Raw genomic sequence first — 72089 nt, 5'->3', positions numbered from 1 at the left:
TTCTCCAATGTCCCTTTTATTTCTCTTTTTAAAAATTCATTCCAATCAGACCGGCACCATTCCACCAATAATAAGTTACCATAATCAACAAAGTTTAGTCCTGCACAGCTCGGTATGGTGGGCCTAGAATACACAAGAGCAGAGTTAGAAGAAATTGAAGCCTTTGGTCACAAAAGCATCATCATGTTAATTAACTGCTATTTAAACTAGCCACCTAAACCTTTCATGTGAATTCATGTTGACTGACTTTCTATCTGAGATCTTTGGGGATGTACGTGTTAGGAACCAGAGCTAGCATGGACATTTATAATCTGTGTCCCTTCTCTGTTGGCTTATTTCAGACCTTTCTATGATTCACAGCTATCTCAAAACTTTAATTGATTGATTCTTCAATTATACTGCATTTAGGGTTATTTGTGAAATAAACATATATGTTATCATCTTTATCAGATCATTGCAAATATGAGAAATAAAAAAAGACATCATTATTGACCACCAAAACAGCAGAATTTAGAACACATTGTAGGTTTTGGGGGGAAGAGAGAGAGAGAATTTTAGAACCGATTTTCTGAAACTGTTTATCTCAATTGGTTTCTCTTATACTGAAACAGATGAAGGCAAAAAACAGTACAGTATATGAAGCAAAATGAACAAAATTGTATTAAAATTGATAGGCTTTAAGATCAGAGTTACAAATGTTATATAAACAAATAGCCTGAAAAATGTACTTTATTTGGAAACTAATGAATTTAATAAAATAAACTGTAAGACATCTTACATTTCTGCCTTTATAGACTCCCTCAACATTCTCATTTGGATTCTACATTAGGCATTCAAATTCTTATTTATACATCTGGCACAAGTCAAAACTGATGCATTTGTAAAAGGATATTTGATTGGTGTTGCTATTTGAGCAAATGAGTTGATTTATAATAACTTACAACTTGCTTCTGGTGGACAAAAAGCAATATTGTTATTTTGGCATTGAATAGTAATAAGGATCTCAGCATGGAGAAACTGAAGTTAGGCTTAAAGATAAGTACCAAAATATGTGCTAAAAAATGCTCTATTGATCAAATTTTTATCTCAACTATATACTGTGAATATTCTGAATATCATCAGGCTTATAAAAAAAGTAATGGAGGTAAGGTATACATTTAAAATAATATACATTGGGTTTTCTTCTATGCTCTGATCAAATGCACACTTAGAAAACACTAAGAACACTAACAAAAAACCTGAAGAAGAAATGAAAACTTTTCACTGATGGTAAGATGCGGTCCATTAACATTAATTTTAAAATAGCCGTATCATGATTTTTTAAAAATATTTTATTTATTTATTTGACAGACAGAAATCACAAGTAGGCAGAGAGGCAGGCAGAGAGAGAGGGCGAAGCAGGCTCCCCACTGAGCAGAGAGTCTGATGTGGGGCTCGATCCCAGGACCCTGGGATCATGACCTGAGCCAAAGGTAGAGGCTTTAACCCACTGAGCCACCCAGGTGCCCCCGTATCATGATTATTATGTGCAAGATATTCAATAGCTATAATTTTAGACTGTCTGATATGGAAGTCCCTAACTGCATGTGGCTTTTGTGGTCTTCAAATACGGCTAATCCTGAAGCGCCTGGGTGGCTCAGTCAGCTAAGCCTTGTCTTTGGCTCAGGTCATGATCTCAGAGTCCTGGGATCAACCCCCACGTCAGGCTCCTGGCTCAGTGGGGAGCCCACCTCTCCCTCTGACCCTCCTCCCTCCCATGCTCTCTCTCCCTCTCTCTCTCTCAAATAAATAAATAAAATCTTTAAAAAAATATGGCTAATCCAAAGTGAGATATGACCTAAGTGAAAAATTCACACCAATGTTTGAAGACCTGTTATTTAAAAAAAGAACACAAAATATCTCATTAAGGTCTTCTAGTACTCTTCCTAAAGTGTAAAGAGCAGGGAAGAACATCACTTCCACCTTTATTTCAAAAATAGCTTGGGGTCGCTGGGTGGCTCAGTGGGGTAAAGCCTTTGCCTTTGGCTCAGGTCATGATCTCAGGGTCCTGGGATCGAGCCCCACATCAGGCTCTCTGCTCAGTGGGGAGCCTGCTTCCCCCTCTTGCTCTCTGCCTGCCTCTCAGTTTACTTGTGATCTCTGTCAAATAAATAAATAAAATATTTTAAAAAATTAAAACAAAAAACAAAAAATAGCTGGAGTAACTTCCAATTCATGACTCTTTTAGAATCTATTGCAGAACTGAGGCTCCAGAGCAGCCACCTATCCAAACACCAAAGAAAGATGGGCAACTTCAAAGACAGAAGAGACATGAACATGCACTCACCAGGTAACTAGAAGCTAATAAGAACAAAGCTACAAGAGTTGACATCTTGGTGAAGGCCCAGGGCGGACTTATAGGAGGGTGTTGGGCCCATGGGACTTAAAAAGTAGAGGAGTACACACCCACTTACAAGATTTTCTCCATGCATCTCAACATATGATCACAAAAAAAGATCAGAGAGTCAAAAATATTGGTTTTGGTGCAGAGCGCTGGAGAGGGGAAGAGCAACCCTGCAGGATGGCTAGGGAACCGCACTGATCCTTATTCCCATCTCCTTTTTTTTTTTTTTTTCCAATTTTTTTTATTTTCAGAAAAACATTATTCATTATTTTTTCACCACACCCAGTGCTCCATGCAAGCCGTGCCCTCTATAATACCCACCACCTGGTACCCCAACCTCCCACCCCCCCGCCACTTCAAACCCCTCAGATTGTTTTTCAGAGTCCATAGTCTCTCATGGTTCATCTCCCCTTCCAATTTACCCAAATTCCCTACTCCTCTCTAACGCCCCTTGTCCTCCATGCTATTTGTTATGCTCCACAAATACCTTACACCAGTTAGAATGGACAAAATTAACAAAACAGGAAACAACATGTGTTGGAGAGGATGTGGAGAAAGGGGAACCCTCTTCCACTGTTGGTGGGAATGCAAGTTGGTGCAGCCTCTTTGGAGAACAGTGTGGAGATTCCTCAAGAAATTAAAAATAGAGCTTCCCTATGACCCTGCAATTGCACTCCTGGGTATTTACCCCAAAGACACAGATGTCGTGAAAAGAAGGGACATCTGTACCCCAATGTTTATAGCAGCAATGGCCACAGTCGCCAAACTATGGAAAGAACCAAGATGCCCTTCAACGGATGAATGGATAAGGAAGATGTGGTCCATATACACTATGGAGTATTATGCCTCCATCAGAAAGGATGAATACCCAACTTTTGTAGCAACATGGACGGGACTGGAAGAGATTATGCTGAGTGAAATAAGTCAAGCAGAGAGAGTCAATTATCATATGGTTTCCCATCTCCTCTTAAGAAACAAAGATCTCTTACACTGTTGGTGGGAATGCAAGTTGGTACAGTCACTTTGGAAAACAGTGTGAAGATTCCTTAAGAAATTAAAAATGGAGCTACTTTATGACCCTGCAATTGCACTACTGGGTATTTATCCCAAAGATGCAGATGTAGTGAAAAGAAGAACCATCTGTACCTCAATGTTCATAGCAGCAATGGCCACAGTAGCCAAACTGTGGAAGAAACCAAGATGCCCTTCAACGGATGAATGGATAAAGAAGATATGGTCCACATATACAATGGAGTATTTTGTCTTCATCAGAAAAGATGAATACCCAACTTTTGTAACAACATGGATGGGACTGGAAGAGATTATGCTGAGTGAAATAAGTCAAGCAGAGAGAGTCAATTATATAGTTTCACTTATTTGTGGAGCGTAAGGAATGACACAGAGGACATGGGGAGTTGGCGAGAAGAAGTGAGTTGGGGGAAACGGAGGGGTAGATGAACCATGAGAGACTGTAGACTCTGAGAAACAAACTAAGGGTTTTGGAGAGGAAAAGGGTGGGGGGTGGCTGAGCCCGGTGGTGGGTATGGAGGGCACATATTGCATGGAGCACTGGGTGTGGTGCATAAACAAGAAATTCTGGAACACTGAAAAGAAATTTTTAAAAAACTAAATTACTTTAGAAAAAAAAAAAAAAAGAAACGAATATCTGTAGGAGGGAGGGAAACAAACACTTTCACCCTTAGAATACAGATGAGGGAAGGGAAACAGAAAAACCAAACTCCTCCTTCTAGACGCAGGAGTGCATGCAGGGGCCCACACAGCCAGAATATGGGCAGAAGAACTGAGAAGGTCACCACCTCTGACACCCAGGAATAAGGCATTTGCCTAAGGCTGAGGCTTCATCAGAACAGAGAAGAGCTCTCACTCACCACCAACAAATAAACAAGCTTCAAGTACCAATAGTGTGCAAAGATACCTTCTCTTGAGATACAGTGACAAGGGGATACCTCAAGCTGAGAGTCACATGGGTACTGCAGTGAATCAATTCTCATTCTAAACACAAGGTATCACTATAGGAATTCAAATGTGAGTTTAATTTAACCACAGCAACAAAAAGTCTCCAATTCAACCCAACTTCTAACTCAAACCTATATATGAAAGACCTAGCAGATGGAAAAATGTGCCCATTTCCAGGCCCAATCAATATGTATGAAAAAAACACACTCTCAAGAAACAAAGCAATCATCAGAACCAAACTCAGATATGACAGAGATGTTGGAACTACGGGGCAGGGAATTTAAAATAACTCTGACTAATGTTTATGACTATAATGAAAATGGTAGACAGCATGCAAAGTTAAGCAGTTAATTTCAGCAGAGAGATGGAACATTAAGACATGATTAAATGGAAATACTGTAAATGAGAAAAATAGCAATAACAATAAAAACCACCTTTCATGTGCTCATGAGTACATTCAACGTATCCAAAGAAGATGTAAGTGAACTTGAAGATATGGAAACAGAAATTATCCAAACTGAAGCGCAAAGAGAAAAAAGAGTGAAACAAAAATAGAATGGAGCATCTATGCACTAGGACAGCATCAAACAGTATCACATATGCATAGTTGGAATCCAGAAAAAAAAGAGAGAACTTGGCAAAAGGAGTAGGGAATTTGGGTAAATTGGAAGGGGAGGTGAACCATGAGAGACTTATGGACTCTGAAAAACAGTCTGAGGGGTTTGAAGTGGCGGGGGGGTGGGAGGTTGGGGTACCAGGTGGTGGGTATTATAGAGGGCATGGCTTGCATGGAGCATGGGTGTGGTGAAAAAATAATGAATAATGTTTTTCTGAAAATAAATAAATTGGAAAAAAAAAAAGAAATACTGTTTTTAAATAATGGTCAAGAATTTTCTAAAATTGACACACACCAAACAGCAGATCCAAAACTCGGAGACCAATAAGCAGGAAAATACCAAAAGACAAAAAGCAAACAAAACAAAATATAACCACATACATAGGGCTACCATATTCAAATGAGTGAAAGCAAAAGTTAGAGTGAAAATTTTGGTGACAGAAATAAATGACACATTAGATACAGAGGAACAAAGTTGAAAGTTGAAAAAAGTTGGAAAAGCCCCTGAATTTTTATGAGAAACCATGAAAAAACTGCAGCAATATATCTTTATGTACTGAAGAATAAAGCAAACCTATTAATCCAAGTTTTTACAGTCAGTATAAACATTTTTCAAAGAGAAAGGAGATTTTATATATATATATAAAAATATATATATATATATATATATAATATATAACTGAGAGAATTCATCACCAGCAGACATACAATAAAAGAAATGTTTAATAGGGGCACCTGGGTGCCTCAGTTGCTTAAGCGTCTGCCTTTGGCTCAGTTCATGATACCAGGGTCCTGGAATCAAGCCCTGCATCTGGCTCCCTGCTCAGCGGGAAGCCTGCTTCTCCCTCTCCCACTGCCCTGCTTGTGTCCCTCTCTTGCTGTGTCTCTCTGTCAAATAAATAAATACATACATACATATATACATAATAAATATTAAAAAATGTTTAATAAAGTCTTCCAAGGAGAAGAAACATGCTGGGACAGGAAGTTGGACCTACAAAAGAAATGTAGAAGACTGGCCTAGAATAAAGTAAATTACACTTTTCTTTCTTAGGTTAAACAAATGTTAAAAGTAGCAGACAGCATATAGCAGAAATAAAAGCAATGTAGTTTGTACCCACAGCAGACAAAAAATAAGATAAATGACCTTAAGAACACAAAGGATGGGAGAGAAGACGTGGGAATACAATGTTGTGAGATCTTCATGCTACATGCTATGTGGTAAAATATTTGAGTTTCTCTAATTATTTAAAGAATTATATTGTAAATTATAGGACATAAATAATAAATCAATGCTAAATATCAGATGGAATCATAAAAAAAAAATCTTAAGGAAACAAAAGTAAGACAAAGGAAGTGTAATAGGGGAACAAATGCTGAAGGATCTAGTAAGCAGAAGGCTCTCAGCTGTTCCGGACACCAGCCTTTGTGTCAATGCAGCTCAGGACCCAGAGGTAACACAATATAGACCACCACACTCTTGTGTGTCTTGTTTAAATTTCTGAGCAAAAGAATTGTGTGATGGAATAATACCAAATTGTCATTTTAAGCTGTTACGTTTTGGGGTAGATTATTACATAGCAATAAATAATATAGAGAGTGGGAAATTAAGAAATCATAAGAAATGAAAATCTATCCAAATTAGCCCAAGTAAAAATATCTTTATGATAAGGATATAGAGGTATCTCACTTAATTTTGAGAAACAAGGTTTTGTCTTGCACATCACCAAAGTGTTCAGTCTGCAACCTGACTTGTACCTCTGTCTGGTGCCACAGAGACCCTCTGTATACACAGTTCGGGAGGATAGACTGGCCTGTCAGCCACATTGCCATTACCACTGACTGCTTTGTGGAGAGTAAGTATAAAAAGATAGTGAAGAGACATGGTTGATATCTGTGAGGAACAGGGAAGACTGAAGCAAGGATGTTAGTTCAGCATAGCCATTATATGACTAGAGGCTTCAGGTTTGGCCAAAGTGATTGAAATCTCAGCTACTCTATTTTCCAGCTGTGAGGTAAATTTCTTAACCTGACTAAGCCTCACTTTTCATATAGTCATTTAGGATAATAACAATTAATAGATATATATTGGTATATAGATAGGTATATATTATGTTAATGAGGTGACTTTTGGATTCCACCTAATTATGGATATTGGTTTGGAGAAGAATCAACTAAGTGATCAGAGGGTTGGAAATTTCAGTCCCCCACTCTCCCACCTCCTTGGAGGAGAGAGGAGCTAGAGAGTGAGTTTAATCACCAATGGCCCATGATTTAATCAACTCAGCCATTGTAATGAAGCCTCCATAAAACCCCAAAAGGACAGGGTTTGGAGAGCTTCTGTGTTGGTGAACATGTGGAGATTCAGGGAGAGCAGAGTGCTAAGAGAAAGCATGGAAGCTCTGGGTCCTTTCTTCATACCTTGCCCTATGCATCCCTTCCATCTTACTGTTCCCGAGTTATATCTTTTTTAAATCTTTATTTTTTTAACTTAAATTCAATTAACCACCATATAGTACACACTTAGTTTCAGCTATAGTGTTCAATAATTTATCAGTTGCATACAACACCCAGTGCCCATCATATCACATCTTTTTAAAATCAACTAGTAATCTAGAAAGTAAAATATTTCTCTGAGTTTTGGAAGCCCCTCAAGCAGATTAATTGAACCTGAAGAGGGAGTCCTGGGAACCTCTGATCTATAGGCTGTCAGAAGCACAGAGGCTTGTTACTGGTACCTGACGTGGGGAGGAAGCAGTCTTATAGAACCAAGTCTTCATCTTGGGGAATCTGGAGCTATCTCCGGGGAGTCAGAATGGACTTGAATTGTAAGAGACTTAGCTGCTGCCACAGAATAACTTGTCAGTATGGGGACCCTCCCTCACATTGGAATTGGTACCAGAACACATTTACTTGGTGTTAGAGAAGTGGGATTTGCTAGCATAGTCCTTGCTCGTGAAAACATGTGATTCGGGAAGAGAAAGGATCAAAGTGGGGGATATGAAGAGCCTTTGATTCCTGGGTGGCCGGGTCATCACCCATGGTATGGAGCAGCTACTATGCTGCACTCAGTTACTGAAGATAAAACTTACCAATGGAATTCAGAGAGTTGGTTCACTGGATGCATAAGGAAACAAACACACAATAATAATATTATTAATATTATTAATAATATTACATAGTAATACTATATTATACTATATAGTAATACTATATATATACTATATTAATAATATAGTATTAATAATAAAATATACAATTCCTTGGTTATTACTATCTGTAATTGCTAAAATGAAAGTGAAAGAAAGTGCTGGGTTGGGCCTTGATACTAAATGAAGGTAACATTTGGGTCAGTCTGAGCTTTGGCCACTAGCCTCAAAGCTGCCTAGAAAAGGAATATTGTACAGCAATAACAGAAAGTACCTCCAAGACCTCTGGTCACAAAGAAGATAATAAATATGGGGAAAGAGCACAGCCAAGAAACTGTTGAAACAGGAGGATCTAGCATGAAGGAGTTGTTTCATTTTGTGGATCAGTATCACCAGTTTCCTGAGAAACCTTTACTGAGATGAATTATAGGAGTGGCTCATTTGGGAGGAATGTCTGGTTTTAAATGCTGCAGAGTGAGAGCATATTTGGGTTGCTGGAGGACACACAGCTCACTGTGGAATAATCGTAAATGGCTATATGTGTTCGTCAGGGCACAGCTAGCCTGATGAACTGGAGAAAAGCCATTCACTGTAAGGGCTGTTTACCCTGAGAAGCGAACTGTCCTTCATGAATGCCAAATGAAGCAGCTGATAGGCTTTGTATGCCAGCCTTGTGGGACTGGCTTTATGGTGATGGGATACTCACCCTCAGAACATGGCTCCTCACCCAGGCCACGGTAAATGCTATGGTTAAGGAAGTTATTTTCACATAGGCACCCCATATAACTTCATTGTTGCTAAACCAAAAACTAGTTCTGGAAGCTTTATGGAATCTGCTGTCTCAGATTGCCTTCATGGGTCTTACAAATGCTAACCAAAGAACCAGTAAATTAGTAAGAATGGGAAGAGACAGAGGGGAGAGTCAAGAGACTTGTCCAAGCAAGGTGGGAATTTTTAAACAATTTTAAAAATAATTTTTAAACAAATAAAGAAAGAGGAAACCGAGAGGGAGACATCACAGGACTTGTCCCAGCAGAACAGAAATCTTTAGATGCTTCATGGATGGAATGAATAAAATGATCATTGACGAGTTTAAAACAAAGGTATTAGTACAGCACAACCTGTCGTTGGGTGGGTGAAAGGATCCTTATTGTTCCCCCAGCATTAAAAAGCCCCAAACAAGTCTGTTCTGTTTGGAGAAATTTAAAAAGCCAGAAAATAGAGATGTTTATGAAAAACTTGACCAATAATATCTTGAGGCAATAGTTGGGCAGATTAATCAAGTAAAAGGCTGTCAAAAGGGCCAGTGTCTCTTGGTTCCACCTCTTACTGGTGACACAAAGACTTTTGCACAAGTGTGAGTAAAATGGTCACTGGGGGGAGAAGTTTCCAGGATGCTTTGATATGTGAATCCCATGAAGTGTTATCAAAATCCATTGCTGAAGTCCTACTTTGGACTACACTTAAATCGAAAGAAAAAAAAATGCAATGGTTAATAGGATTATAAAAGTTGGACTGTTTAAGCAGGTTTTATGTGAAGAAGTTGTTTCCTCTACCTGAATGTTTTATGGAAATTGGTATTATATCTGGCCCCAGGGAACATTTCCCCCTACCTAGTATTATAAAACCAAAACCTGTTGAAGTCCATAGAAAGCTATAGTTAGGAATAATATGGATAATAAAAATAAATAATAAAATGGATAATAAAAATCAAGGTTAAACTAAGATTTGTTTGAACAGATTTTATGTGGAACGGATGCTTCTTTTTTTACCTGATTGTATTTGGGGGCTAGACACTGCGTCTGACTAGAGAACATTTCCCCTACCTAGTATTCTAAAACAGAAGGCATGTAAATCAGCCCTTCATGCCATATTAACTGAACATGCTACATGAGAACTCGTCAGACTTTCTGAGCCCACATGGTCTGAAATAGAACCTAGAATGTTGGTAAGGAAACATTCTCTGTGCAGTAGCCCTATGTGGAGTATTGACTGGGGCTTGCAGCCAGAGTTATACCCTTTTATAATAAACCAGGAATCTAGTAAGTAAAATGTTTCCCTGAGTTCTGTGAGCCACTTTGGCAAATTAGCGGAAGTCAAGGAGATAGTCATAGGAACATTTGCTTTACACCCAGTAGGTCCAAAATATAGGGAATAACCTGGGCTTGTGATTGGCATCTAAAGGGGGTGGTGCGGACAGTCTTGTAAAACTGAGCCCTTCGCCTGTGGAATCTGATGCTATCTCCAGGTAAATATCAGAACTGATTTGAATTCTAGGATACTCAGCTGGTGTCAAAGAATTGCTTCTTGGTGTGGTCAACCTAGCACTCCACCACTGCTTTGGAATTGGTACTAAACCCTATTGAAGATTGTCAAAGCATTGTAGAAATTATGCAGGGGATGTGCAGAAATGGATGTCATTTGGAACCTGGCCCTGGAGTTCAGCAAATGAGGCCAATGAAGTGGCAAAGTATCCTGATGATGATGCAAATCACCAGTAACTCGTGCCCTGCCCACTCCCCCACCCCAACCCCCCCCCTCCCCTCACGGTGGTCACATCCAAAGTCCAACCAGCTTATCTCAAGTGCCTTCAATGTTGGGAGGGGAGTGCTGCTTATCATTGATATTCAGAAAGTGGTTCAGGATAATGGTCGGCACAATTGACAACTCCTGGCCAGACAAAACAGGCATAGGTTCACCTTGCTAAGGCCTTGGTATAAATCTTTCAGTGATTTGTTGAGATGACAAGCACAGAAGGACATGTAACAGACAGATGGTTATCCTATCACATGGTATCTGAATACGGACAACCAATCAGACTTAGAAACTTCCCAAGAACATTATTTTAAAAAAGGGAAATAAGGATGATAGAGCAGACTTCTATTAGGACAAAGAAGGAATTGGCAAACTAAGAACTTTGAAGCTGCCAATAAATGGCACCATATTATCTTTTTGAATCTTATATAAACAGTGGCTAAAGATGGAGGGGATAGTCTCTTTCCCGTGACCCCATATCTCTAGAAGGTGAATACCAGAACAAAATTGACACTTATGGTAAGAGTTATAGAGTAGAGACTATAGTTGTTGGAACAAACCATGTATGCCTAAAGCATGAATCAAGATGATATGCATAAAAAACCCCTCTAACTTGGAATGGCAGGAAGATTGTGAAGAAAAGGATTGAATATGATGTTTAAACAGTGCAGTAAAAGATTATAAAGAGCTATGTATATTATATTAAGTAATTTGATTTTGTTGCCTGTACCTTTGTGTCATATTTAAGAATTTATTGCCTAAGCCAGTGTTATAAAGCTTTTACCCTGTGGTTTCTTCTAAGAGCTTTATACTTTCGGGTCTTATGTTCAAGTCTTATGTTCATACAGAGTTTATTTTTGTGTAGGGTGTAAGAAAATACTCCAATTTTTTTTTCTTTTTCTCTTTTTTTAAATGCAGATATCCAGTTTTCTCAGGCCTATTTGTTGAGGACACCACTCTTTCCCTGTTATGTATTCTTGGCACCATTAGGAAGGTCAGTTCATTATATATGCATGGGTTTATTTCTGGATCTCCATTCTGTTCTATTGATCTATATGTTTGTCTTCACACCAATATCATACTGTTTTAATTACTGTAGCTTTGTAATATATTATGAAACCAGGAAATGTGATGCATCTAGCTTTGTTCTTTTTTTTCAAGATTGTTTTGACTCTTTAGGGTCCTTTGTAGTTCCATGTGAATTTTAGAATGGTTTTTCCTATTTCTGTAAAAAATGCTATTGTGATTTAGATAAGGATTGCACTGAATCTGTAGATTGATCTGTTGATTTTAACAACAATAAGTCCTCCAATTCACAAGCATGAAATATTCTTCCATTTCCTTGTGTCTTTAATTTCGTTCATCAATGATATGTAGTTTTCAGTGTATGCATGGTTTATCTCTTCAGTTAAGTTTACACTTAAATATTTTATTCTCTGGTGATGCTATTGTAAGTGGGATTTTTTTAATAATTTATTTTTCAAATAATTCATTTTTAACGTGTAGAAACACAACTGATTTTTTGTATGTTGATTTTGTATCCTGCAACTTTACTGAATTCATTTATTTATTCTAACAGTCTTTTTGTGGAGTCTCTAGGATCCAGCAATACCATTCCTGGATATTTATTCAAAATAATTGAATTTATAATCTTGACGAAATCCTCTGCTTATATAGGGCTAAATTTGGGTGACTCCATTTCGGACCTTAGTCTGGTTACTCTAACACCATCTTGGCCAAATATGGAACATGCATTAGAGTGGGGCAAGGCTAGAAATGAAAGTCCACTTAGGAAGGAGTTTCAATGCTCCTCACCTAAGCACAAACTGAAGCAGAGGTGGTAGTGATGAAAATAGATGGACTCTTGGAAGGATTTTTATTGTAGAAGATGGGAGAATCCAAGATAACTCTATAGTCTGAGCTGGAAGTTGAGTGCTAGTACACTTAAACACTATAGTAAATACAACCAAGACAAAAAGACTTGTGAAGAGTTTTTAATTTCTCTAAAGCAAGAAGAAAATTTTGACAAAATTTGGAACTTTTCTGTGCCACCTCTGGGTATCTTGTACCAATTTGTATCTTTGGTGCCTATCACAAACCATTACACCTAGCTGAGGTTGATTAGTCGTTTCATAATCAAGTCTGACAAAACTGGTTATTTGAAGGTAGAATGTCATTAGTTAGAACCTGATAGAAAATGGTTAACTTTGCAGGCATGGTTTCTAGCCATCTCATGCGTAAAGATTCTTTCATATGATCTAAATAAAATTATGGATCTCACTGGAGTAAAATTATGCTTTTGGAATGTGTTGATAAAATGTCTAATGACAAAATGTTATCCTGAATCTTTATTAACCAAAACAGAATCTCATGCACTTAAAATAGAAGATTGCATTTGTGTATGCAATGCATTATTTATTATTTATTCAATCAACAATGATTAGTGTACATATGGAGTCACAGACCTCTTGAAATAACTCCAAGGACTCAAGAGGCCTCAGCTCACCATGTGGTGCTTGATTGTTTTGGATTAATTATCACATTGTAGACATTAAAGCAAGAAAATCTTAGGAAGTCACATAGAACCATCTGACTTCTAATGACTGAAATGTTCTATAAACGTCAAAATCCAGTCCCTTTAAAAAATGTTTAATAAATGTAATTTTGACATATCATTGGGAAATATGCTTCTCTTTATAAAATCTTGCATAAGAGGTCCTGATAATCCAGAGTTTTCTTGGCTCCATGCTAAATCTCTGTTACAGTGATTTTCTCTTTACCCCATTTTAGCATTTTGTTAATCTCTGGTTTTACTCATTTTCAGTGCCTTACACTGTAAAATGATCTGATCTCAACACCATGCCCAATCTGGGCTACATATATTTCCATACAATTTTAATTTTCTTTCATTACTACAAGTATAAGGTTTTTAAATCCTTGAACTACTTATGAAAGACTCACTTTCTTATTAGCCAGTCCTTATTAATCTTATAAATTGGTACTGATACCTATTTAGTACATAAAATACTCACTCTCTAACTTAACAATTAACTTCAGCTGCCCAAAACGCATTACTAGATTGTGTTACAGAGATATTTGGGTCAATAGATAGCATAACTGCAAGAAACAGTGATTTCTAATTCAGCTACTAGGTACATATATTAATTTGCCCCTTCCAACACTACTTAATCCTTAACACACTACTATATAACAAATTCTGAATAAAATCCTTTCTAAAAATTCACTTTCTTTGATAGTCTATAGTTCAGGTGTCTTTTTCACATGTAGAAGTAGGGCATACATGATTTACAAAGCCAAGGGAATTGAATAAGTGATTTTTTTCCCCAATGGTTCTGATGCGACAGATCTGACAGCATCTTGATTATTTGAATAGGTCAAGTTTTGCTGTATCATTGACCTTTACAATCCAGGTTATAGCAACCTTCATTTTGCAAGAAATTCTATTAGCAAAGCATTTCCTTGCATTTGAGGAAATGTTTACAAATATCAAACTCTTTTTAGGGAGTATATGAAGAAACATAAATTAGTTATTTGGTTAAATTAATGTAATTATAACCATTATCAAAAAATTTGCTTATTTAATTCCATTGGCTTTATAAATCATGTATGCCCTACTTCTACTTGAGCTTTCCAGATCATCAAGATGCTGTCTTGTTTGATAGTACAGCCTCCTTTCTTGACTAAAGCTCTCCACAGTGTAGGGATAAAACATACCTCAATATCATAAAAGCCATCTACAAAAAGCCCACAAAGAATATCATTCTTGACAGGGAAAACTGAGAACTTTTCCCCTAAGGTCAGGAACATAGCAGAGATGTCCACTATCACTACTGCAGTTCAAGACGGTCCTAGAAGTCCTAGCCTCAGTAGTCAGTCAACAAAAAGAAATAAAAGGCATCCAAATTGGATAAAAGGAAGAAGTCAAACTCCCACTCTTCACAGATGACATGATACTTTATGTGGAAAACCCAAAAGACTCCACTTCAAAATTGCTAGAACTCATACAGCAAAGTGGCAGGATATAAAATAAATGCACAGAACTCAGTTGCATTTCTATAGACTACAATGAGACAGAAGAAAGAGAAATTAAGGAGTCAATTCCATTTATAATTATACCCCAAACAATAAGACACCTAGGAATAAACCTAACCAAAGAGGTAAAGAATCTGTACTCAGAAAACTATAGAACACTCATGAAAGAAATTGAGGAAGACCCAAAGAAATGGAAAAACTTCCATGCTCATGGATTGGAAGAACAAACGCTGCTAATATGCCTATGCTACCTAGAGCAATCTACACATTGAAAGCAATCCCAATCAAAATACCATCAACTTTTTTCCACAAAACTGGAATAAATAATCCTAAAATTGTATGGAACTGTAAAAGACCCCAAATAGTGAAAGGAATGTTGAAAAGGAAAACCAAAGCTGATGGCATCACATTTCTATTTACAAAGCTGTAATCATCAAGACAGTATGGTTTAGGTGTTATATGAAAACAATGAATCTTGGAACACTACATCAAAAAGTAATTATTTACTGTGTGGTGACTAACATAACATAATAATAATTTTTAAAAGATTGTATGGTATTGGCACAAAAACAGACACATAGATCAATGGAACAGAACAGAAAATCCAGAAATGGACACTCAACTCTCTGTCAACTATCCTTCAAGAAAGCAGGAAAGATGGAAAGAAAGAAAAAAAAAGTCTCTTCAACAAATGGTATTGGGAAAATGGGACAGCCACATGCAGAAGAATGAAACTAGACCATTTCCTTATACCAGGCACAAAAATAGTTTCAAAATGGATGAAAGACCTAAATGTGAAGCAGGAATCCATCAGAATCCTAGAGGAGAACACAGGCAGCAACATTTGTGACCTTGGCCACAGCAGCTTCTTCATAGATGCATCTCCAAAGGAAAAGGAGAAAAGGCAAAAAAGAGCTATTGGAACTTCATTAAGATAAAAAGGTTTTGCACAGCAAAGGAAACAGTAGAAAAAAACAAAAGACAACCAAGAGAATGGGAGAAGATATTTGCAAATGACATATCAGATAAAGGACCAGTATCCAAAATCTATGAAGAACTTGTCAAACTCAACATCTAAAGAACAAATAATCCAAACAAGAAATGGGCAGAAGACATGAACAGACATTTCTGCAAAGAAAACATCCAAATGGCCAACAGAAACACGTACAAGTGCTCAACGTCATTCAGCATCAGGGAAATACAAAGGAAAAGCACAATGAGATACCACCTCACACCAGTCAGAATGGCTAAAATTAACAAATCAAGAAATGACAGATGTTGGCGAGGATGTGGAGGAAGGGGAACCCTCCTACACTGTTTGTGGGAATGCAAGCTGGTACAGCCACTCTGGAAAACAGTATAGAGGTTCCTCAAAAAGTTGAAAATAGAGCTACCCTATGACCCAGCAATCGCACTACTGGGTATTTACCCTAAAGATACAAATGTAGTGATCCCAAGGGGCATGTGCACCTGAAAGTTTATAGCAGCAATGTCCACAATAGCCAAACAATGGAAAGAGCCTAGATGTCCATCAGCGGATGAATGGATAAAGACGTGGTGTATATGTATGTACAGCGGACTACTATGCAGCCATCAAAAAACGAAAATCTTGCTATTCGCAATGATGTGGATAGAACCAGAGGGTATGCTATGTGAAGTAAGTCAATCAGACAAAGACAATTATCATATGCTCTCTCTGATATGAGGAATTTGAGAGGCAGGGCAGGGGTTTGTTGGGGGAAGGGAGGGAAAAATGAACAAGATGGGACTGGGGAGGGAGACAAAACAAAAGAGACTCTTATGCTCAGGAAACAAACTGAGAGCTGCTGGAGGGAAGATGGGAGGAATTAGGTGGCTAGGTGATGGACATTGGGGAGGGTATATGCTATGACGAGTGCTGTGAATTGTGTAAGACTGATGATTCACAGACCTGTGCCCCTGAAACAAATAATACATAATATGTTAATAAAAAAAATAAAAAATAAAGCAAAATAGAAAAAAAAAAGAAAATGCAAATTTAATGAAAACAAGTTTTGTAATATTATGACCTGATAATATTAAACCTGATAAAGCAAATTCAAGGCAAAAACAGAGATTCAGTTATAATGGGGGGCAGCACAAAGTAAAGTAATATCAAAATTAATTTTGAAAAATCTATAAAATATTCAAGAGCTCTAGATAAAAATTAGTCATAAAATGTTCACAGGAAATTTTTAATTTAATTCTCTCAATCAGTGAGATGTAAAGTAGGTAAAATAAAAAGTAGAAAATAAAAATTATATACTTCATAATATTGATTTTTATCAGAAATTACTATTTTATTTTGTCACACATTTTATATGTGTCTGTTAAGATTCTTTTTTAGTTTCTTGATATAGTAAATAATATATAGTGATTAACTATTGTGAAATTAATAAACCCCACAAGACCATAATGTATTTTCTTTTCTATAAATTATTGTATGCTATTGCTAAAGTTTTGTTTAGAATAATTTTTTTTAACCTCATGGAGGGTATTAATCTGTAGTTTTCTTTTAAAAGACTTATCCTTACTCCCACCTTCCATCTTTCCCCACTACTATATGTAGCTAGTTTATTATCAAAACTCCATATTATTTTTTAGTGTGATACAAAGATACCACCTACATCCTAGTTATACCACAGACAATTGTTTAAAAAGCATACTCCTGAGCCCCGACCAAAAACCTGAGTCAGAATCTGTTGAAATAAGATCTAAGAATAAATATTTTAGAAAGCACCAGAGACATAAACACACTGAAATTTGGTCATATTTATTCTAATTTTATTTGTATATTTAATTATTATATTTGAACTGTTACAGGTTGATTTAGTAGCTTTTGAGGGCATCAATTGAGCTATTATTATAATAAAATTAATTAGTGCACTTCCAGTTTCTTCTACCTTGCCTTCACATCCTCTCCTACATTTTGTATCTTAGAATAATATCTATATTAAAAGAGTTATAATATTTGCATTCTGAACTCTAATCATAGTTTTTATATTTTGTAGAGTTGTTTCTGTATTTAAAAGAATTTCACATCATACAATTAGGTCTTGCTTTTATACCCAATCTGACAATCTCTGCCTTTTAAATTGGAGTCTTTAGATTATTTACTTTTAACATGACTGCTGATGAGATTAGATGGAAGTTAATTTGCTATTTTTTTTGTATTTTTCCCATATGGTTTTGTTTCTCTTTTCTAAATTTGTCACGTTTTGGATTCTTGAGTATTCTTGTGAATCCATATTACCTCCTTTGTTGGATTATTATCTATAACTTTTGGAAAATTTTCAGCCATTACATCAACTAAGTCTTTTCTCCATTCTTTTGCTGACTTCAGTTACACAGATATAAGGCTGCCTGAAGTTGTCCCACTCATCACTGATGTTCTTTACATGACTATAAGTTCCTTTTTTCTTTTTGTGTTTCCTTTTGGATAATTTCTATTGTTATGTTTTCAAGCTCACTATTTTCTGCTGCAGTTCTTAACTGGCCTTCTATTATCTCAGACATTGTAATTTTCATCTCCAGAAATTTGGTTTGGATAATTTTTTATACTTTCACATCTTTAAACAAAAATATTGAATATATCCAATAGTTATAAGTGTTTTGATGTCTTTATCTGCTGATTCTAATATATATGTTGTTTCTGAGTCAGTCTAGTTTGATTTATTTTTCGTCTTATTAGGGGTCATATATCTTTGCTTTTTATATGCCTGGTAATCTTTTTTTTTTTTTTTTAAAGATTGTATTTATTTATTTGACAGACAGAGATCACAAGTTAGGCAGAGAGGCAGGCAGAGAGAGAGGGAAAAGCAGGGTCCCTGCTGAGCAGAGAGATCGATGAGGGGCTCGATCCCAGGATCCTAGGATCATGACCTGAGCTGAAGGCAAAGGCTTTAAACCACTGAGCCACCCAGGCACCCCATATGACTGACAATCTTGATCAGAAGAAAGAATTTCTTTGTTTTGCCCTGTGGAGTCCTGTATACATTTTGTATAGCTATAAACATTTTTGAGCTGCATTTTTAATACAGTTAAGCTATTTGGAAATGCTTTGTTCCTTTCAGGTTTTGCTTTTAAGATTTCTTGAGAAGACCCAGAGAAGAATTTTGTTAATGATTTCTCATTACTGAGGCAAGAACATTCTGGTACTCTACACAATGCCCAGTGAATTACAAGGTTTTTCAGTGTAGCTAGTGGGTGTTCTCTGGATACTATACTTTAGTACTTCAAGGTAATTTTTTTTCAATCATGGATATTTTCTTAACGTACAGGTAGCTCCATACTTTGATAAATACTCAAAAGGAAACCCTCTGTGGGTCTCTGTAGGTCTTTTCTGTGACATTTTCTTCTTTCTTATACTCTGACCTGCAAATTCTGTCCTCCTTTTTCTCCTCTAACTTTATTTCCTGAATTCAAAGATTCTGCTGGATTCTATATGTGTTCCCTTCCTATATGCTGAAACCTGGGGATTTTCTAAGGACAGAAATCAGGGACAATTCTAGTTCTAATCTTAAGGTTTTCTCCCCTATCTCTCAGGGATTATTAACTAACATGTAGGGTAAACAATTGAAATCATATAGAATATATTTTCTGATAACTAAGGTATTATATTAGAAGTCAACAGTAATAATATGTCTAGGAAAGTTCCAAATATTTGAAAATTAACACACTCCCTCGGATCCATAGGTCTAGAAGAAATCACAAAAGAAAATAGAAAATAATTTAACTGAATAACAGCAAAACTACTACATACCAAAATTTAGAAGGGGAATATTGCTAAAAGGGAATTAAAGGTAAATTTATATATGTAAAAATTTATTAAAAATAAGACACAACATAGTTAATTTAAGTTTTGGTTTTGAGAAGGTACAAAAATTTCCAGTTAAAGCCAAAGCAAATAGAAATAATAAAATAATGGCATGTATCAAAAAAAATAGAAACATGAAAAAATAGAAAAAAGTATCAAAGCCAAAGGTTAGATTTTTGAAGATTAATAAAATTAGTAAAACTTTGGCAGAAATAATCAAGGAGAAGGAAGAGAGAAACCTAATTATCAAAATGAAGAATTAAAGAAAGGATGTCAATATATAGCTAACAGAAATTAAAAGGTTAAGGGAATATGACAGTCAGTTCAATGTAAGAAAATTCAATAGCTTAGATGAAAGGAATAAATTCCTTGAAAGATATATACTAAAACCAATCAAAGAAAAAAATAAAAGTATAGTCCAGTATTTACTACAGACATTGAATTTGAAATTTAAGGAAAGGAAAATCTTCTCACAATGAGAACTCTAAGACTAAATGACTTCATTGGTGAATTCTTTTTTTTTTTCCCAATTTATTTATTTTCAGAAAAACATTATTCATTATTTTTTCACCACACCCAGTGCTCCATGCAAGCCGTGCCCTCTCCAATACCCACCACCCGGTATCCCAACCTCCCACCCCCCCCCCCGCTACTTCAAACCCCTCAGATTGTTTTTCAGAGTCCATTCTCTCATGGTTCACCTCCCCTTCCAATTTACCCAAATTCCCTACTCCTCTCTAACGCCCCTTTGTCCTCCATGCTATTTGTTATGCTCCACAAATAAGTGAAACCATATGATAATTGACTCTCTCTGCTTGACTTATTTCACTCAGCATAATCTCTTCCAGTCCCGTCCATGTTGCTACAAAAGTTGGGTATTCATCCTTTCTGATGGAGGCATAATACTCCATAGTGTATATGGACCACATCTTCCTTATCCATTCATCTGTTGAAGGGCATCTTGGTTCTTTCCATAGTTTGGCGACTGTGGCCATTGCTGCTATAAACATTGGGGTACAGATGGCCCTTCTTTTCACGACATCTGTGTCTTTGGGGTAATTCTATCAAAAAGTTAAGAAAGAACTAATATGAACTCCTTCATAAAAAAGAGGAGAAGGAAACACTAACCAAAATGTTTTATAAGGCCTTAATACTTAAGACCTTAATACTGATATGCAACCTTGACAGAGTTCACAAGAAAATGGTTATATGGACTAATATTCCTTATGAACATAGGTGTAAAAATCTTCAACCCCGTATTAGCAAAGTGGTTTGAAGAATACATTAAAAAAATAATACATCAAACTCATGTGAGAGTTATATCAGGAATGTAATGTTGGTTTTTCATTAAATATAATATAGACACACACACACACACACACACAATTTAGAAAGACCCACTACAGTTCAATAAAAAACAACAGCAGCAAAGACTATTAAATCCAATTTTACATAATGGCAATTGATGTAAACAGACACTTCTATAAAGAAGATATATGAATGATGAATATGTATATCAAGAAGTGATCAACATCATTAGTTAACAGAGAAATGCTAATCAAAACCACGATAGGAGGGGGCACTTGGGTGGCTCAGTGGGTTAAAGGCTCTGCCTTCGGCTCGGGTCATGATCCCAGAGTCCTGGGATCGAGCCCCACATCGGGCTCTCTGCTCCGCAGGGAGCCTGCTTCCTCCTCTGTCTCTCTCTGCCTGCCGCTTGTGATTTCTCTCTCTCTGTCAAATAAATAAAATCTTTAAAAAAAAAAAAAAAACATGATAGGATTTCTACTGCAATGGAAAAAATTAAAAACAGTAACATTTGTAACCAAATGGTACAAAGTGTGAAACAACTTGTATCTCTCGGACATCTTAAGTGGAAGAGTAACCATTTGGGAAATGCATTGGCTCTTTCTCATAAAGTTCACTATATACCTATTTTATAACCTAGTAATTCAACTACTTTTCTACTTTCTTAAGCAACATAAAAAATATCTCTACAAAAGGACTTAGGAAAGAATATTTATAGCAAGTTTAATCATAAAAGCCAAAAACTTGAAATAATCCAAACATAGATCAAGAGAATGGGTAAATAAATTGTGCTGTACTCACACAAATGAATGTGACCCAGCAATAAAATCTGAATGAATAAATGTACATGCACCAACCTGGATGAATCTCCAAATCATTGTTTTATGCAAAGGATGCCAGATACAAAACAATACATATTCTGTGGCTCCAAGTGTACGAAATTGAAGGAGAGACAAAATTAATCAACGGCAACAAAAATCAGCATAATAGTTGCTATGAGGGTGGGGTGGAGATTGACTGAAAGAGGACATGAAGTTGATGAAAAGTCTACCTCTTGACTGAGGTAAATAATCACATATGCGTATACCCTTGTGAAAACTCATAGAATTATATATAAATCTGTGCATATAACTGTAAATTTTATTTTATTTTTTTTAAGATTTTATGTATTTATTTGACAGAGAGAAATCACAAGTAGATGGAGAGGCAGGCAGAGAGAGAGAGAGGGAAGCAGGCTCCCTGCTGAGCAGAGAGCCCGATGCGGGACTCGATCCCAGGACCCCGAGATCATGACCTGAGCCGAAGGCATTAGCTCAACCCACTGAGCCACCCAGGCGCCCCTGTAAATTTTATTTTAATTAAAATATAAAATAGAAGGGGATTGGCTCTGAGTTCTGGGGCTGATTGAGGTTTCAGCAAGGCTACAGAAATTCAGGGAATCTTCCAGTGAGTTGGCGGTACCCATGCGATCGACAGAATGCAGACCAGCGAGAATACTGGGGGACTTCTGACCCATTTCTTTAGAATGTTGCTGCCCTTTCCCCTCCATGCTTAGTTTCCCCTCCATGTCTCCCTCTCCTCACAGGGGAAAAAAACAAAAATGACATCAACAACAAACGTTTGGTAGAGCACTCCCTCACATACATCTACCTCAACCCTAGCTGGTAAAAATCAGGAAACAATCAGCACAAGGAATTACTATTTTAATACACTTTAGGTAATTATTTACTGAATGAACTCCCAGCTATTGAAACAATCAATAATTAAATTAAAATGTTTCCTTTTAGAGAGTTACGAGAGCTTGCAGGTGATTTTAATTAAAGAGTTAGTGTTGGTCTCCTAAATTTATAAAATCCATGTAAGGAGATGCCTATCTAAGATTTTCCATCTTGCTCCAGAATTGTCATTCAGCATTAAAGAACCAGTGGTGCAGCCACTACTTGGCTCCTCCCTGCCTCTCATTTCAGCATTCCTGGTTCCTGATTTGATCCAGTCCCCACCCAGATGCTGTCACTTGGTTCCATGACCCCTTTAAGATACTGCTCCCTTAGACTTGGCTGTTGTCTCACTTCAGCTTCCTCACTTCAGCTCTAAGCCTTGGCTGCTATAGATTCACCTGTGGGCCTCTCATGCATTATGGAATATATTATCTGCTCCTGGGAACCCACTTGCATCGTGTGTCCTTCCAGCCAGTCTCTGGCAGTAGAAAACAGAACTGGGGAGGAAGGTGATAGGAGAAAAAAACTGTGGGAAGGACACAGGCTTGGGACTAAAACAACCTGTTTAAGAAATGCTCTTAAGGGGTGCCTGGGTGGCTCAGCATCTGCCTTTGGCTCAGATCATGGTACCAGGGTCCTGGGATGGAGCCCCGCATCGGACTCCCTGTTCAGCAGGAAGCCTGCTTCTCCCTCTCCTGCTCCCCCTGCTTGTGCTGTCTCTCTCTCTCTGTCAAATAAATAAAATCTTAAAAAAAAAAAAAAAGAGGGGGTGCCTGAGTGGCTCAGTGGTTTAGGCCTCTGCCTTCGGCTCAGGTTATGATCTCAGGGTCCTGGGATCGAGCCCCACATCGGGCTCTTTGCTCAGCAGGGAGCCTGCTTCCCCCTCTCTCTTTGCCTGCCTCTCTGCCTACTTGTGATCTCTCTCTATCAAATAAATAAATGAAAATCTTTAAAAAAAATGATGCTAATTTGTTTAATACCATGAGTTCTCTGCAAGGGTGACATAATTGCACAGTCATGCAGCTATCTTTAAGAAGGTGCTGTGGGCGAACTGCACTTTTTAAGGCATGGTGAATATGTATCGGTACAAATGAGTAACAGGAGTAGCAAAACTGCTCAAAGTATGTGCTCAACGGTGTTTTGCATAGAAGTAGCACCACATCATAATATTGACCGTTCCAAAATACCATCCATACTCCCTAATTATATCCACTAAAATAATTGCTGTTGGGACCTGTTGTTGTTGTTGTTGTTGAAGTATAACACTCATGACTTTAATCATCTGTTTCATGCTGTCTTTGAATATAATGACAAAAAATATTCACTTGTTATTTTTTCCTTTCTTTTTTTGTGTGAAGATAATGCAGCATTTTTTAACTTTAATGTGATACCATGTGCCTATCATAATCTGCTGTGTGCTTGTTGGCAAGTAATGTGTTAAAGTGGTAAAACTTGGCAATGCTTTACAAAGGAGAGTAGATTTAGAGTTAGACGTTTTCATTTACTTCTATTCAGTGACGTATTCATGGACTAACAAGAAAGAGTTGAGGTTACAAATAACTTGTGAACTATCTAACCCACAGTCCATCTTCCCTATAACCTCACCCATATCTAGGAAAACCTGTAAAGTCTGTGGACATCGGACTGATGTACCACTGCGGAAAAAAGGTCAATGATCTAACAAGTGTCTTTTATAAATCCTCACAAATCAATCTTTATACATTCATATTTTATCCCTTATCAACTTGAAAACTATAGATTATATTCATCCTGAGGCATCATTTCCTTTGCTCATCCTAGGATGTTAATCCAGAATTTATATTCTGTGATTTTTAGATCATTAGGTCCTTTTATAAAAGATTTAATTTATTTGAGAGAGAGAGTGAGATGCAAGCAGCAGGTGGGGGAAGAAGAGGGAGAGGGAGAAGCAGACTCTTCTCAGCAGGAAGCCTGATGTGGGACTTTATCTCAGGGCCCTGGGATCATGACCTAAACCGAAGGTAGACGCTTTACTGACTGAGCCACCCAGGTACCCCTTGATCATTAAGTCTTGATATAATTACTTCTTCCTCCATTCCAATCAACCTATGATGGGGGAAGAAATTCTTTCCTTATGGTTTACTCCTCAGTCCATCTGTCCTAATGGGCCAGTTTTTTTTTTTTTTTTAAGGATTTTATTTATTTATTTGACAGAGAGAAATCACAAGTAGATGGAGAGGCAGGCAGAGAGAGAGAGGGAAGCAGGCTCCCCGCTGAGCAGAGAGCCCGATGTGGGACTCGATCCCAGGACCCTGAGATCATGACCTGAGCCGAAGGCAGCGGCTTAACCCACTGAGCCACCCAGGCGCCCCTAATGGGCCAGTTTTAAAGAGTATCTTGAACACACTGGCCTTGAAACCAGAAAAGGGAAAAAAAAAAAAAAAAGGATAAGTGAACCTGCATCATTGTAAACTGAAAACTCCAAAAAAGCACTCAGAAGGAGAGGATTGGGCTGAAACCAGAAATTACACCATTTGGGCAAATCTCAAGATTGTCAAATTGTCTGAAAGCAATTAGAGAACATATTCTCCCTTACATGTTCTCCCTGTATCTTAGGGGATAGAAACCTAAGAACTGAGAGTGGTTTGCATTTCCCCATTGCATTTGCATTTGCTCCCCTGCCAGCAAGAGTAGAGTTATAGTCCACAGATGGGAGATATTCACATGAATTTTGAAAAGCAAAAGAGAAGCAAAAGGCATTGTTTAGTCTATGGCAGGGGAAGTGGGCAGGAGCCCATTATGGGCTTAGCAGGAGGCAAGAAGATTTTTTCGGTCAAAATCTAGTTGACACATATTATATTAGTTTCGGATGTACAATACAGTGTTTGGACAAGTCCATAGGTTCTTCTGTGTTCACCACAAGTGTAGTTACTATTTGCCACCATACAAAGTGATTACAAAACCATTGACCATATTCCCTGAACTCTACTTTTTATCTCCTTGACTTATTCATTCCATAACTGGAAGCCTGTACCTCCCATTCCCCTTCACCCATTTTGCCCATGTCCCACCATCCTCCACTCTGGCAACCATCAGTTTGTTCTCTGTATTTATGAGCTTGCTCCTGCTTTTTCTGTTCTATTTCTTAGATTCCCTTTACAAGTAAAATAATATGGTATTTGTCTTCCTCTGTCTGAACTTATTTCACTAGGCATCATACCCGTCCATATTGGGTCCGTCCATGTTATCACATATGGCAAAACCTCATTATTTGTTATGGCTGAGTAATATTCCACTATGTGCATTTGTGTTGTGTGTCCATTAATCTATCAATAGACATTAAGAGACAATGAGATTTTAACAGATAAACCTGTACTCTTTCCTGTGCATCGTCCACTCTCTGTTGTAGGCATTCGTAGTGGTTTCATGTAATCTTGTATTTCCTGATTTCTTCAATGCCAGTGGCAGCTTTTCCTTACCTTCACTTCTCCAGTTCTTTGAGTGATTTTGCAAGATTTTAATTTCCTGTATTAAATGAATTTTTGCTGGACATACCTAGCATGGCTTCTTTTTAGTTATCTGAATCATGACTAGTAGAGTGTACTAGCCTTTCCATGCTTCCCTTGTGCAAGGGTCTAGAAAATTTTGAGTGAACCCAAAATGGAATATATGTATAGAGCCCTTTCCAATTATGCAAGTGTCTATACTTAAGGCCTTCAGTAAAAACTTTAATCCTGAACAAATGCATATCTTTTCTTGATGCCTGGATAGCTAAAACCTGACTTTCCTACAAGTTGCATAACAAAACTAGGACAAGTTTATGGTTTACGATCTTACAGATCTACCTCAAATCTTGGCTTTAATATTTACTTGACTTATTGACTCAGTTTCATTAATGGATATTTATTTATCACTAATTGGTGCCAGAAGCCACAAGTACCTGCACTACCACAATGATTAAAAGAACCCCTGTCCCCCTCCCTCATATGCTTAAAATCTAGCAGCAAAGATTATAGAAAGAGAATTTGCAAGGGATAGAACATATCAGTAGAGTCAGGTACTAAGGAGTCTTCCAAATCACAGAAAGATTTTGACTTTACCATAAGAATGATGAGGAGACATTGAAGAGTTTTCATCAGAAGAGTGATTTGATAAAATTTTAGTTTTTGAAAAATCACTCTGGCAAGTGGGTAAAAGGTGAATTGGATAGGAAGATGACTGGATGTAGAGAGACAAATCAGGAAGCTGCAACATTAAACCAGATGAGAGAGTACAGGTCTGGGAAGATAATCACAGCCTGAACCATGGTGGGGAGCATAAAGAGGAAGAAAAATGAACTGATTCAAGCAACATCCAGGAATGGGAACAAAATGTGGGAATTGGACATGGTGATAAAGAGACACAAGAATGAAGGGTGACTCCAAAGTGTAAGGCTTTAGGGAACTAGATGAATAGAAGCATCATGATTAGAAAAGAAATACAGGAAAACAAAGTAGAGGTGAAGCGGGGTGTGGATCAAAATGGCAGGTTCTGTTTTTGACATGTTGGATTTAATCTGCTGACCATGCAGACATGTCAGGTCAGCTGATGGAAATAGGTTTGAAGTTTAGAAAAAAGTTCTGGTCTTAAAGATTCAAACACTGTCAAAATACGGATTGTAGTTGCAGCCACAGGAGTGAGTACATTGACTCACATTCATGTGCAGAGGAAAGAGAGCTAAACTGTTTAGGAGTTATCATCATTATTACTTTTTTTTTAATTATGTTAAACCTTACTATTTCATCTTGGACAGAAAGTCTGAGATAAAATATCACAATTTTTCTCTAATTTCCTGCATTTTTTTATTTGAACAGATAAAATCAGAGTTAACAGAACTAATTAGATCACATATGTTAATTAGATCATTAATTGGATTCTAATAATATACTACTACAACTGTGATACAGTAACATACACATTTCCTACAGGGTAAGAATTCCCCAAGAGGAAAAGAAAACCCTTTTAATCACAATTATCTATTAACATCCTAAGCAAAGAAACTGCTGTTTACAGGACAAAGAGCTTCTTCTTGGATAGTTACATTAAGTCCAACAGAAAAATCAATTTGTCCATTGCATGATATATTACATACATATTATTTTTTGTTTATTTCTTAGTCTTTCACTGTTTTCATTCTTTTCAGTATTCCACTGAAGTCCATGTCAAGTCCACATCAAAAGCTTTACTTCTTCACTGGAAATAATTCAACAAGAGCCATGGTATAAATTTTAAATATATCCATAAAATAAAACTCTCCAGTTTATAAAGTTAATGTGTGTAACTAAACATAATATTCATATTGAAGCTTTTTAAAATTTAAGAAATCTATTCACAAATTCAGTCATACTGACAAAATGTGATTACAATAAAATTTCTTTAACAGCATCCAAAGAAGTACAAATATTTTAACAGCTCAGTGAGCTTTCATAAACATACTAGGGTTTTAAGCATCTTTGGCAGGTGCTATTGAAATAAAAATTATGTTCACAAAATTATTCAGTGAAATATACTCTAACATCTACACTCCATTATTTATAGGTAAAATTTTATTATGTATATATTCATAAGTTATCCAAAATACATAGCTAGGTATCTTGAGGAAGATAATTTTTGTTTAACTTGGTCCAAATAGTACGTTTTCAATGCCTTTAATATTTCTTACTAGGTGGTTTCATTTTGATGAAATTATATTGTTTTATTAATTCTGAATGGGTCCATGGAAGATGAATTTCAAAAAATAACACTGCAGTGTTCTGTAAACACATTAGAACTATGTATCTGTGCTAAAACTATTTACAAATAACCATAAAATGTTGCAAAACGCCACAAAAATTATTTCCTAATCTGAATTAATTTTTAGTGGAGACAAACTCAGTTCCAACATAGAAATAATAGATGTTCAAAAAGATAAAACAATTAGAAGTGATTAAAAGTTTTGTGTTGTATGCTTATCTGCTTGTAAATAGCATCTATATAAAGCAGCACAACTTGAATGAGAAGCTGAATGATGGTTTACATTTCTATAATTCTGAAATGTTCATCCTTCCCTTCCTAGTTGAAGAAAGTTTTCACTAAATGTGCATTTGGTTTTAAGAACAACAGGCTAACTGAGTGTTAAAAGAGTTCCCCTATCACTGGCCCAAATACTAATTACATAGCGAATTTCAGCTTATTTCCTGAAAGTTGTTCAAATAGTTGAACGACTGTAGTTCAATGCTCCCTGAAGGATTAGTGCGTAGGAAGAATAATTCTTAAAAAAAAAAAAAAATACAATAAAGAAGAGCCTGCGGCAACCTAGGGAAAGTGGTCTTGGGTGGTCTTTCCATCAGATGAGGGGACAGTGAACAGCGCATCACCCCTTAACCCCGTCAACACCCTAATATGATTTGAAAGACAAATTATTCAGCCACAACTTTTTAGCAATGCTAATAATCCCAATGCTAATAATCCCAACTTCATTCAGGGAAACAGTCAAAAGCGTTTGCCTCTGCTTTTACCCAGACTTTGACCCACCATCCAAGCAATTTAGGCAAAACGTGTCTTGTATCTTTGAATATCAGTATCTTTACCCAGGCGCTGCCAACCAGATTTCCATAAATTCCACTGCAGAGGCTTCCATTCTGATTCTCCTTTTCTTCCTTAGCGTGGGAAATCAGGGTGCACCCGAGAGCCCTCCTCAACCAGATTTATAGCTCTGGGCAGAACTCATCTACAGATTTTCACATCAGAGCTTCCTTAAACGTTGGTAGCCTCCGTGAAAGAGTCATGGGGGCCAATGTTCTTTTTCACTTCCAGATTCTTTTTAGTCTTGCATGTCACGGACACCTCAGAGTGGATGGCATCCAGCCTCTGCTCACAGCGGAAGGCTGCAAGGAAAGCCTTTCTATAGTTGCTGTTCATCCAGCCATAGAGGAGGGGGTTGGCAAAGGTGGAGCACATGGCAATGATGTGGAACACGGTGAAGATGAGCTTGTACTCCTTCAGGTCAAGGACTTGGTTGTCAATGTCCACAGCAAGCTGGAACGCGTGGAGAGGCAACCAGCTGACCGCAAACACCACGACCACACACACCAGCATCTTGGTGGTTTTCTGCCTTCGCTGGTGGTAGTGATCATTGGCAGCTCCAGGGCTCACGTGGTTCTTAAGTTTACTCCAGATACGAGTGTAGGAGAAGGAGATGATGCCCAGAGGCAAAAGATACAGGATTAACAAGGAAGAAAGACTGTAGACCGTGCCATAGATGTTCTTCTCCTCGCCGGGCCACTTCTCTGTACAGACCATGATCTCAAAGTCGGGAATAATTTCAATCAGTGAATACTCACGGAAGATGGCCAGGGGGCTGGCCAGCAGGGCGCTGATGCCCCAGGCCAGGCCGATAATCAGGAAGCTAATTCTCTTGGAGATCTTGCTCTCCAGGTGGTAGACAATGCAACGGTGTCGGTCCAGGGCAATTACTGTCAAGGTGATGGTGGACACTTGTACAGCCAGGCCCTGGGCGTAGGGTACCAGGTGGCATAGGACGAGACCCATTTTCCACTCCCCCATTAAGGTGTAGGTCAGAGTGAAAGGCAAGCACAGGGTGTTTACCAGAAGATCTGCCACCGCCAGATTGGCAATGAAAAAGTTGGTTACGGTGCGCATGCTCTTGAATTTGATCACCACGTGAATCACCAGAGAGTTTCCAATGACCCCAAGCAAGATGATGGAGCAGTAGGCTAATATGAGGATAATCCGTACCTCAATCAGCATGGTGCTGTCTATCAGCTCTGGCTCAGGGTCGTGGGCCAGCTCACCTCTGGGAGTGGTTTGCCTTGGATGATACTTCTCTACCTTCATTTCTTCCACTGTCTGGTTCTCATCAGCCTCTGCACCTACTGGGCCCATTTTCAGCTACCAGAAAAAGAATCTATAACTAAAAAAAAAAATGTAGAAGATATATGGAACAAGGAAAATACACATCACAAATGGACTGGCTTCATTTTGCTGAGGCTCAAAATGCCTGTCCCCTGATCCCTAAAATTTCACAGAGTATATACCATTTTAAGAAAGCAGGCCCAATAATAAGTCTATTCACAAATATTGATGTGTTAAACCAGGTCCCTGAAACATGTATTACCAGTGGTAAAATGTAATACCTCTAGTATAGACATAATTTCACGAATGCTATCAAATGGATTCAACCTATTTTAAGTGGGATGAATGTTAGAAACTTTATCAATTAATTTTATAACTCTGACAAATTCATCAAATTTCTGACATGGAAAATGGCCTTCAATATCTTGACTGCTTTAAATGTATAAACATAGCAACAAATTACACAGAAAAGAGAAGATTATTAAAACACTTTGCATGGTGCCTGGACTTCGGGAGTATAATGTATTTAAGATAAACTGAGCAGATTCCACTCCATAACCATGACTTCTAGTGTTTGGATTAGTGTTAAAAATAGGTAGACTGTATAAAATAGTTGCATTTTTTTTAATAGTTGCAGTTTTTGATGATTTGGAATCAACTTCCTACTGACATACAGCAGAATCCCACCCAGGATCTACGGAGAAAATTTGTTCAAATCTTAAGTATAATCTCTCTCTAACCTCTAAATACCAAAGTTTTCACACTTCTCTTCCCCGGTTGCACCCCACCCAAAGCTTTTCCTTCTGCATGCCCTACTTCAGTCAATGCTATCTCCATGGATTACACCAGGTACAGTTAAAAAGCAGGCAACTATTCTAGGCTTTGTCAACTCTTTTAGCCCCCATATATAAGAAAGCCCTCAGACTGATCTGGTATACCTCTCTCAATACTCCTCATCATTTCTACCACATTGACTTTGTACTTCTCAGCTTCTTACCACTGTTACTCTAATACTCTTCTGACTTATCTCACTTCCTCTTCTCCTACTTTCATTCATTCATTCATTCATTCATTCTTAACAATAATAATTGTGCATCTGCAAAATGCCAGGCCTGGACCCACCCTTGTGATGCTTGCATTTACTCTAACATGCATTCAGCTAGCATTTGAAAACCTATGTCAGGGGGCACCTGGGTGGCTCAGTGGGTTAAGCCTCTGCCTTCAGCTCAGGTCATGATCTCAGGGTCCTGGGATCGAGTCCCACATCAGGCTCTCTGCTCGTCAGGCAGCCTGCTTCCTCCTCTCTCTCTCTCTCTCTCTCTCTCTCTCTGCTTGCCTCTCTGCCTACTTGTGATCTCTCTATGTCAAATAAATAAAATCCTTAAAAAAAAAAAAAAAAGAAAAAGAAAACCTATGTCAGGAACCAGGATTTGTGCTGGGGGGAATGACAAGAGGACAGCATCTCCACTCTCAGGGTCCTACCTTTGACAAGAAAGAGCCTACTCTGACATGAAAAGTGTTCTGAAATTCAAATGTGATCATATCATTTCCCCCATGTCTCCAGATTGCTTAAAACAATATAACATATTGGTTACTAATGTGAAATTCTCTTTTCAAGCTTGTAAAAACATCCAGAGCCCAACATCATAGTAAGTTTTGAATGTAGTCATAATGACAAAAGGCTGCCACCATTAATTCAGAACTTCTTTTAAATAAATTTGGTTTTTACTAATCATAATGACATCTACCTACTTTGGCAGGTGAGTCATATTTATTCAGCCCACAGACAACGCCTGGGTGGGCTTCCAGCCTCCACTCCTTACCCTTCCTCTGGAGGGTTAACTCTTGCAGACTGTATTTTCAGGCTCCCACGTCATTGGGATGCTGGCTGAGTATGATCACAGGAGGCACTGGCAGATATTTAGAGGACAGAAGAAGGGAGAAGCCCCTGTCTTCTCCTCTGTCCCTCTCTCCGCTGGGCAGTGCTTCAGTAGCCCCTCTGTGCCTCTGGTTCCCACAGGATTAGTCCATAGTGATTCTATTTCCCGTGGATGGCCCTGGTCCCTTGGCTTTGGTCACACCACCTACTCTGCGTCCCTCTGGCTGGGGATAATAATGACTCTTTGCTCGTGCTAATCCTTGAGTGGCTTCAATAGCCTCTGTTTGGCTTATCACTCGTGGAATCAATTATCTGCATTTAATTTCCCCTCCCTCACATTCTCGAACAGGTTCTGTTTTGCATGATCTGCTGTTACCATGCATACATGATGTCATTAATTTCTCTCCCACTAATGGTTCTTCACGTGTATGTTGATACCACTGGCCTATAAAAGATAAACCCAACTCCATTATATGACATTCAGCGCTTTTTCTTGAATGAATTCCTGCCTATCTTCTGGCTTCATCCCTCCTGACATATAAAATGCATATGTTATGCTTTACTCATACTAAACTGTTTCCAATTCCAGCAATGCATCAGCTTTTCTCATGCCTCTCTACTTTCTCCATTCTGAACTGGGAAGCCTCTCAGTTACCCCAGAAATCTGTGTCCACTTCTAATACTGCAAGAAGCATAAGCCATAATGCAATTACTTCCTTACCTAGCCATCTCTTTCAGGACAGAAACTGGATCTTTTCCATCCATTGTTTAATCCTTAGCACACTACCTAACACATTGATGGTACTCAATAATTTGGTAAAATAAACGTGAAGGTAAAGGAAAGCATAATTTTACCAAACACTTGAAGTCAACAAAATTCAAAGTAATAATTCTTTTCCTTTCCTTAAGATAATTGCTTATACGGAATCCCTTTGCTTTGATATGACATTCTCATGCTTATTTTCTGGTTCTCACTCAGGTAACCACCCCTGCAAGACTTGTTCCAGGTCCCTCTTAAATCAGTCTCTGATTAGAGCATTAAAAAGTTCCAGTCAGCATACACCATAAGGAAACTTCCTATCTCAGGGGCCTCTCTCTCTCTCTCTCTCTCTCACACACACACACACCCTTTTGGAGTCTTACTGCAGAGAGAGAGAGAGAGAGAGAGAGAGAGATATTTCTATATACTCATATATATTTGCTTCATTGACATGTTCTAGTCCTGTCTGCATAAATTTCAAATAATGTGTTCCTAGACCCTCTTTTGTATTTGCCTCCATTCTCTAGAAATTAGGGGGGAAAAAAGTGAAACTCATTATCTAAATCTTCAAGTGTGTATTTGGTAGGCTGCACCACTTCCCTGAACCTAAAGGAGACTACAGAGCACAATTAGTCAATCCTGACAACTCATCAACAGGAATAGCAAGACTCCATGAGGTCTGAGTTTGAGGTTTGCCATGAGCTAAATTGAGAGTAAGCCTGAGAGAGAATAATATTAGTTTATTGACTTATTTTGGTTTTTCTTTTCAGTTCCATTTTCTTTATTTCAGAGCCCTTTACTTAAAGCTTCTCTAAAGAAATGGTTATTGATCTACAGGCAATTTGCATATGGGCACTAATCACTGTTTTCAAGCACACATCTGGCTTTCAGCCAGGTCAGAGCACTCCCACAAATGTATCATTTTAGGGTTGGGCTTCCAGAAAAGTGGAAGAGGAGAAAGGAGTCCATAGAGGGAGCTCACTGATTCAAAACTCAAAAGCACAACAATTAAAAGATGAGTCGATGAGGGAAAAAACACTTTATTTGAAACAAGGCAATGGAAAGCATTCACTTGGGTCAAATCATTTTAGAACTGTGAATGGTAGAGTTTTCTTGAATAACTGAATCTTCACAGTTTCTGTTGCAGAAATATTTCTTTGTAGGATAGGAAAATGAGTTAAGGCTTTTTTTTTTTTTTTCTTTATTTGCGGGGCTTTTTGCATCAGTACTTTTATTACCACAGGTGGCATAATAAAACTTAACACCTTGTCAATCACAAAACCTTCCAGGAGTGTTTCTCAGGCAAAAAGGTCCCAGGAGTCCTGCCTTACAGCCCATACTTGTTAGTCCTAGAGAGAGGGGAATGGAATCCAAGAATGCTACATACAAGACATGATTGTTTGCTTCATAAGCAGAAAGTTGAAACTATTCACCTAAAGGTCTGGTAATGGATCAGTTTCTTTGTGTTTGAACTTCTGGCCTTTGCTTGCCAACAGCATTGTCTATTTCATGTCACTGACTTTAAATGATGTGCCCCACTGCAAAACGTCTTAAAGCTTTTACTTTTGCCTCCTCCTCATGCACCATATGCTCCTACCCAGTGGGTGAGCCCTTCTGGTACAAAACTAGTGAATGCTTAAATAAATGTACTTATTCTTGAACAGCTTTAGCGAATCCAAAATGACCTTCTGCTTTAGACAGGTGTTTGATTAAAAAGGGGTGGGGAACAGAAACCGTAACAACTTGCTGCTCTGGAAAGATGATGACCTCTCTCTAAGTAGGTCAAGGAAAGAGTAAAAACCTTCAACAGAAAAGGAAAATTCTAGCTAAAGTAGAAAATGGTGATGGTACCACGCCAACCCCCACCTTCAGGCTAAAGGAGAGTGGGGAGGGGGGTCCGCACACTAGTGAGGACCTCCCCCATACCTTCTTCATAGGACTAGAGCTCTTTTGTGGATATTCTTCCCAGAATGTGAATCAGAGTTAGAAGTTACACTTACTTCCCCGGCGAGGGCGTTTCTGCTGAGACGTGGAAGCCAGACGTGCACAGCCGGTCCGTGCGATGATTAACCAGCCCTGGGATCCGAAGAGGCCACTGGAAGGTCCCCAGGGGCAAGCCCAGTTGCGCTGCGTCCTTCCCGACCGTGCAGGACCGTCAGCGCCGCGCGGAGCCTCGCGGAGCGGGGCTGCAGCGCGGCGTCCGCCCGGCACCCGAGCCGCCGGGAGCTGGCGCTGCTCAGCTCTGCCGCGGACCTCTGCGGCCAGGCGCGCTCGGGCACCGCACTGCGCCGCGCACAGCAGCAGGGTGAGCGGGTGAGGATGCCAGGCCGGTGGGGGGCGGAGGCACGGGGGTGGAGGGTGCGGCAACTCTTCCCTGGAAGGAAGAGAAACAGGTGCAGAAGGTGGGGGACGACAGTTCCGCAGCGCCAAGGGCTGGACGGAAGTTTCCGTGGCGAAGGGACAGTGTCCACAGTGTCGCCTCTGCTTCCCGGTTTGGAAGCGCGCGCGGCGGGACCCTACTCAGCGCGGCGCCCCCTCGCGGATCCCCACCCCACTAACACCTGCTACTGCTACTTTTCAGCCCACTTCCCAGGTGACCCCAAGCGTGTGCAGCACCCCAACCTCCTTTCCCTTTCACAAACCCCTCCCTTTGCTCTCCGCTCCTCAGTTTCGCGGTCAGAAGCTCCTGGAGTCAGGGTTCACCAAACTGGACGGGGAAAAGTCGAAGGCGAAAGAGACTGTGGGACGCCCACAGCCTCGGAGGAGGGTGCAGCGGTCCCTGGCGCAGCGAGCAGGAGGAGACCTCGGGCTTGCAGGGGGCCGATGCCGAGGCAGAAGCTCTCACCTTGGAAGGGCTGAGAAAATCCCACACTTCGACCAGGAGTTGTTTCTTCTTTTGTTTGTTTATTTGCTCACAGGAGCAGAGGTGGGGAGCTGGACCCGCGCAGAACACAGAAAAACGCCGCACAGTTGTGCCAAGGACAAACCCTGGGTACCCTCGCCCGGGACTGGAGCGCAGGGCGCTGGTGCTCCTCTAACTGGGCGGACGCTGTGCTCCCGCGAGAAGGTAAAGCGAATTCACATGCTTTTGCCCACCGTCGGCAATTCCTTTCACAGGTGTCTGCTGACAGTTTACAAGTTAGGTATTGCGGGTTCCGATTCAAAAGCCCGCGGGCAGTCTGGGGGCTGTGCGCTCCGGCTCCCGGCAAAAGCTTATAGGAAGAGAACACAATGGGTGACAAATCACAGTCTCTTTCTCCAGTTAGTTGATTTCCCCGATCCTTCGCTCTTCGATCAGGACCAAAGCCACTTGTGCCACTATGAGTGCGAGCCTCTGGAATTCTTCTTTTGGAGAAGCCCTCTGCTAATGCCTTGAGCCCAGTGAGCTGAAGTAGCCGATCAGAGCAGAACAGGACGGTGGCGTCAGTCCACAACGCTGCAGAGTCTGTTTCCTCGAGATTCCTCCCGGAAAGCTCTATTTAGAGCCATTCCTTAGAGAAATTTACGACCAGTCTTTTTTTCCCTTGTTCATTTTTAGAGGGGGCAGCAGAGTCTGCCATGTTAAAAAAAGGAAAGCCAGAAATTGGAAACCAAAGTCTTTCCTAACTATCCTGTGTTGAGGTTTTGCACTAAATACTTTCCCTCGGTGCCTCAGTCTCTTCATTTCTGAAGTGAGGATGGTCATACTGGTTCACTTGGGATTTCTCTGAAACAGAAAAAAAGAAAAAAGAAAAGACAAAAGTACCCTCTTCAAAAATATTAGTTATGGCATCCCCTGTAAAGGATTAGATTTTCAGTCTTATCTGGGCTTGCTCACATCCTAGTAATACTGTGTATGTAAGGATCTTTACACAGTGTAATCTGAAATTGATCATCCGGTTAATGTAGAATTATGCCACAGGAGCATATTTCTGTATAAAAGGAAGCCATTTGGGCTTTTCAATTACCAAGAAACAAAACTAAACAGAACTGCAAATAATATCCAGGATGTTCTACATAGTTCTACTTAGAATATGTTGGCAGATATACTTACCTTGGGGAAATGTTCCTTGCTCATACATGTGTTTTATGCAACAAATTCAGCACTTCCTAATATATTTACTGTGAAGAGTGAACTCTGTACCAAGGAGTTGAAATTTTGGAAGACTAGGAATGGCTTGAAATAACAACCGCAAAAACATGCAAGAAAACAGACAAGCAATCAGATTAATTGCTTTGGAGAGCTCAACTGACTTGACTGACATTGATTCTATGAACATTTTTGCCTCCATTACAACTGGCTTTCAAAAGCTGCCTAGGACTCTTATACAAATATTTATCATAATTATTCCCATACAGACGTGCGCTTTTAGGAAACACATAGTTCCACAAACATCTTCTCAGCAACTCCGAGAAGATTAAATGATCTCTTTGACTCTCTTCCAGTAAAGTACAGAACCGAATGAAACACTGATCTATTGAAGTTAAAGTTGCTTTATCGCTTGTCTTATTATCAAGGATAGTTTTGGCAGTTAAGTCATGATATTTTTGTGCATCAAGGTCTAACTGATACCTTTTGATGTGCATATGCTCTGTGCTATGGGAACAGGAACCACTCTGATGAAGCCAATAAACCCTATTGAGATGCTGATATAAGTTTGTGGAAGCAGTGGTGAAATGCAGATTAATACAAGTTGAGCTAGGCCAGGATAGGTGCTGCCTCATTTCTCTGGTGTCAGGTCATTTAGTTCCTCAGGCAGTTCAGCAGCTTAGAAGAGTAGATGTCGACTGTTCCTCAAATAGGATGCGGACTCAAACTCAGATGCCTACCAGACTAGGGCCAATGACATAAATGCATACACCAGCTAAGCTGTGGGAGACAGTGGGGAGTGGTGGGTGTTAACAATACCTACCGTTGAAAGCATAAAAGTACATGCCTTTTCTGAAGGAGGAAGCTGCTGGTTCTACTGAGTTTCCTTGTAAAAATTTAAATTCAGTATTGTCAGATCTGACATTTTAAGAGAACAAAAATTCATGTTCTTAAACATCTTCCGAATTTTCAAGGAAAGAAATTAATTCTTGAAAAGTAAAGCCCCTAGGCAGGTCAGATCTATGGAGGCCAAAATAGAGATGGGTAGATAACCCACAGGTCTTGTCGGTGGGCCTCCAATAGTGCCGCCTCTGATATGAGTATGTGATGTTTGACGGGCCTCCTCAAGCACATTAGACATGGCTCAACCACCATTTCCCCTCCCCCACAAATCATTCCTCAGTGCTCATAAATATAAAAGTAATACAACCATAGATTAATTGCCAAATAAGTAACTTTCTTTTCCACTTTGGGTTGAATAGGTATTCTCAGTGAGACTCCAAAGTAAATGACTTGGCGAATAACTGAACGATCAGTATTTTATGTTGTTATGATGAAGAAATTTCAGACAAACTCTTTGTTAGAAAAGACAAAGTTAGATAACTTTAGTATAGAAGACCATTTATGATGCTTTTTTTTTTTAGATGAAGTACATCATGATATGGATTTCCTTCAGTCTAAATTTATTTTGAAAGCAAAATACGCCACCCCATGGAGTAAATAATTTTATTGTTTAAAGTAACTTACAACCATTATAAAAAGCAAAAACAGGGAAAAAAAACATAGAAAGAAATACACATGATCTATAAAACATTGCTGTCCAATAGAACTTTCTGTAATGATGGTAATGTTCTATATCTGTATTGTCCAATAAAGTAACCACCTAGCTACTTTTGGGCATTTGGCTTTTGGGCACTTGAAATATGGCTAGTGAAAGGAAACTGAATTTTAAACTTAACTTTTTTAAAAGCACCAAAAACAAAAAGTGTGTTTTAATTCCTAATGGAAATTCTTCCTAGGGTCACTCCTGCCAGAAAGCCAGCTTTTTTTTTTTTTTTTTTCTCACCTTAATGTCAAGTTTTCTTGAAAGAATTTTTATTTTAAAATATTTTTATTTATTTATTTGAGGGAAAGAGAGAGAGTGAGTGAGAGAGCCGGGGTGGGGGGGATGGGGTTCAGAGGGAGGGGAAGAGAGAGTCTCAAGCAGACTCCCCGCTGAGTGAGGAGTCAGCGGGGCTCAGCCCCACAACCCTGAGATCATGACCTGATCTGAAACCAAGAGTCAGATCTTCAGCCAACTGTGCCACCCAGGCGTCCCTTGCTCTCCCTGAAAGACTATTAAATAACTCTCAAGTCATAACAAACTGAATTAAATCCTGGTCAAAACAAAACACTGTAGTGCAGCTGGAGTGTGGAAGCTGATTCCAGAAGGAGAAAAAAGTGAGCTCCACAGCACCAAAAGAGAGAGCAGCAAGCTCAAAGAATTCTCTAAACCGCAGTAATGTAAGAAAAGCTCAGTGATGCTAATAAAATAATGTACTTAACTCTGACTAAACAAAAGGAGCTTAATAGCTAGTTAGGAAATTTTAATAATCAAATTAGCTTAACAGTTATAGTGTTCAGGATATTTAAACTGATTCGGTCTTGCTTTATTTAAGTGTTCAACAAATTCAGTTATTTATTTATCCTTAGGTTTATTAAGTCCTACTTACAGGAATTCATGTTGAAGTTTCAATAGTACTCCCTTTAGTAAAAATTATAGAACCTAGATATCCTAATGGTAATTTGGTTATTTGGTTATAATATTGATTCTCAATTGGTTGTGAATATATTTCTGATGGGATGTGTGTCTACCTTTCCTTTCAGGCAGGAAAAGGCACAGTGGAAGTTAATATCCAAACAGATACAGTGGAACTTGCATCAAGTAGACACAGAAAAAAGAGACTGGTTTATATGAATGGAGCTACAGGTGTTTTAACTTTTTAAACAAATCTTTATTTAAGATCAACTCAGTTTTTTAAAACTGGACAGTCTAATCAGACTTGAGATGAAAAAGTAATGCTTCCTTCAACAACCTTGCAACCTTGGCTCATTTATAGCAAGCGGGCCAGTAAATGTGTGAATGGGCAAAAAACAGTCATCAAATAATCCATTTCATGAAGCTGATTGGCTAGATTTTCTTTAAAATTTTGTAGGCAGCAGTATGTTATGAAGACAGGTGTCTCACTCAAGAAAAGCAACGGGTCATTCCAAGCGAAATAGATGCTAAATCCTAAATTGAGCATAAATATCATTTGCTATGATTTTTCTCTCTGGATTTGGAGTTTTTATTTTTGTTTTGGATTTTTAATTGCAGATTCAAAGTGATTAAGCAGGATTGTAAGCACTATATGCAACATTTTGCTGAGATTTTTCTCTTTCGGTGATCATCCAAATGGATATTGAGACTGGTAAGGAACCAAATCTAAAACGATATTGAAATGCAAATGATTCACAGTTCAAATTTTAACATAGAATAAAGGAAGGGACATTTTTATGCAGAATTCAGAATTTAATCAATGCAAATTTTCATTTGATTATCTGAAACATGCACAGAAGGCCCATGGCTAAAGAGGAAACACGCACCCTTTTAGAAATTTCAGTTTTATTTAATAAGTGTTTATCCATGTAGCATATAGAGACATAATTTGATATATATTTTTTGAATCATACTCAAAGCAAATTTAATTTTTAATTTTTCTCAAACAAATGCAAGTGAAATCAAAGCTCTCTCTCATGAAATTACTACGGGTACTTCTCAAGAGATGAGAAGTTAAGGATTTATACATAATTTTTACATATCACTTTGGAGATGATAAAATGGCTTATTGAAGTAAAATTTTTTAAGACATTAATTAAATAATGCTAGTAGGATTTAATTCAGGACTCACTGTTCTTTGTTATAAAAAAGAATTGTGTAAAATCCATATGAATGTTTTACTGCTCACAACTCTTACCAACAAATCTTTATTGAGTGTCTAATTCGTTACACGTGCTGTGCCAGACAATATCCATGTAACCATGAATTACACACAGACCTGCCACTGATTGTCTCTGATCCATTAATGTTTTATAATTTCAAAGTAAAGGGGCGCCTGGGTGGCTCAGTGGGTTGGGCCACTGCCTTCAGCTCGGGTCATGATCTCAGAGTCCTGGGATCGAGCCCCGGCATCGGGCTCTCTGCTCAGCGGGGAGCCTGCTTCCTCCTCTCTCTGTGCCTACCTCTCTGCTTGCTTGTCATCTCTCTCTGTCAAATAAATAAATAAAATCTTTAAAAAAATAAAAATAAAAATAATTTCAAAGTAAAGAAGTACCACAAACAGATTAAGATTCTCTAGTAGATTCTGACAGAATAAGTTTGGGGTCACAAGGAAGAGATGGTCAGTTTTTTGTTTGTCTGTTTTTTGTGAGTGGTGTGTGTTGGGAGAATTGGGAAATGCTTTTTGGGGAAAGTAACACAACTCAATATAAACTTGGCTAGAAACCATTTTTTTGGCTTTCCCCAGGATAGGCATACCATTTTCTTCTCCATTGCATTGACTGGGATGTATGATAGCAAGACAATGTAGAATCCTCTGGGGAAGAACCATCATCTACTTATGTCAAAGTAAATTTTTCAAAGTCAAAACCATTATTTACAAACAAAATATATAGTAAGTACATAATATTTAATTGAGTACTAAGGGCACTGGCACAATAGTAGGATACCAAAGGCAGATACCTACAGCTAGTCAACATAAGAACGAATCTTGCATAGAACTGAGACCTTACATATAACATTGGTTGATAGCCTGATACACAAAAAAGCCATAAATTATGAACTTACATATTCCACCAGACAGGAACCATCTGCATCTCTCCTGGAAAATAACCAAACTTAATTTTCTCTAAGTTTGCTTCAAACTTACAGAGACTGGGTTCTCACCAATGGTAAGTGATACACCAAATTAAGTAAGCTTCTGTGGCCTGGCAAGTCAGCTGATACTTAGGCTCATAAGGCAGTGCTCCCATCTGACACAGAAAAGCATATGATCTCTACTCTGGTGTTCTTTTTTTGTTTTTGTTTTTTAATTGTTGCTTGACAAACCATCCCCAAAATGAGTAGCATAAAACAGTCATTTCATGTTGCTCATGGTGGGTGAGAAATGTGTGCACCGCTTAGTTAGGTGATTTCATCTCTGATCCGTGTGGCCTCAGCGGGAGGGGTGGAGCTGTGTGAGTCTCTTCTGGGATGTACCTTCATGCACATGCGTGGGTCTGGGCCGGCTTCTCTGTGGGAGCTGGAGGTTGCGTACTTATCTCTCTTCACACACGGAAAACTCAGAGCAGTCAGACTTACTGCATGGCTTTTGGCTTCCCCTAGAGAGAATTTTCAAAAGAGTATTCTAAGATACCCACGCAGGAATAGCAAGGCTTCTTATGATCAAATCTCCCAAGTTCCAGAACATTTCTTCAACTGCATTCTTTGGGTGAAGCAAGACTCTCAGCTCAGCTTATAAAATGGGAGAAGAAAAATATGTTCTGCCTCTGCAGTGGAGTAGGGCATGTGTGCAGGGGGAGAAAAGGAACTGATAGTGACCTGAGAGCAATGTCATCCCTTTGCTTTATATGTATTTTGGATGTATCTCTGCGTGTGTGTGTGTGTGTGTGTGTTTGTGTGTGTGTGTAATACATCCATTAAAGAGGGACTCTTCTGGGAAAAGAACAATAGCCTCAGAAATTCCACAGTGACTTTTTCTGCTTTGGCTTGCAGTTTATAAAATTATCAGGGCCAGAGACTGCAAAATCTAAGATCTTCGCTGCCCATGGAGACCCTGGGGCAAGAATACATGAGAAAAATAGAAGAGGTGTTTCCAAAATCTGCACTTCGGTGAGCACAGTGATTGTGATAGGTGCAAATAAACAACTTTAGGTAGGTTTCATCCATGATGACTTACTTAAAGTGAATAGTACTTAAACTGGTTCTTAGAAACCCCGGGTAAGATGACAGCATAACATTGCCTGATAGCCAATTCCAATATTTAAGTGCGCCATTCTCAACACAGCTTTCACTGAGTAGTAGAGCCCCGGAGGAACAGTGGAGAGATCTGCTCTATCCATGTGTTATTGCTGAGTAATGCCCAGAAGTTGGTCTCACAGGATCTGGGGCACTGCCCGGAATCTGGTTTGTTTGCTGTGTGATTTGGAAATGTCATTTGATCTTTCTGAGCCTCAGTTTCTCCAACTATAAAATAAGAAGTATGTTCTTAATACTGTAGAATAAGAGCACAGTCTTGGTTTTCAAAATTCCACAGGTTGGCTTTGGAAATCTTCAAAATATTCCCTGTATCTCATTACTTCTGATATCGCTCCCTAGCTTTTTCTTAATTTATTATCCATATTCTGTTTTCTGAAGGCCCCCCAAAACAGAATCATAATTAAATGGCCTCAAGTATTTTGAACAGCACAGTAATAGTTTTAGATTAATCTTGAAAACTCTTTAAGAAAAATGAAGGGTGGGAAAAAGCATGTATTGAAATTTCTAAGGGCATCCAACAGTGAAAGTCAATGAAATCACTTAGCTTTTTCCCAACTAAAAACAAAACAAAGAAACAAACAAAAAAAAACAAAGATACCTGAGTGGTTCAGTCAGTTAAAGTCAGGTAAGCATCCAACCTCAGGTCAAGTCATGATCTCAGGGTCCTGGAGTCCAATCCCCCATCGGGCTCCCTGCCCAGCAGAGAGTCTGCTTCTCCCTCTCCCTCTCCCTCCTCCCCTGCTCATGCTCTTTCTCTCTTTCACTCAGATAAATAAATAAAATCTTTTAAAAAATCATTTATATTACTTCATATCAAAGGAATATTACATGATTTAAAAATCAGCTTTGTTATAGTAAATTAATCATAACATTTGATAATTTGGTGATTGATTTGCCCTCTCTGAAAGAAGAGTTATTGACATGTGCTCATACTATGTGATGTTTTCTTTAGGTATAGACTCTGAAACACAGAAGTGAACATTTTCAGATGCCCCTAAGCCGATTGTTCCCAAACCGTACACCGAGGAAGCCCGGGCTGCCACAACAAATTCACATGGGAGCTCGTGTGATATTTTAAATTTCGAAGAAATCACAACCATATTTAACATCTGTTAGATACTTGGTGTCTATTAGATGCTGCACAAAGTACCACTGGAATTTAGTTCATAGTTTCAACATTAAGTTATACTACAAGCCTCCCAATGATCTCATATTTTGGGGAAGCTGGGTTTTTAGTGGCTGCCAAGATAAGAAACAATCACTGTGTGAAAAGTCACTGAGTAAAGAAAATGAGAGTAGTCATTTCCAAATTGATTTCAAAACGTGCGGAGTTGTGCAGGGCTGCAGAGACACACATATATCCCATTAGTAAGCAGCCCTCTATTTAAAAATAAAAACACATTACATTATTTATCAATTTATGTTGAAATCGTTTTTTCAAATGGCAATTAAACCTTAAGGACATAAGTGCTTATGAAGTTATTTGTACCCAACTCCTTGATAAATGGCACTGTTTTTTGGTTATGATTTGGCCTCCAAGTTATCATGACATGTCTGCCCTCAGGCCATATCTAACTGGGAATCACATTTTGTTCATGTAAGAAGAGTTTGTTTCATTGGGTTAATCATGTGAGCTTTTTAATTGGAATTGAAATTTTTGATTTGAAAATATATTTTTAGTGAAAGATACTCTGGGGAACCTATATTAGAAATAGTTACAGAAAGAGGATTTAATAAAATCTCGTGTGCATAGGCAGGCATACACTGCCAGTATTTTACAGAACTCTGTGAACTATTCTGCTTTGTCCCAGCCTAGCATGGACAACTGAGTTCCTCCTAGATTGGAAAGTAGGAAGGAGGGTGGGAAGGGACATATAGGCCCATAAAGGAAAGAAGAGAGGGGACACTTATTAGCATAAATCAGAAATATGTATATATTCTATTTTATTGTAGTAGTGTTGTAGCTCTATTAAAATCATTATTAGGAAAACTATCGAATAACGCAGAAAATGTTAGTACAATAGAATATTCATTTCTAAATGCGAAAACTATATGTTTAATATAAACACATAATTTTAAATAAGATTCTGAAAAATGACCAGGAGGGAAATATACTTTAAAGCTAACTATATTTATGCTATGCAAATTGTGATTTTGTTCTTTCATCCTTCTTCTCAAGCTTTCTTAAGTTCACCTTTTATTTTGGCTAAAGAAAATAATAAATATCATATAAAAGTGTACTGAATCCATTCCAAATTGTACTGGACCCCATTCCAAATTGGGGTCCATGTTAGAGTCACACATGACACAACTGAGAGGGTCTGATTCTGTAGCACTGGAAGGAACTTGAGTGCCCACATGTGATTCTGTCCTACACCCTCCCCATTCTCAACTCAGAGTCTCCCCACCTTGAAGCACCTACAGCCTTTCCCTATGCCCATACTGGTATGCTTTTTGGTTACCTTTGTCTCTTCCCTAATTCAAACTATTATTCCAAATTCAAATCAAGACACAAGTAAAATCACACGTTCAAAGGATATATACACCTTTCTCTCAGACTCTTATTTACTTTCACTGAATTCTGTCTATAATCTCCCTCAGTTTCATTCTTTGAGTCCATGATGATGCCGCTTCTGTCCGAGATCGTTACGTTACTGTATGTCCATTCTCTTCACCATCTTCCTTTCCTCTTTGAATAACCCCTCAAAAATTTAAAAGGTAAAGTATGTGGATGTTCTCTCTCTCTCTCTTTTTTCCCCCTTCTCTTTCTTTCCATCATAGCCTCTTCTCAGAAAGCCTTCGTGGTAATTCATGTGAGTTGCCTGCTATGGGAGGAATCTTACCAGAAAAGTGAACCTGAGAGAAAGGGGTTCTAACTGTGGAATGATTGGCACCAGCCAATATGTAGAAGGGATGTGCTTCTGGTTCTGTTTCTACGTGGAGATTTTAGCTGCTGCACCTCCGAACCCTCTGAAAACCTCATTGTCACACATGGGTGATATGCTCCGGAATTTTGTTGACTCATCAAAATAATTACTGAGATGTTCAATTTAATCCTTTAACATCTAGACCACACTTGAGTGAAAATTCCATTTCCTGGAATTTAGTCTATATTTTCCTTATCATCACTGAGTAATTCACTCAATACTATTAAGTAAGAGCAAATATTAGAAAGTGTGATACTCTTCTAGCCATTCTGTCCTCTGGCATTTTAAAATTTTCTTCTCTTTTGTGGCAGTATAAAAAATACCTCTAATAAGGGTTTTGACCGATTCATTCATCTTGTTCTTGACTAACACATCAAATCTGATAAAGAAATTATGTTGTTTGGAGATGCCAATTACTTAATTAAGTTACCTGTCACAGGGAAGGCATACAGAAAATGTAAATATTGCCTTCTGTTCAGTGGATTATATATTGTATCCTAGGTATAATACAAGATTATATCTAGATAAGTGTAGCAGAGAAAATATGAATGAGGAATACAGTTCCATAAACTAGGGCTACATTTATCAAACCATGGTGTTAGGCTTCCCATTATCAAGTACACCTGAGGTCCCTCATAGTAATGCAGATTCCAAGACCCCCGGTTGGTCCAAAGCCATGGAAACTCTTAAGAGAGAGAGAGGTGGCATCTGCAACATTATCAAGCTTCCCAGATCATGTGAATGTGTATCTAGTTTTGACCAGTGCTCATCAAGGGGGGTGTCCTGCTAATACATCAATAAATAAGGGAGCAAATAAATGAATAAGGGATAATGGCAGAGGGCGTGAGAAAGAATACCTGAATTATCCCAACATTTTCTGTTCTTCAGAAATTGCTGAGCAATTAATTTCCCATTGCTCCCACAGATTTAATGTTACAGTACCTCTTGTTTCCATAGAGATTTTTAGGTATAAATTATCCAACATCAATTCCTGGTGATACATCTCTTCGCCTAATTAATTTTTGAGTTAGAAGTCACTAATGAGAAGTTACTTCCTATAGGAAATAGTCCCGCACCAAGCCTAGCAGGTCAAATATCTCTGTCAGAGAGCTGTGAGCCCCCTGTGTCTCTCTTCAACACATAATATTTTTGGTTTTACATTTTGTGTGACAATTTCACTACCTGATGAACACCTCTCTTCCCAACTTCAGACCCCAAGAGAAACAAAATCCAACAACAGTAACTTTTTAGTGCTTTTTGTGTACAAACAAGAGAATTGAAATGGAAAAGAAATTACCACTTTCCTTCATTTCCTTCCTTGATAAGAGGCCTGGATATTAAGCCATCTGCTGCTTGTTCATTTGATCAATGTAGAGAGAACCTTGTATCTTAAAGTCTGAATATTCAGGTTAAACTCTGGGTAAATTGTCATTGATATTTAGCAATCCTGATTTAGGTTATTTAAATTAATTTCTGGGTGAATTGAGCATGGAATGTTTATTTACATTTTCTCAATTCCTAAACTGTTTACTCTTTTGTACAGATAGTACAAGTTGCAGGGATTTAATTTAAAAATCACAAAAGAGTATCTAAGGAAGGAACAAGAATATAAGACAAGGATCCTCATTTGATTTAGCTTGATCTGTCTCTTCCTCCCCAATTGTAAACAGGGGCAGGGGAAGGCCAAAAAATAACAGGAAAGTGGCAGTGAACCTGTTCCCTGTTTGTTCCTTGTTTGTTCTTGAGTATTATCTCATTTATTTAGTCTACTTCATGACTACAAAATATGTCATCAACATGTTGCTTTTCTTAAAAGTTTAAAACTCTGAAGAGCCATGTTCTCGACCCTTTCACTTAAAGGGTATCATACTTTGACAATGGGCATCTAAGCCACCCGTAAGGACTAGAATCTGTAATCTATTAAGTACTTTCCCTCTTAGGAGCACTACAAAGATGGCTTTTTCTATGACTTGAAATATGGATTTTTAAAGTGTTTATTTGAATTCAAATGTATCCTGTGAAATTTTTGTATAAAGTAAATAATAATTACTTTATACTCTCAAAAGGATTCTTTGCTTAACAAAATATTTGCTACAGAATCAGTGAAAGTGAAACACATTATTTGATTTATAAAAAATTGAATTAACAGGAAAAAGACATATGTTAAAGATAAGGGCAATAGCAACATGGGTTGTATGGTAGTTTGTGAGCAACTAGGATTGAACACAGATTTTTTTATTCATTTTGTACTTCACTGACCAACAACTTTGTGGCATGAATTTACTGTGTGCATATGATGGCTATCTAATCTTTCACGATGCTGCTGTAAACAGAGATTAATGAGATTGGGCCTAAGTCATGCAAAAGCCTACAATCTGGTGCCCAAGAGACAAATTATTGAAGTTAATTATATCATAAGGTGGTAAATCCTATGACAAATATGTGATTCATAGAGATTGTTTTATTTGTATCCTGCAGCTGAATAGCTTTCTATTTGTTGGAGGCTGGGATAGAGGGTGGCAATTCTAAGCAGGTGAAACAGTAGCAAGCCTACTGAGATATGAAAGGATCTGACGAGAAGAACCAGCTGCAGGTTTAGGATGCTTTTTGCAAGAGCAGCTGGGAAATAATACTGGGAGATACATAATAGCCAGATAATTGAAGGTGTTGTACTCTACTCTAGATAGTTGCATTTTATTCTATTGGTAATCCATAGTCACCAAGGGGTTTAAAGCGTGGGAAAGGTGTTTAGTTTTGTTTTTTTTTTTTTTGAGTTTTGTTTAAGAATATTCTGGTAGTGATGAGAGAATTTTTTTGGTAGTGGGGTATGACTTAGAGCAGTGATTTACAATCAAGACAGATTGTAATAAAAGCATTACATGAAGAATTTCAAAATACTCTTGTTCCCACCCCAACCTTAAAAAAATCACATAGGACTAGGTTCTATATTTTTTTAAAAGCCCCCTTATTAGTTACATATTGCTATATAACAAATTACCACAAACTTTTCAGCTAAAATATTAAACATCTCAAGAGTTTCTGTGGGTAAAGAACTGTAAGGCACTTTAACCAGGTTTTCTGCTTTCAGATCTCTCCCAAGGCTACAATCAAGATGGTGGCTAAGACTAAGGTCTCCTCTGAGGCTCTCCTGGGGCAGGATCTCTTCTAAGCTTGGATGGCTGTGAGCGGGATTTGGTTCCTTGTGAGTTATTGGACTGAGAGCCTAGCTTCTTGCTTGCTGTTGCCTCGAAGATCCCCCCCGCCCTTCTCTTCTTATATGGCTCTCCCTACAAGGAAGCTTACTTCATCAAAGGCAGCAAGAGAGAGAGTCTAATAGCAAGACAGAAGTTACAGTTTTATATTACATAATCTTGAAGGAGACTTCCTATCACCTTTGCCTTCCTCTATTGGTAAGGAATAATCCACATGGTGCCCACACAAAAGCTTGAATGCTAGGATTGAGGGAAAATTAGGGGACACCTTTGAGTCTGTCTTATGACAAACTCCATGTGATTCTGATAGTCATTTGGGTTTGAAAACACTCACCCAGGGACTTTAGGGAATACATACAAAAAATGGCAAGGATGAAACTTCAAGGACAGATCTCAAAAACTTTGGAAAAGAAATATCTACAAGAACAGGTGATTATAGAGGTATTGGTTTTGTTAGGGAGGGGATAGCTTGATTATCAAGCCTTGACCTTGGGGATTGAGTATATAATGATGGCTTTAGCCAAAATAGTAAGTCAAAAAAGAAACCCATTTTGAAAGAATGACAATGGAGTTAGTTTTAGATCTGTTAGAGTTGATGTACATATAGGGTATATTATGAAAAAGTATTTACAACTGTGAAATATGGCCAAAAAAAAAAAAAAAGAAAGAAAGAAAAAAAAGTGAATACCATGTGTTTTCAGAGATATGGAGTAGCATTGTTTAGCAGATCCTCTAAAGGTTTATTTTATTATCTCGGAAAATGCTCTTTGTTCAACTCACTCTTACAACTGATTAAAGTTCCCAGACTTAGTGAGGTTACACGTTAACTTATATATTTTTGACCAATAGAGTTGCAAATGATTTTCTGGTATAAGAGATAACCCGAAGTTTGCAGTTTATTTTGTTGTAGGACATTAAGCACTTTGATAACTAAATTAACATTCTTATGTTAATACTTCTTCATCAAGTTGACTATAAATAACTACATCCTCAAATGCTTTCTGAATCACACCTATCATCTCACTGTTTCTGTCATCTTATAATAAGTTGAATAAAATATTTGACACGTGCTCACTTCGGCAGCACATATACTAAAATATTTGACACGTGTTGTTTATATCTATGTGAGTCATAACACTGTACTAACCAACCAAGAGGTTTCTCACGCTCTCTCCCTCCCTCCCCTTCTCTCCTTCTGAAATTATTTTAACTTGCAATCAAACTTTACCTTTGCTGACTCTCTGATTCACTAGGTTTTATTATTTATAATGATTTCCTGTTCATTTCTGGTTCTTATCTGGAACTTGGTGATTTGTTAGATCACCAAGTTAAATTCTTGTTCCAGTTTGTACATAGCAAGAGTTGTTCCTCAAAAAAATGGCAACAATGACCAGAAAACTGTTTTTATGATCTGGCCATTTGACGACCCCTCCAAAGATGGTAAAGGATCTATTCTCTGTTGCAGTGATAAGTGACAGGGAATTCACTTTCTTATTATTTTGTGATCATTTCTCTATTTCTGTACACAAATCAATTAAGGGAATCATTCTGTGCCCACTAGAGTGGAAACCATCTTTTTGAGGTCTGGAATAGTGAATTTTTCTGTTTCAGTGTTTTCTTTATCCTAGCTGAGTTTATGGAAATGAGGTTGCAAGCTGTGTGCCCGCATATCTGTAATAAAGCAAAGCCTTTTTCTTTTGTATGAGTGTAAAATATTTCCTATTCCCATTAGGTACTAATTAATTAGATTTTGAAGTTCCTCTGATTAAGGGAGCTTTGTTGTAACTGGTTTGTAGAGGCTAATAAGACTAATATAAATCTCATATTTCCCCGTGTTTGTACAAAATAAGGAAGGTGAACTCATATTCATGGAATTCATATTTCCACATGCTAAGCTTTTAAGAAAAAATTTCCTTTTCACTGAGAGAGTGAAGTTATATTTTTAAGTAAGACTCCAGGTTCATGTGATTACAGTAAATCCTGATACATATTGGATCACTTAAATAAATTTTATTTAAAAGCACCTCTGTACAACTTTTCCTTGATGTGATTATCATATCTGTGTTTGTTTTGATCCCAATTGATATTAGCTCATCTAAACTGCCTAGATTTCTTATACCATTTTAGTGCTCAACTAACAAAATATTTATAATTATGGGTAAGGTAAAATTGTGTTACTCTAAACTGGATCACAGGGCTGACAAATTGTTTTGTATCAGCCGTAATCATGTTTTCTAATGTGTCAGCTTAAAATACAATATCCAAGATCCTTGGTTAACTTTACAACCTTGGACTAATATTAAACCTAGTTAATAAATAATCTTTGGATCACTGGATAGCTTTTTTTTTTTTTTAAGATTTTATTTATTTATTTGACAGAGAGAGAGAGATCACAGGTAGGCAGAGAGGCAGGCAGAGGGAGAGGGGGAAGCAGGCTCCCTGCCGAGCAGAGAGCCCAATGCAGGGTTTGATCCCAGGACCCTGAGATCATGACCTGAGCCGAAGACAGAGGCTTAACCCACTGAGCCACCTAGGCGCCCCCCTTGATAGCTTTTTAAGTAAGAAAGAATACTGATACCTACCTCATGAAATGTACTTTTTATTATACATCAGTTTTATCATTAGTCTACTATATTATAGAGTGGCTACTCTTCAGGTCTTGTTAATGAATATAGCCTGTTATTTTTGTCACTTTTCAGAGACATACAAATGATGTGTGAGGCTCTGGTGGGTGAGTTTTGTCTTCTCCATCACTGGTGTGTGATAAACAATCCTAGATTATGTATTTCCCAGTTAAATAGAAGTTAGCTAATTTGATTAAATGGTATAGTTTTTATAGGTTATTTGAACCTATGGCAGGAGCATATATGCATATGAAACAGAAGTGTATGAAATATGAGGCTTTCTCTTGTTTGCAAAGGAAAAGTTTTGCCCTAAAATAAAGTGCAAGACTATCTGAAAAATACGAAAGAACATGGTGAAGGGCAAAACTTGATTTTGTAGAGCAAGCTGAAGTTTTGAGAGAAGTAAAATTTATGTGCTTTGGTTTATATTACCTGAGATACAAAAGATTTATGTTAAACTCTTGGCAAAGTTCACCCAGACTGATGGGCTTGTTCAGATGGTATTTTTTTAAGGAGCTTACAGTTTTTTATCCCCAGATATTGCGTGAATGCATCTAGAACATGGTTTTTTTTCCAGTAGGATAACTTTGCTTAGAGTACTTAGTCTGCTCATAATAAGATACCGTAAATTATTTGTTTGCTTTACCTTCTATGCAATCTGCCCAGATAACCGATAATCTGGAATAATTTTCTTGTGCTTCAGATTGACTGTTTCATGCCCTTGATTACTTAAGAAAACAACAGGAGATGAGATTTATGTATTTGCATTATGAAAAAAGGGATCTAGAAATAATTCAGTCTTTTGATTATGCTCCATGTTTCTTAATTAGCTCCAACAGTAGTTATAAGATTTCCCTGAACAGAGTTGTTAAAGAATAATTTTGTACTGGTAAAATGTTACTAATATAAATTTTTCAGAGATAAAAGATGGACTGGAAGCCATAGGTGTTTTAACAATCTCGCTGACCACGTGTCTTCAGGTTCAGGGGAAACATCAAAGAAATTCTTATAAAAAATTATAGTAGCAGATTTGATGGTCTCCCCTTCTGATATTGTTCTTTTGACAATAAATTAACTATCGTCATTATGTCATTTTTGTAGCATGAGATTTACTTTGAGGTTTAAAGTGCTGATATAAACTCAGATTAGAATCTTTGTCTTTAGTCAAAACAATTTCTAAACCTCCAGGAGAGGATCCTAAGAGATACTCAACAATTGCTATTTCAGGGTATATGCTATCAAGGTGCCTGGATGGCTCAGTCGGTTAAGTGTCTGCCTTTGGCTCAGATCATGGTCACAGAGTCCTGGGCTCAAGCCCTGCATTGGGCTCCCTGATCAGTCGGGAGCCTGCTTCTCCCTCTCCCTCTGTAGCTCCGCTTGATTGTGCTCACTCTCTCCATCAAATAAATGAATAGAATCTTAAAAAAAAAAAAAAAAAAAAAGAATATGCTCTCGCATTCAGATTTCCAGGCTGATTTGCCTTGTTTGTCTTTGAGATTGTGCCAGGGAACTGAGTTAGGATTTCCAGAGCTTTTTTTTTTTTTTTTTTTTTTTTTTTTTTTTTTTTTTAATGAAGAATCACACAACTTCATGAGAGCAGAGGACTGACCCAAGATCTGGTGATTCAAAAATAAATTGCACAGAACTGAAAAAAAAAGACCTGATAACTGATGTTTCATTTTGATTATTTATTTGGAATATTGCTGATACCATTTTTAATGTTTTGTCTTCTAAGGAATACATGGAGAGGCCTTGTTTCCTTCTCAAGTTTTCTCTAGCCCTCAATTTAGAAGACTATGTATTTGGAGACTGAATTTTAAACTAAATATTGGTAAAATGAAATATGTTTTTAAACAGTATCTGACAGGGAGGCTGGATGGCTCAGTTGGTAAAGCATCTGCCTTTGATTCAGGTCATGATCCGAGAGTCCTGGGATCAAGTCGCACATCAGGATCCCTACTCAGTGGAGAGTGACTTCTCCCTATCTTTCTTTTTTTTTTTTTTCCCAATTTATTTATTTTCAGAAAAACAGTATTCATTATTTTTTCACCACACCCAGTGCTCCATGCAAGCTGTGCCCTCTATAATACCCACCACCTGGTACCCCAACCTCCCACCCCCCCGCCACTTCAAACCCCTCAGACTGTTTTTCAGAGTCCATAGTCTCTCATGGTTCACCTCCCCTTCCAATTTACCCAAATTCCCTACTCCTCTCTAACGCCCCTTGTCCTCCATGCTATTGGTTATGCTCCACAAATGAGTGAAACCATATGATAATTGACTCTCTCTGCTTGACTGATTTCACTCAGCATAATCTCTTCCAGTCCCGTCCATGTTGCTACAAAAGTTGGATATGCTATGGTCAATTAATCTCCCTATCTTTCTGACCCTCCTCCCTGCCTCTGTGCTCTCTCTCTCTCTCTCCCTATTTCAAATAAATAATAAATTTAAAAAAAAATCAGAATTCAGAAACAAATATTTTGACTAAGTCTCCTTACTTTTTAAGGCAATACAGTTATTTACATAGGCTTAATAACGATCTGTCCCACATTTTACCAGGGCACGATTGGACAAGTTCCTTCTTTAATGAAGGTCATCATGAAGTACATTTGAGAATGGATCTCATTTATTCAGGTTTGGCAGGACCAACAGTTAAAGTAAGGATTGTACGTACGTATGTAAAGAACCAATACCTACAGAACCAATAGAGTAATGCAGATCTTGTACCTCTTTTATGGCTTAGGGGGTTCCTAAACTTCACAGTTTAATGAAAGTCATTCCTGGAAGTATACACTGTAGGATCTATAGTAGGAAGAAAGTCACTCAAATTTATTCATTGGTTGAGAAATTTTCCTGGGCTTTGTTCCTTAGCCTTGAAATGAAAGCAAATAGCAAGGGGTTTTCAAAGTCCAATGTGAGATACCCTAAGACATTTCCAAGTAGAAATTACTTCTTTGGCATCAGGCATTACTCAATACTGCATGGCTCTAATCCAGTAAGATTAGATTTAAGGATGACCTTTGGATTTGCTGGGTAAGGGAGACTTGAGAAAGTGGGAACAGCCAGTTAGGGCACTCTGTCATGGGACTTAGCTAGTGATGGAAGGAGAAATATTCATTGGCAGCTAGAAGTGGGGTGCAGTGTCAAAGAAGTTTCTTTGTAAAGATAGGTGGAACTTGATTGTGACTGGGAAGACCTAAAAAAAGCGTTAAAGGGATAATGGATGAAGCCAGGCTCTAAATAAAATAGAACAAGATATAGTCAAGTGCAAAGAGAGGCGTCATTCCTAAACTAGAGGGACAACTTTTAACCTGAGACTGGAGGGGAAGCACAGGAGGAAGAAGGTTAATATAGATACATTCGTAGGTAGGGGAGAGGGTGGAATTCATTAAGGACGTACCTTAGAGTTATTTTAATTATGAAGTAGATGGCCTGTTGGCTTGTTCAGAATGTGAGTTTGGATTCAGTTGGAGGCTTTAGGGGTAAAGTGGTTTGCAAAGGCAGTTCATGTTGTTGAGCTCCTGTGTAACTTCCATCCCATCTCTGTGGGAGTTTTGCTCATGCACCCAGTAAGAATTCACTCTGCAGAGCAGGCCGTATTCTCATTGAGTGCTTTCCGTGTTTGAGCAAACATTCATGTGGTTCGCAAGTGTCGTCTCTCTAGGTCTATTCTCAGATACCCACCAATCCCTTCCCCCTGCAAGTCTCATTCTCGCTATTGCTCTAATGACTTCAAGAAGTCACTGGAAATTTCCTATAAATGTATGTGGACCCATACTTCTGGCCATCTTGTCTTCCAGAAAAATTTGTGAAAACCAGAAGTTCCATTTAAAATTATGCCCCACTTGAAGTCGTTCCTTCCAGACCATCTCTCGGGACCACCCCTTTGCTGGTGATCCTGTGGTTTTTCACTCCTGAAGGGAGCCAACTTAAGATGCAGAAAGATTTGGAAATTAAACTCATATTTTCATCACTTTGTCGTAGTGATGACACTATGGAGTGTCATAGTCCTCCCCCTAGAGGTCCTGAATCTGTCCTGAAAAAGAGGCATCCATTAGCAAGTAGGCACAACACATGAATGCGAGCCAGTTGCTTCTGTAACTTGTAGATTCTTCACTCGTTCAAACCATGGAATTGTTTTTAATACATGTATTTGTTGTTGGAGTGCCACTAGGAGTACCCAGGTTTAGGGCTTCATAGATTAGTCAAAACCAAACAGTTCATGATGGGAAAAGCTCAGATTGCATGTTTTCTCCGTGTCCTGTGGACAGGCGGTCACTCTCTTAAAAGTTTCTATTGAAAACCAACAGCAGTATCTCAACATAATGTTTTTGGCCACGAAGACTTTGCTTTGAAGTCTGAGGGACTAGTCATTTGCGACTCCCCTGCTGAGCCCTGGGAGAGGTATTGCAGAACATAGACATATAAAGACTTATTAGATTGGTTGGATCAAAAGGGCCAAGTGACATCAGCTTACACTTCTGTCATCCAGTCATGAATGCTTCTCTTTCTCTGGGCTCTATTCAAATTTAACAGTTCCTAGATTCATGATAAGTTGGTTGGTGGAATATGACCAAAGGTAGTTTTCTGTTGCTCCTAAAATCCAAAGACATCCACCAAGTGACCAATGTATATCACTTTTAGGGGTAGTCAATGCAATTAATCTTACATTCTAAAGAGGTATTTCTATATAACTAAGACCATGGGACCACCAAAGCATGACTAAAGTAACAGATCTTGAATTTTCATAGGATTTATTTCTCATTCCGATGGAAAATTTAGGGTGCTTGATGCTTCTTCTCAGCAGGTCCCATGATGTGAGCACATACTTAATCCTTGGGTATGCTGCAATAATCAAAGTTCCCACTGATTTACTTTGGTACAAAGTTAGGGACCTGACAGTCCTGAGATGTAGGAGAGTGATGGGATATAGCTGTAGCTGCTAGAAAGAAGCAAAGTTCTGGTAATCTCTACGTACTGTGGTTAAATTGTAAAATATATGATGTCCAAAGCTGAATTCCAGGTCCCAAGAGCTGTTTTGGTTTACTCTAGTTAACCAAATACTTAATGGAATACACCTTAACCACCTTTAGTGGCAATTATTGCCTTATTCAATGTCTGTAGAGACTAAATAGAGGAGAAAGTGGGGGAAATAGAAGAATCACTGCTTCTGAATTTTGAAACACAGAATCTGAAACACAGAATCATTGCTTCTGTGTTTGATGGTGGCACTAATATCTGTGATTTCCTAAGACATCATTTTCTTCATTTGGGCAAGGAAAGAGGGCTCCACAGACATTACTTGATACTTCACGATGTCTCTCATTTAACAGAAGAGATAAGCAATGTGGAGGCCATGAAAGTCAGCGAGTAGGTCAACACCAACCAGACTTTCAGAAATTGGGATGATTTGCACACTCTGGAGTCAAAGATTATGCGCCAAACTCCTTAAACCAAATCATTCTAATTAACCTTGACTGTGATTAATGGAGAGCAGTGGTTTCTGGCTTCTGAGCCCCAGGAATTACTAACTTTCTTCTCACTGAACAGTTAGGGGTCTGTGAACTGACTCAGACCCAAGAGTTGAGTTAGAGCCCATGGCTTTCCCTCATGGTAACTCACTCCATGAAGTTCTAGTTTTCTTTTTCTCCTTCTTTTCTTTCTATGATGGGAGTGAGAAGCAGAGCAATGTGGCAGAGAATAAGAAGTTATACAATTTATTTTAGGTAATAATCTAGAGGGATGACAAATCTGTTAGTCTTAGGGATCCCAGAGCTGATTAGCCATTAGTTATTAGATGGATCAAAACATTCTGCTTACTCTTCTAGGGCAAATGTCTATTATGGAATCCACACTCATCTTTCCTCTAACAGTTAAATTCTATTATTTGGCTTTTTCCACTGGGGACCCCATCATCTCCTACGGCAATCAGGAAGCCCATTTTAACGGCAGCCTCTCCATGCTTATCCCTGCTCTACAAAGAATAGTCACCACCATGTTTCTCAAGAAGGTTTGTTCTGTTTTTACCAATGATTTTCCTCAGTGACCTAGTGAAGAGAATGTTCTGTATTCTCTTTCAGGGAAAATACTTAAAGGAACAAATGAATGGTTGATGTGTTATAAATACATGCCAACATTTATTTCTCCTTAACTTTTTGAATAGTATTTCACACTGCTGGAGACGCCATTCTAAAGGATACACTTAAAAAATTTGTGAGGACTTTTTTGGAGACCATAAGGATGGGGATTGGGAGGGTACTACTTCCATTTAGCAGGCAAGATTAAAGGATTCTAGGTATCTTGAAGTACCAAGACAGATCCTCACTATAAATATCCTGTGTGCCATATAATTCTTGAGTGTAATTGTGTATGGGAAAATTGAGTTGAGCCTGGGAATTACTCTTTGTCATATAAGAAGTACAAATTATTTTTTGTATTGTTTTAAAAATTCTGACTTTTGTAGCAATACAGAGACATATAAATTGAGGGGACACTGTAATTTGTTTCTGTCCTTAACCTTACTAAGAGTTTTTCACCATTTTGGCAAATCTCATCACTCATAGTGTATTTATTTTATTTGAATTATCCATAAACTAATTTTATTAGTTCAAATTTGTAGGTGTTATGTGACAAGAATGTAATTCACCTACAAAGGCTTCTATCTATATTACATATTTCAAAATATGTTAATATTCAAGTCAATATTTAATATGGGGTTTTCTAATTTTATATAAAAATGGACAGTTACTACATTCCTACTCTTAGATAGGAACTCTGAAAACAAAAAGCTTAACAAAAAGCTTCATTTTGCAAAGAAAAAAATATGTGTATTAGAGTTCCCAGATTTAAAGGAAGACTGTTTTTTTCCCTAGAATATTAAGAATAACCTAGGCATTAGGATAAAGCTTTCATTGTTTCTTACAAAATAATGCAAAGAATCACAAACTTTATAAGCCACACAAATTGCTGAAAAAATAATTTGCCAGCTGTATGACAAATACAACAATGAAAAAAAATCCAAATAAAATCATTCCATCTATTCCACTGAGCAATTATATTGTTTCAAGATGAGGAAAAACATAGAAAATCATCTGTGTAATGAACTGCATTCAAGCAAATTTTTATGACAAGTGGATGTGAACACCTTTTGTGTTAAAAGAAAAAACACTTCCCTAATTGCATATGTGGGGCTTATAAAAAATAAAAGAAAAATCATGGAGGACATGTTATTTTTAAAATTACTGATAGAGCATTTCCACTTTTGTGTGGAAGTAACAGCGTTTGAAATTACCCTAAGGCTGTAAACAAGTAGAAAATTGAACAAAACAGAAAACAGTTGTACTTACAGATTAGAAGATAGGACAGGACCGTGGCCCTGGTAGAAAATAAACACATGAGGTGCGCTCTATAGTTCCACCAGTTTTCTTCCTAGAGAAAACTTCAAGACTGTAGAAAGGTATAAAATAAAATTCTAAACACGGCTCATTAGTCTCACTGACCTGAGAAGACAGTGATTGGAATTTGGGGAGGTAATGTGATCAAGAATTTACAGGACAGAATATCAAAAAAGGAGAACCTTTAAGTGAAAGAGTTATATAATCTGTCTTTTGGGTCTTTGATTGAACAGTAATCTGTGCATGCATAGGGTGAGACCTCATGAGACTAGAAAAAACAACACCCTTGGAAAGAAGAATTACTAGAAAACTATAATACGAAAACTTCCCAGAGCTCATACAGGGGCTGAGAATGATTTGAGTTCTCAGTACCTAGAGTTGAGAGGACTCACTTGACATATAGGGCCATACATTGAGATTCAAAAAATGGTTATGGCTAAGAAGTGGGAAAATAACCCAAGGGTAGAGGATACTAGAAAAGCTAGAAAAGCCACCCTGGAAAAAAAAAAAAAAAACTTAAAAACAAGTTTGTCCCACAAGTTACTCAGCTACAAATTCCAACAGGAGTAAAAGGAATACAATAAAACAGGCACTCAACAACATAAAAATTGTTAATATCAGGCATCCAGTAAAAAATAAGTAAACAATCAAAGAGGTAGGAAAATGTGGCTCATAACCAGTAGAAAAATCAGATAATAGAAACAGACACAGAAATGGCAAATACATTAGAATTAGCAAACAAGAACCTACTTAATAATTTTTGTAGGTGTTCTGAATATTCTCAAGGATGTATATGGACACATCTTAATCTTCATAATTAAGAGGAAAATGGAATATGTGAAAAATAACACTTCTAGATATGAAAAATACAGTATTTGAAATAAAAATTTTGCTAGGTGCAATTATCAGCAAATTAGACCCTGTAGGGCGGGGTTGGGGAAGAACAGTGAATTTGAGGTTAAAGAGCAAAACTAGTCAAAGGGAAGAAAAATATGTGTATGTATATAATACACATACACACATACACATACACACATATTTGAAAAAATTATATCTGGCAATTTTTCAGAGCTAATGAAAACTAAAACTAAGCAGACTTAAGAATACAGGCTATTCATATAGACAAAGAGGAACTTCTAAAATAAAGATGAAGTATTCCATTTATCAAATGCATAATTTGCTAATATGCTTTAAATAGGCTTCAAAAGTTGTGAAGCAAAAACTGAAAGAACTAAAATGAGGAAGAAAAATGCACAATTATCATTGTCTATTTCAACCTCCCTCACAGTACAGAGAACAAGTAGAGAAAAAAACAATAAATTTATAGATGATTCAAACAACAGTATCCACCAACTTATCTTTATTGACATTTCTACCAGCATTGCAAACAACTGGACCATTGAGAAGGCAAGCCAAGTCATCAGGTGCACATGACTTGGACCCAACTCACAATGGTAGCATTACTCAGAACTATTTATCCTAAAACTTCAAATAGGTATTTGTTTAAAATATACATGTAACATACATCAAGATAGCCCACATGCTGGACAATAAAACAAGTATCAATTAGTTTAAAGTGCCTCTGAAAAAAATGGAATTATATTTGAAAACACTTAAAAGAAACATGTAAGGGTGGCTGGGTGGCCCAGTCAGTTAAATATCTACCTTCGGCTCAGATCATGATCCCAGGGTCCTGAGATTGAGCCCTGCATCAGATTCCCTTCTCAGTGTTTAGTCTGCTCCTCCCTCTCCTTCTGTGTCTGCAAGCTCTCTTACTCTTTCTCAATAAATAAATCTTTAAAAGAGAGAGAGAGAAATATATAACTACTGTGATTTTTTTTTGCTTCTTTGAAGCCCCCACTTCTGCATATTGCCTCTTCTAGTAGAGCTGCTACATACATAGATCCATCCCCCCATCACAGAAATGGACATATGACCTACACTGACCCATCAAATTAGCCTCTCTCCATGGGCATGTGTCCCATGGAGATCACACAAAATCCTTTTGTGGTGATTATTTGGACATTAGAGGAAAGAGAATCTGGGATCATTAAAGTAATAGAACATTTAAGTGGAATTTCCAGAGGTACTAAGACTCAAGAAATGTGAAAATCCAAAGCTAAATTGTTATATAAAGAAAATGGACAAGGACACTTTGACCCCTTCACCAGATAAATTCTGTAGAAGTTTTCAACAATATTTTAAAAAGTAGGATGTTGCAATTTCCTTGGAGAATTTTGTTGCTGTCCTCAGAGTCCTTAGCTCCATCCAAAAGGGAGAAGGTTATGAGACCTTCCCCTGAGGCTTCCAGAGGACCTTCAGCCATGAGGCTTCCATGGGACCTCTCAAAGAGTTTGGAATATATACCCACAACTGGGAGGCACAGGACTAGCACTGGATTCACATCTGAGATAGCTACCTCAGCCTGTGCTAATGAGATCAAGGGTGCTGCATTGGGATCAACTGGAATTCTAAAGAGTATAATAAGGAATAAGACCCATGGATGTCTCCATGAACCAAGATGGATCACAAAGAAGAGAGTGGAGGTACTTGAGAATAATTTAGGGTCCAGCCCAACGTGGTTGCCTGGAAAGATGAAGAGAGCATAGGAGCACGATGTGGGATATGAATTCTGGACCTCCAGGGACTGTCAAAGAATTTGCTAGCAACTACCTAAAATTTAGACACATCTACCAGGTTAAAAGAAACTTCAATGGGCAACCATCAAATAAATTAGAAGTACCTCAAGGACAAAATATTAGGTTTAACTAGCTTCCATATACAAAGCATGTGACGATCCCCAGTCTCTTTAACCTACCCTTACCCCACAGCCCCCTTCCATTCCCTTCCATTCATCTTAGAGTATTTGAAAAAGTAGTTAACATATGAGGAAAGATATTAATGAAGAGAAAAGCAGATGATCTCACTCTTTTTCAAAGGCAGTTGCCAACCTCTTGGTGGAAGGGGAAGAGAGGTGGAACATTTGCAGAAAGATTAAAGCAAGAAACTAAACCCTTGAATAGACACATACTTATAACAGAATTGAAACTGTCACATGACTACACTTGACCACAGAACTGCCTATATCATTTAGAGTGAGCAGAAAATTTGTAGGAGCTAAGTCTCCAACCTGGGTAGGAGAGAGTACTGTCACTTAATAAATTTTAAAGGGATACTGGGCAACAAAACTGACTTTGCATCACACTTATGTCACAAACTTCATGGTTGCACTGGCTCTAAGGTGACCATATACTTTGTTGTCCAAGCAGGACACTTCTGAGAGTGAAAGGGAACACTATTCATATTGCAACGCCACAGACCCAAACTCAGACTGTCCTAAGGGAACCTCGATGTGTGATCACTTCAGGAACACTGCACTCCTTGAACTCCTGGCGGATCTTCAGGGCATAGAAAGACTGTCTCTGAGAATGAAGCCATCCCAGCTGAAAGTAGCACTGGGAGATGGAGGGGGAGGGGCATCACTCTCTACATCTCATGTCCGCGACCAGTTCAGTGATCTTCGTTGGTTCAAAGTGGTTTGAGTTCAATTTATATCTCTTGCAACAGAGAGAAAACTAATACACATCACTTCTCAGAAGTATTACCCAGAAGTAACTAGTAGTTTATTATCTTTTCACTTTCAGTAGCAACTATACTTTAGTCCAGCCCACAAAAAATTGTGCATGAACACTGACAAGTCACTATCATCTAGATATTGCAATTAACCATCTTTACCAATGTTCAAATCCACTAGTTGCATATGAAGCAAAGTGATCTTTCCACTTTCTCAGCAATACTGAGAAAAACGGACTGAAGAAAAGGTTCTAAGATTTGGATATTAAAAGACATGATTACTGGGTGTGGTGAAAAAATAATGAATAATGTTTTTCTGAAAATAAATAAATTGAAAAAAAATAAATAAAAGACATGATTAGATGGTAGAGCTGAGGTTGGTTTTAATACAGACAAAATTATTTTCTTTATTGAGGTTTAACTTGTGTTCATCTAGAGTAATCTTATTTTCTTTTCAGCTTTTAAAAACTTTTAAAAAATTCTTTGCTTATATTCAATTTAGTTAACATATACTGTATTACTGGTTTCAGGGGTAGAATTTAATGATTCATCAGTTGCATACAACACCCAGTGCTCATTACATCATGTGTCCTCCTTCATGCTCAGCATCCAGTTACTCCATCCCCCCAACTCCCCTTCCCTCCAGCAATCCTCAGTTTGTTTCCCTAAGTAATGCAGTTTGCACTGATTGCATTTCCCTTGTGTATTAACAAATACTCAGGTAGATTTTACCAAACCTTGCATCATGTCTTTTCCTTTCTTCATATTCCTTGGAATATAATGTGAAAACCACACTTTGTTTATCTGCAATTGGTACTTGGTTAAACATATTTGCCTTAGTGATATCCTAAAATTACTACCCCATGGTTTAGTTATCTCCTGCAGAAGACTGCCAAGCTAACTATGGAAAATTGGGATTGAATGAGATATCTCTTCCCTTTCATGTAGAAGATTAAGATCAAATTCTATTTTTAAAGATTTTTAAATTTTCTACCAATTAGAGAATAGTTTCAGAATAACTCAGTTCTATTCTGTGCAGTTTCCCATCCTTGTAGTAAAATAGATATAACAAACAAAAATCAGTCATGGCTAGAGTTAGCATTGTGGGATGATTCTCATGTTATTGTAAGTATTTTAATCATGGTAATGACTGAATATCAGAAAGTTCTCATTAATAGCCTCACTTCTCTTGAACTTCCTCCCATATAATACATCTTCCAGACTCTTCCAGACTTGTGCTGTTGTTCTCCTTTTCCATATGACTATGTCTCAGAGTTTTTAAGGCTGAAGGAGAACTATTTTCATAGAATAAGTCAGTATAGTTTCAATTTCCAAAATGTATTTTCTCAATCCACAGTCTTCTTTTTATGCTTTGCATAAAAAATTTTTTCTTACACTCTGTGTTTAATAAAATATATCTTGATCCAAAGATTTAAAACAGATTTATTTTTTAAGATTTATTTATTTATGTATGAGATAGAGAAAGAGAGGGAGCAAGTATGCACAAGTCAGGGGAGAGCAGAGGGTGAGGGAGAGACAGAATCCCAAGCAGACTGCTTGCTGAGTATAGAGCCCAATAAGGGGCTCGATCTCAGGACCCAGAGTCATGACCTGAGCAGAAATCAAGAGTCTGATATTAACCAACTGAGCTACCCAGATGGTCCAAAGCAGATTTAAATATAGGGATTTGAAAATACATATTTTAAGTGCACCCTATAATGTTCCAAGTACCCCGTCCAGAGAGATCTGAGCTTTGTCACTCGCCAACTTGGGGGCCCAGGTTTTCTCAGCCATAAAAAAGAAACAGTAGTCTTTGAAAAATAAGAATAAAATATTTGTGAGGAATAAATGAGATAAAAAAAAGTTTTAGCAGAGTACCTAGTAATAGATATTTTAGTTACTTTGTACCTAGAGTTAATTAATTAAGGCAAACTTGGTTCGTAGTTTCTTCAACACCGTTGACAGTTAGAAATTCACTATTTCCATGTTCTAAGCCTAATTTTCTTGAATAAGTTCAATGTGAAACTCTTATCAAAAGACCAGGAAAACCCTTTCATCTAATACTCAGAAAGGAGTTAAATGAACTACCTAAAGTTGCCCTCAAATTACAGCTTGTGCTGACATTTGAACAAATGATTAACTTGGACTTAATCCCAAAGTGATTTGGACAGTTTAAATCCCTGTTTTGTGACGCTTTAAAACATTTATTAAAGAACACGAACACTGGGGTTAGAAAAATATCCATTGACTGGCATGAATTCAGACCCCACAAAAAATGAAATCTTTCCTTTAAGTAGCATAAAGAAGGTAAAATCAAATAAATCAAAACTGAGATGACATTGCTATTTAAAAAGGAAAAAAAAAAGCACATTTTGTTACCTGTTTATCTTTGATAGGTTTTTATGAGAAATGTGTCTGTAGCTTACTCTGAACGAATATGGTTTCCAAATTATGTAATACTTATGTCCTCTTAACTATGAAATTAAAAAAAAACAAACAATAAAAACAGGAGCAAAGGAGACATAGCTGAGGAACTTGATGGAGTACTAAACTTTTGTGATACGAGTAAGGCCATAAAATAGCATAAAACCATGCCTTTCAACCCTCGTTACTCATTAGAAATCCTCAGAAGTACTTCTTAAAACTATGTAAATGCCTGAGTCCCAAGCTTCGGATTTATGATTTAATTAGTCTCATTTGTGGCTGAAGTGTTCATAATTTTTGAAAGCTGTGCAGGTGACTCCTATGAGCACCTGGTTGAGAAGCCCTGGATGAGGTTTTACAGGGTCCATTGGCCAGGGGGTCAATCCTGGCTGTTTTGTACATGCTGTGCACACCTGAGAAAATTGCTTTGCCAATCCAGAATTGAATTCCAGTGATACCTAAGTTATTACTCCCTGCTTGGCCTGATGCTGATTTTTTCCAATGCTATTTGTTTATGAACTATTTCCCTGAAGATATTTCAATAAACAGTCCTTCACAGGGACCTAACAGTATCTTTGTTCCCCAAGGTCTGAGTATGAGTGGATGCTCTCAGTCAGTGAAAGCCAACATTAGAGATGGTGATCATCACTTTCTGTCTTTAGCTGTTTGGGCAAAATACTACAAAGTGTCCACTACTGAGCATGGTAAGCTGAGTGTTTTGCAACAAATATTATTTACTCTACAAAGGCCTCACTTTCAGCCATTTATTTAATATTCCATAGTACTCAAATGATAATATGATAAGAATTCACTCTTCATGATTGCAGTGACCTACACATACCGTGGTATCACTATAAAGCCAGCCTACAGCTAATTACAAACTAAATGCTTAAGATCGGTAATTTCTCTTTTTCCCTCTCTCACTTTCTTTTTAGAAATGTGATAAAAATAATTCAAAGTATGCTGAAAGAAGGTTAATGAAAATTTTAATTAAGCCCAGTCTCTGGGCTTATATATGTCTTTGATATGTGGAATTATATCAGTAACACACACAATCTTGTAACCAATACAAATATGTGAATAAAATATCAGAAATTTGGGGGCGCCTGGGTGGCTCAGTGGGTTAAGCCGCTGCCTTCAGTTCAGGTCATGGTCTCGGGGTCCTGAGATCGAGCCCTACATCGGGCTCTCTGCTCAGCGGGGAGCCTGCTTCCCCCTCTCTCTCTGCCTGCCTCTCTGCCTACTTGTGATCTCTCTCTGTCTATCAAGTAAATAAATAAAAATCTTTAAAATATCAGAAATCTGTATTTTTTAAGAATGTAGTACAAATACTCCAAGAAAAGATCATTTCAGGCTCAAATTCATTTTAACCTTGGGAAGGGATTTACTACTCGTTTGAATAACAATAATACAGAGTAAGTAAATTAATAATTATTAGACTATATTCTTTCTAAAATAGTTAAAAAGATGTTCACCTTTTGCAATATATTTTATTATGAATTTTTTATTAATTATGAAATAATAAACCTTAAGCCAATAAAGACCTCCAAATAAATAACTCAATTTCTAGATGCTTCAAGTTGAACCAAAACTCCAAAGCACATACATGGACAAGTTATTTTATCTTCCTAGGGCCAGAATGTCCTTCTCTGTAAAATAGAGGCATTTATGGTACTTACATCATAGCGCTATTGTGAGGACTAAATGAGACACCCTATGGAAATATATATGTACAAGTGGAGGCAAGACTCTAAGGTAGCCCCCAACCCCACAATCTCCACCAAGGCATACAATCACATATAAGAATCCATGATTACATGTACATGATTACATTATATCAGATTGTAACACCTGTGTTGAGAGGAGACTCTCCTTTGATGGCTTTGCGGAAGCAAACTGCCACCCTGGGAAGGTCCATATCTCAAGGAAATGTAGGTGAACCTTGGCCAAGGAATTAGGTATGTACAAATTAGAATCGTTACAGATAACTGATAAGTTGATATTATGAAATATCTCTGTATCTTTAACAAGGCTTCCGGTCATTAGATCTTTTTCTTTTTAAGGTCTTATTTATTTATTTGACCCCGAGAAAGCATAAACAGGGGGAGAAGCAACTCCCAAATGAGAGGGAAGCCCCAGGGCTCAATCTCAGGACCTGAGCTGAAGGCAGAGGCTTAACCACTAAGCCACCCAGGTGCCCCAGCTTGTCATTAGATTTTACATGTTCTCATTGGAAGTTAATATCCAGAGACTGTAATTATAGGGAAAATTTAGGTTGCTATTAATTTTTACTCGACATTTATATTGAGTAGACTTTTAACCATATACCTCTTTTCCTGATATTTAAATACACTGTTTCTTTAAAAACAGTAACCCCCAACTAAATTGTTAGGGAAAAAAATAGGATCAGAATGGCAAAAAAGATAGCTCTAATCACCTGACAGTCTTCAGTGCATCCTGAAACAGGGTTTACAGACCTTGAAGTATTGCAAAGTTCTAGTCTTCATTAAAAACTAAAGGAAACTTTCATGTAAGTAGCTGGAAGTCACATATTCTTCCCCCCCTTGTCATCTTCCTCCAGCCACCTCCCTCCTATCCTCAGAAAAATATCCACAGAAAGAAAACATTTTTTCTACATAATAGTGGGAAATGCATTGCTTATCTCCTCATTATGGGTTTGGTTTTGTTTGTTTGATTGTTTTTGGTTTTGTGTGTGTGTTTTGTTTATTGAGGTTTGTTGTTGTTTTGTCCCTGCTTCCCTGGGGAAAAATGAATGATGTCTCTCATGGGAAAAATAGACATATTGAGAGTATCATGCTGGTCCACATTTTTGCAGGGAAGACTGCAACCATCCCCCACTCGACTATCTCATTCCACCTCTGTTTTCAGCAAATCTGAGAGACTGATGGCTAAAGTCCTGTGATGGTAAAGTCCTCCCGAATCTACTTGAGTCCCAGGGCTTGGTGGCAGAGTGAGGGACAGGGGTCCACTCTGGTGGATAAAGTGGAATTTTCTAGTGCAAAGGAGCCGAGATAAGAGCAGAGAGACAAGAGAAAGAGGAATTGGTAGACAAGGAACATGAATTTAAGGCTGGATGTAAAGATAGGAGTAAAGTAAATTGTCACGGGGCATACCCTCTTTTGAAAAGACATAAGTCCTAAGTGCTTTCCTTCTTGAGATTCTAGGGAAAGTGCAAAATAGACTTTTAATCTTTTTTTCTCAAGTTATAATTCTCTATTCAATTTACTCTAAGATTCCCAGTAAGACTCTGTATAGATGGTGTGTTTCTTTTCAGACTGGTGGGAACAGTGTTGGGAAGAAGAGGGATGAGAACAAGAGAACCTCACTCATGAACAGCTGTTTTCTGGGTATTGGGAGAGATATCTTGTCCCATCACAGTCACTATGATTGAGAAATATTTGATTATTACTCAAAATCACAGAGTTGGTGAACAAAGAACTGGGACCTAAGCCCTTCTACATCCAAGTCCAGCCTTACACTTAACCTATAAAATGTTTTTCACTTTGATGTGTTGTCATAGCTGAATTGTGTCCTCCCCAAATTCATATGTTGAATTTCAGACCCTCAGTACCTCAGAATGTAACTGTGTCTGTAAATAGGTCCTTCAAAAAAGTCACTGAAGGGGACACCTGGGTGGCTCAGTGGGTTAAGCCTCTGCCTTCGGCTCAGGTCATGATCTCAGGGTCCTGGGATCAAGTCCAGCATTGGGCTCTCTGCTCAGTGGGGAGCCTGCTTCCTCCTCTCTCTCTCTCTCTCTGCCTGCCTCTCTGCCTACTTGTGATCTCTCTATGTCAATAAATAAAAAATTCTTAAAAAAAAAAAAGAAGTTGCTGAGGTAAAATGAGGTCATGAGTGGGCCGTAATCCAATATGATGACGTATTTATAAGAAGAGATTTGGACACAGACATGCACAGAGGAAAAAAACCATGTGAAGACACGGGGAGAAAATGGCCATCTTGAAGCCAAGGAGAGAGGCCTCAGAAGAAACCAATACTCCCAACACTGTGATCACAAACTTCCAGCCTCCAGAACTGTGAGGAAAACATTTCTGTTATTTAAGTCACCCGGTGTGTGGTATTTTGTTGTGACAGCCCCAGCAGACGAATACACACTTTATTCCGGTTTGCCACTTTCCTGAGACAGAATGAAGAAAACAAAAGCAATATTCACCCTGAAGAGCATTTTTCTAGTTGATTTAGGAATGTGTGGAAATTGACATTGTAAAGGAAATGCCGAACTGATCTTTGGCTATGCCAACTAACAATTGATTTTTTTCTCCCTTTTTTATCCTGTGATTAATTTATTTTTCCTCAGAACAAAGTAATTTAGCACAAAGATGCATTCTAAATACACAGCAGCAGCATTATAAATCTTGATTTAAGCTGGGTCTGCACAGTACTCAGCCAGTGCTCCAAATTCTACTTTTACTGAAGCCAGAAGCATATTATAACAATGTCAGACAATATACTATTGGATCTCAGAATATGTGTCTAATTTATGAGTTTTGTGGTTTTTCACACAAGCTTGAGGTTAAAATCAGTTTTTAAGAAACTGTTAGATCCCCAAATGGGAAAGGTCTTATTCAAATATATTGCCATGAAACACCTTTAGTTAGATAGAAAGAAAATGTGCTTTATTCTAGGAATATAATCATTTCTGCTATGATGCTTGTTTTAAAAATGTGAGTTGTTTCTTTTTTAAAGATTTTATTTATTTATTTATTCCACACAGAGAGAGATCACAAGTAGGCAGAGAGACAGGCAGAGAGAGAGAGGGAAGCAGGCTCCCTACTGAGCAGAGAGCCCCATGTAGGGCTCGATCTCAGGACCCTGGAATCATGACCTGAGCCAAAGGCAGAGGCTTAACCCACTGAGCCACCCAGGTGCCCAAAAATGTGAGTGTTCTGATGTGACTGATGTGTTAGGAACAACTGGAACACCACACTCATTTCGTGTTTGCTTATGCACAACCTGGTCCATAAGAAAAACTAGATGAACACAGAAAACTGTGCTAGCTGAAGAAAGAGGGGCAGAAAAACACCCACCCACATACACAAACCTCTGAGAGTCAACCAGCTGGCCCCACTCACTGCATGTTAGGAGCCACATCTATCCACATCTGGTGATAGAATTTCCTGTCCAGTGTGACATAACCCTCTCCCATCACTCCACAATAACTCACAAGCTACAAGCCTTCCAATGCCCACTTACACAAGCACACTTTGGGTCTTTTTCAGGGTCAAGTGATAAAATTTACCTTATCATCTATGGATTCCTTAACCTTTTAATATATATAAAACTGTGCTGCCATTTTGATTACAGTCCGGTCTTTTTATTCTTTTTTAAATTTAAAATCAATTAATTAACACATTATGGATTGTCAGTTTCGGAAGTAGAGTTCAGTGATTGATCGGTCTTGTATAATACCTGGTGTTCATTATATCACATGCTCTCCTTGATGTCTAGCACCCAGTTTCTCTAACCCTCCACTGCCTTCACCTATCTTTTTATTCTTATATGTCACTGACAGTTTCGGAGTGTTGTGGCCCTAGCCTCATATTCCTGATAGTTCTGTAGTTTCTATAGCGTGATTTTGCATAGTGCAGTGAACTTTGGGAATAAGTATATTCTAGCAGCAATAACTGGTTCATTTTTTTTTTTAATTTTATTTATTTATTTGACACAAAGAGAGAGAGAGAGCACAAGCAGGGGGAACCAGCAGAGGGAGCAGGAGAAGCAGGCTCCCTGCTGAGCAAGGAACCCAATGTGGGACTCGATCCCAGGACCCTGGTATCATGACCCGAGCCAAAAGCAAAGGTCTAACCGTCTGAGCCACCCAGGCACTCCAGCAATAACCGGTTCCTGAATAGGCATTATCCGACCCTTTGGATGTGTTTATCCATCGTTTTTTTGTGGTTTTGTTGTTGTTGTTGTTTCTGAGATTGTATTTATTTATTTGACAGAGAGAGGGAGTAACAAGACAGGGCAGGGGGCAGCGGGCAGAGTGAGAGTGAGAGGGAGAAGCAGGCTCCTCACTGAGCAGGGAGCCCGATGCGGGGCTCAATTCCAGGACCCTGAGATCATGAGCCAAAAGGCAGACATTTAACCAACTGAGCCCCCCAGACGCCCTTATCCATTGTTTTTTTTTTTTTTTTTTTTTTTTTTTAGCGGCTAGCCCAACCCTCTATAAATTTGTTCTTTGTCCATAATCCTCCTGAGCCAAATCTAAAGTAGACACATGTGGTCTGTGCCCTCCTCAGAGACTGACCATCTTTATTAGCCTCTTTCCTGCCCAAGGGGATGATGTTGCATTAAAAAGAAACAATACAGGGGCACCTGGGTGGCTCAGTGGGTTAGGCCGCTGCCTTCAGCTCAGGTCACGATCTCAGGGTCCTGGGATGGAGTGCCCCATCGGGCTCTCTGCTCAGCAGGGAGCCTGATTCCCTCTCTTTCTCTCTCTCTCTGCCTGCCTCTCTGTCTACTGTGATATCTCTCTGTCAAATAAATAAGTAAAGTCTTTAAAAAAAAAAAAAGAAACAATACAGTGCACCAGTGTAAGGGAATATGATAGTTCCAGCCTAGGTTGTAGATGTACTCCTGAGGATAGTGAGGCATGCACAATTAGAAGAAGGTGAGAAAAGGTATCAGGCAGACATAAATATTCATTACCATAGTCGCTAAAGCAGGGCTGTGTGTCCTGACCCAGCATGAGAACCAGCTCTCACTATTTTATCCTGAACCTCTTTAAATCCTTGTGTCTCTCTAAGAATGTATGAGAATAAGTGATCTCATTCATGGATAATGCCCCTTCCCCTAAAAATATATCAGCTCAGCTGGTTCTATGCTGGGCTTATCTCCTCAAACAATTGGATTCTTCAACCTTTATTAAAGAGGCAAGTGGAATTCAAGAAATCTCCTTTACTTC

General features: G+C 38.1%; 1 protein-coding gene and 1 long non-coding RNA gene across 3 annotated transcripts; one reads left to right on the top strand and one right to left on the bottom strand.

Annotated features, from left to right (window-relative positions):
- Positions 1 to 27521: 27521 nt before the first annotated feature.
- NPY2R (neuropeptide Y receptor Y2) lies at positions 27522 to 30475 on the bottom strand. The gene has a single exon (XM_044226168.1). The coding sequence runs from the start codon at positions 30473 to 30475 to the stop codon at positions 29327 to 29329; it is 1149 nt and encodes a 382-aa protein (XP_044082103.1). The 3' UTR covers positions 27522 to 29326.
- Positions 30476 to 35369: 4894 nt separating this feature from the next.
- Positions 35370 to 51151, top strand: LOC122889486. Of its 2 annotated transcripts, XR_006380926.1 has the most exons (5): positions 35370 to 35389; positions 36003 to 36151; positions 40290 to 40383; positions 42726 to 42884; positions 49005 to 51151. It is a non-coding gene; the product is annotated as an uncharacterized LOC122889486 (long non-coding RNA). The 2 variants fall into 2 exon arrangements; XR_006380925.1 differs by lacking the exon at positions 35370 to 35389 and having other exon boundaries at positions 35989 to 36151.
- The last annotated feature ends 20938 nt before the right edge of the window (positions 51152 to 72089 follow it).

The sequence above is a fragment of the Neovison vison genome, chromosome 11 (genome assembly GCF_020171115.1).
Source record: "Neovison vison isolate M4711 chromosome 11, ASM_NN_V1, whole genome shotgun sequence".
NCBI lineage: Eukaryota > Metazoa > Chordata > Mammalia > Carnivora > Mustelidae > Neogale > Neogale vison.
Note: the sequence above shows the minus strand (reverse complement) of the source record. Positions and strands in the feature narration are given on the sequence as shown.

Bases quoted from the DNA above. Each gene is read 5' to 3' on its own strand.
- NPY2R (XM_044226168.1), bottom strand. From the start codon at position 30,475: ATGGGCCCAGTAGGTGCAGAGGCTGATGAGAACCAGACAGTGGAAGAA.